The following is a 72,089-nucleotide window of genomic DNA, read 5'->3' as shown; positions in this document are numbered from 1 at the left end:
TGGCTGTTTCCAGATCTTAGCTATTGTAAATAGTACTGCTATGAACATGGGGAACATATATTCTTTCTGATGGCTGTGTCGGGCTTCTTAGGGTATATTCCTAGAATTGGGATCACTGGGTCAAATGGAAGTTCAATTTTTAATTTCTTGAAGTAACACCATATTGTTGTCCATAGTGGCTGCACCAGTCTGCATTCCCACCACCAGTGTACTAGAGTCCCCTTTTCTCCACACACTCACTTGTTGTTTGATGATTTGTTGATGGTGGCCATTCTGACAGGTGTGAGGTGATACCTCATTGTTGTTTTAATTTGCATCTCTCTGATGATTAGTGATGTTGAGCATTTTTCATATGTCTCTTAGCCATTTGTATGTCCTGTTTGGAGAGGAGTCTGTTTAGTTCCTCTGCCCATTTATTAATTGGGTTCTCAGTCTTCTTTTTGTTGAGTTGTATGAGCACTCTATATATATTGGAAATTAACCCTTTATCTGATATATCATTGGCAATTATGCTCTCCCATACAGTGGGTTGCCTTTCCATTTTGATTATTGTATGTTTTGCTGTGCAGAAGCTTTTGAGTTTGATGTAGTCCCATGTGTTCATTTTCTCCTGTGTTTCTGTTGCCTTAAGTGATGTATCAGTGAAAATTCAGGTGCGTATGATGTCTGAAATATTGTTGCCTACAGTTACTTCTAGGATTTGTATGGATTAATGAGTCACATTTAAGTCTTTTATGTATTTTGAGTTTATTCCTGTGTCTGGTCTAAGTTGATGGTCGAGTTTTATTCTTTCACATGTAGTTGTCCAATTTTCCCAACACCATTCATTAAAGAGGCTGTCTTTACTCCACTGTATGCTCTTGCCACTTTTATCAAATGTTAATTGAGCATATTGCCTTGGGTCCATTTCTGGGTTATCTGTTCTGTTCCACTGGTCTATATGCCTGTTCTTGTGCCAATACCAGGCTGTTCTGGTTACAGTAGCTTAGTAGTATAACCTGATATACAGTATTGTGATCCCACCTACTGTATCCTTCTTATTCAAGATTGTTTTGGCTATTTGGGGTCTTTCTTGGTTCCATATGCACTTTTGAAATATTTGTTCTAGTTCTGTGAAATATGTCGTTGGTATTTTGATGGGGATTGCATTAAATCTATAAATTGCTTTGGGTAGTATAGACATTTTAATGATATTAATTCTTCCAATCCATGAACAAGGTATGTGATTCCACTTTTTTATATCTTCCTCCATTTCTTTTTTCAATGACCTGTAGTTTTCTGTGAATAGGTCCTCTATTTCTTTTGTTAAGTTTATTCCTAGGTATCTTAATTTTTTGCTGTGATGCTAAATGGGATTGTTTTTTTTAGTTTCTCCTTCTGTGAGTTCATCATTGGTGTATAAGAATGCCATCGATTCTTGACGTTAATTTTGTATCCTGCTACGTTGCAAAACTCATTTATTAAGTCTAGTAAATATTTGATGGAGTCTTTGGGGTTTTTTATGGGGTATCATTCCATCAGCGAATAATGACAGTTTCAATTCCTCCTTTCCCATTTGGATCCTTTTATTTTTTCCTCATGTCTGATTGCTGTGGCTAAGACTTCCAGTACTGTGTTAAATAAGAGTGGCAAAAGTGGACATCCTTGTCTTGTTCCTGTTCTTAAGGGAAATGCTTTTCGTTTTTGCCCATTATGATGTTGGCTGTAGGTCTTTCATATATGGCCTTTATTATGTCAAGATATGACGACTCCATTCTCACATTGCTGAGTGTTTTTATCAGAAATGGAGGCTGGATTTTGTCGAAGGCTCTTTCACCATCTATTGATATGATCATGTGGTTTTTATACTTCATTTTATGTATGTGGTGTATCACATTTATTGATTTGTGAATATTGTACCAGCCTTGCATCCCTGGGATGAATCCCACTTGGTCATGGTGAATAATTTTTTTGATGTATTGCTGGATCCGATTTGCTAATATATTGTTCAGGATTTTGGCGTCTATGTTCATCAGGGATATTGGCCTGTAGTTTTTTTTTTCTTTGTAATGTCTTTTTCTGGTTTTGAAATTAGAATTATGCTGGCCTCATTAACAAGTTTGGAAGTCTTCCTACTTCTTGAATTTTTGAAATAGTTTGAGGAAAATGGGTATTAGTTCTTTTTTGAATGTTCGGTAAAACTCCCCCGTGAAGCCATCTGGGCCTTGACTTTTTTATGCTGGGAGAGTCTTGATTAATGCTTCAATTTCCTTAGTTGTTATTGGTCTGTTCAAGTTTCCTATCTCTTCCGAGTCCAGTTTTGGGAGACTATGTGTTTCTAGAATTTTGTCCATTTCGCTTAGATTGTCGAATCTGTTGCCATATAATTGTTTCTAGTAGTTGTTAACGATCTTCCGTATTTCTGTGGTGTCAGTTGTTACTTCTCCTCTTTCATTTCTGATTTGTGTATTTGGGTTCTCTCTCTTTGTTTCTTGGTGAGTCTAGCTAAGGATCCATTACTCTTGTTTCTCTTTCCAAAAAACCAGCTCTTTGTTTCATTGATCCCTTGAATTGTTTCTTTGGATTCTATGTCATTTATTTCTGCTCTGATCTTTACTATTTCCTTCCTTCTACTTGCGCTGGGATTTTCTTTTGTTTCCTTTGTAGTTCCTTAGGTTGTGAGGTTAGATAGTCTATTAGAGATTTTTCTTTTTTCTTGAGGTAGGCCTGTAGTGCTATGAATTTCCCTCTCAGAACTGCTTTTGCTGCATCCCATAAATTTTGTGTTGTTGTGTGTTCATTTTCATTGGTTTCCAGGAAGTTTTTAATTTCTTCCTTGATCTCCTCGGTAATCCATTCATTGTTTAAGAACATGCTATTTAGCCTCCATGTGTTAAAATGTCTTTGCATGTTCTTGTTGCCATTGATTTCCAGTTTCATGCCATCGTGATCTCAGAAGATACTTGATGTGATTTCAATGTTCTTGAACTTGTAGAGACTTAGTTTGTGTCCTAACATGTGGTCTCTCTTTGAGAATGTCTCATGTACACTTGAGAAGAATGTGAATTCTGTAGTTTTGGAGTGTAATTCTCTGTAGATATCTATTACATCCATTTTGTCTAGTGCTTCATTTAGCGTCTCTGTTTCTTTGCTAAGTTTTTGTCTAGAGGATCTATCCAGTGATGTCAGTGTGGTGGTAAAGTCACCTGCTATGATTGTATTGCTATCGATTTCTCCTTGAAGTCTTCCAGAAGATTTTAAATATATTTTGGTGCTCCTATATTGGGTACATATATGCTTATCAAGGTTATCTCTTTCTGTTGGATAGATCAATATTATCTAGTGGCCTTCTTAGTCTCTGGTTATGGTCTTCATTTTGAAAACTATTTTATCAGATATGAGTATTGCTACCCCAGCTTTCTTTTCCTCATTGTTTGCTTGGAAGATTATTTTCCATCCCTTCACTTTCAACATTTTTGAGTCTTTTGTTGTGAGGTGGGTCTCTTTTAAACAACATATAGATAAGTCATGCTTTCTTAACCAATCAGCTACTCTGTGTCTTTTTATCAAAGCATTCAATCCATTTACATTTAAGGTGATTATTGATATATACTTATTTATTGCCATTTTTGTTTAGTGTGGTTATAATTTTCTTCCTGTTTGTCCTGCTAATTACAGCAGTCCTTTTAACATTTTTTGCAATGCTGGTTTGGTGCTAATGTATTCTCTTAGCCTTTTTTTTTTTTTTTTGTCTGGGAAGCCCTTTATTTGACCCTCTATTTTGAATGACAGCTTTGCTGAGTAGAGTAATCTTGGATTCAGAGCCTTGTTTTTCATGACCTTGATTACTTCATGCCATTCCCTTCTGGCCTGTAGTGTGTCTTGTGAGAAGTCAGCTGAGAGCCTTATGGGGTTTCCTTTGTAGGTAACCTGTTGCTTATCTCTTGCTGCTTTTAGGATTATCTCTTTGTCTTTAATTTTTGGCAGTTTGATTCCTATGTGTCTTGGCGTGGGCCTGTTTGGGTTCTTCTTACTTCGGGCTCTCTGTGCTTCTTGAGCTTGAATGCCTTCTTCCTTCACCAAATTAGAGAAGTTTTCTGTCACTATTTCTTCAAATATATTCTCTAACCCTTGCTCATTTTCTTCTTCTTCAGGGACTCCTATGATGCAAATATTATTCTGTTTCCAGTTGTCCCACAGTTCTCTTAAGCTGTCTTCCTGTTTTTTAATCTTTTTTTCCTTTTGGTTTTCTGATTGGTTGAATTTTTCTACCCTGTCTTCTAATTCACTAGTCTAGTCCTCAGCTTCCTCTACTCTGCTGTTTAGACCTTTCAATGTGTTTTTCCTTTCTGATATTTCAGTCTTCATTTCTTCTTGGTGGTTTTTAATTTCCAACTGGTTTATTTTCAACATTTCTATGTCTTTATTCATGGTGCTCATGTCCTTACACATGTTGTTGAGCTTCCTCAAGATCATGGCTCTGAATTGTATTTTTGTTATCTTGCTTAACTGCATTTTATTTATCTCATCTTTAGTAGAGGACTCTTGGTCTTGCATTTGGGAATTGGTTCTTTGTTTCACCATTTGTGTATCTCCGTGGGTTTTGGAGTCTGCCAAATTTTCTCTGTGGGTGTTGGTATTTTGCTGTTTGTGTTTCCCTCTGCTGGGTTTGGATGAGTGTTGGAGGATCCACGTTAGACACCACTGTCAACTCTTATTTTCCTAGGTAGAGTTGCAAGCCCAGGTAATGGTCATTTATCCTCTAGCTTTTTGCCTGAAGGCTATTAGTCGAGGTTACTTGAAGAGCCTTGAGTTCTCTATTGAATGAAAAACTCCCTCAAGTGTTCAGCATAAGGGGATTTCCTGAGGGTAGGGCAGATGCTGGTTGTTAATGGGCCTCAATTTGCATTTGAATGGCGCACTGGTGGGGTTGAATCTCTGAGGGAGGGGCCACCTCTCTCCAGAGCCCTGGGAAGGGATAACATGACCACTGTCCTGCATGGTCGCAACTCAGCAAAAGCTCTGAGTGCCCTCCAAATCCCGAGTGTCCCCACACAGTTCCAGTCCAGTCCTGCCTCCCTCTGCTGAAGCCCAAGGTAAGTGGCTGTGGCTATTTTAGCATCTGTCCCAGCTCCAAGCTGCGGAGCCACTTGGGAATTTAACCCAAGGGCACTGCTCACAGCTAAGGCTGCTGCTGTCTGTGGTCTCCCGGCCCCCCTCTCGCAGCTCTGCAATCCTACCAGGATTGAGTCAGTGTCCCTAGTTATATGGTCCTCCAAGCTGCTTTTCTGTTGCTTTTTGCTGACGATTTGTCTTTATTATCGTTGTCATTCTAGTCTGGTCTTGGGAGATGGTCTGTGTAGCTTCCATTCATCCTGCCGACATTTTGGAATCTCTTTAGACCAATTTCTTGATGACAAAGGCCATATCTTAGTGATTTCTTTATGCCTAATGCATCTTAATGTTCACTATAGAGTAAATCCTAAAATTGTTCCTTAAATTAGTAACATGATTAATATGAATCCTACTGTCTTCTTCCACTCTTACATAAGTTTAGAAAGACACATGCAAGAACAATTTCTTTAGCTCTACAAAAAAAAAAATTTCAGAAATATGATTTAAATAGGATGGTTTTGGCTATAAGCAATAGATGATATAAAAAATATTTTTTTATCTTTTGTAGAATGCTCCTAATAACACAACCATTATATTGATCAAATGTCCTTACTTAAAAACTTACTTGAAAGCATATTTAAAATTTGACAGAGAAAATTACTCTTCACTCATTGCTAACACAAAACATGTCTCTCCTTATCATCTGGCATATTTCCTTCTGCTAGATAATGAGAATTCAATAATTTCTCCTTTTATTTTGACTATCAAGAAACAAACATAAAATTTACACTTAATTGTCTTAAGACTAATTTAGGCTATTTTTCCTGGTGTAATTTTTCCTAATCTGATTATTTAATTTATCATGTATAAAAATCACCTTGGGAACTTGTCAAAATACTGTTTCTAGACCCCACTCCCTAATACAAACAATTATGACCTTGCATCTTTTGAAGTTTGATTCAGGAATTGGCAAATAAATATGCATGTTTTAATTCCTAGGATATTCACCAAAAGTATAAGGAACAGAACACATTTTCAAACAAAGGGACAAAGAAGAAATAATGAACATAATTCAACAAATCTAAAAGAAGGCAAGAAAAAAGAGACAAAGAAAAATAAATCTTTGGGTGAATATAAAGAAAAAATTCTGAGCATCTGAACGCTTTTCTCCTAGAGTATTGAACTGAGTATTAATCAATGTGTGGATGTAAGAAAAATACCAAACATGTGGGGAAGAATTACTGGAAAGAAATGGGTAACAATGTATGCATTTAAAATATGAAGAAAAGTTTTCAGGTCAAGATGACACATAAATACATGTGGTATGCAAGTCCTCCCACAACCACATCTAAATTACAGAGCAAGCATCATTCAGAATTTCCTGAAATCTAGGTGCAAAGAGAAGTCCTATAAGTAAGGATATACAGAAGGAGCCATGTTAACACTGGTAGGAAGGGTGGAAATGGTGAATGGGCTGGTTCCACAGCCACGTGTGGCAGTTAAAAATCAGGAGGAGTGCCTGGCCAGTTTCTCAGTGGTTAGAGCATTGGCCCTCAGAACAGAGAGTCCTGGGTTCAGTTCCAGCTAATGGCACGTATCTTGGTTGCAGTTTGCCCCCGTTGGGGTCGTGTGGGTGGCAGCCCTTTGATGTGTCTCTCTCACATTGATGTTTCTCTCTCTCTTCCTCCCTCTCTCCCTCCCGCTCTATCTGAAGACAAATGCTAAAAAAAAAAAAAAAAAAATGGGAGGAGCCCTGGCCAGTTTGGCTTAGCAGTTGGAGCGTTGGCCCAAGCACAGGTTTGATGCCCAGTCAAGGGCATATACCTGGGTTGCAGGTTCAATCTCCAGCCCCGGTCAATGTCATGCAGGAGGCAACCAGTCAATGTATCTCTCTCACATAGATGTTTTTCTCTCTCTCCCCGTAACCCCCCTCCTTCCCACTCTATCTGAAAAAATCAATGGAAAAATATCCTCTAGTGAGGATTAACAACAACAACAAAAATTGGGAGGAATATCTCATTTGTGGAGATTGCTTCTGAGGAACAAGATGTCTTAGCCCCACACCAGTTCCCTCCCCCAACCCAAGGGTTCCAGTGCCAGGAAGAGAAGTCCCCATAACTTTGGCTGTAAAAACTAGCAGAGATTCTGTTTGAGTGACACAAAGGGCTTCTGGAGTCCTGTGTAATTATCTTAAAGGGCCCTCATGGAGTTACTTGGACTCAACTTGTTCTGAGCTCCAGTGCTAGGTCAGCAGCTCGAAAGGCACCAGGGACATATGGAGAAGAACTGAATTGTCTGACATTAGGACTGGAGGGGCAGCTTTCTCCTGGAGAGAAGTGCTGGCAAGCTCTCCCCAACAGAGTCGGCAGGCAGGAGCTATATCTGTCTCCATCAACCTGGCCAACCCTCCACCCTGGTGTTTCCCTGACACCATGCCCCACCTAACTTTTCAGCCCACCAACATCATTTCCCATGACGTTTCCATACAAACAGCCTGACTTGGCTCATGCTGCAGACTTTCCTAAAAATCTCTCAAACAAGCAGCATCTGGCCTCTGTGTACGCCATGCCCCAGGCCTGGCACTAGTAGCAGCCAGCCTCGGTTCCCAGCTTGGCCTCTCCTGGGCACCTGCAAACCCAGCTCAATTATCAGCAATCTGAAAATCTCTCTTTAGCTCATGCCCAGTGGCCCTGGGCAGGGAACAGCAGCTGATAATCTTGGCCTGTACCTCCCAGGAGGCTCCAGAGCCATCACACCCTGTGAACAGCTTCAGACCATGCTGAAACACCACCCAACCACCTTCGCAAGTGGCAGATTCATGGGACTGATTCAGTGGGCACCCAAGCTCCGCTGATATAAGCCCTGCTCTGTGGGGTTGGCCCTGCACAGACAGACCCTCCACGGTGCTCACAACCAGTCCTTGTCACAACCAAATGGCACAAAGGTGAACAGGGAGGCTGTGCCACTGGACCCTTTAGGACACCTGCTACATAAGGCCACTCTACCAAGACCAGGAATTGTAGCACCTCTACCCAGTACATAAAAAACAGAGAGGCAGGCTAAAATGAGGAGACAAAGAACTGTCCCAAATGAAAGTACAGAACACAACTCCAGAAAAGGAACTAAACAAAATGGAGACAAGCAATTTACCAGAAGTAGAGTTCAAAACACTGGTTATAAGGATGCTCAGTGCTTTCAGTAAGAATTTCAACAAAGAGATGGGGAACGTAAAAATAGAGATAGAAAATATAAAAAGTAATCATTCAAAATTGTAGAATACAATTCTGAAATGAAAAATACAGGAATCAACAGTAGAGTAAATGAAGCACAGGATCAAACTGGCAATTTGGAAGATACGGAAGAAGAAAACATCAAATCAGAACAGCAAAAAGAAAAAAAATGCCAAAAAAAAAAAGGCAAAAAAAAGAGAATAGTATAAGGAGCCTCTGGGACAATTTCAAATGTACCAACATTCCATCATGGGTGTGTTGAAAGGAGAAGAGCAAAAGCAAAGAATTGAGAACCTATTTAAAAAAATAATGATGGAAAACTTTCCTTACCTGGTGAGGGAAACAGACATACAAGTCCCAGAGGCTCAGAGAGTCCCATACAAGATGAACTCAAAGAGGCCCAAACAAAGACATCATAATTAAAATAGTAAAGGTTAAAGACAAAGAATCTTAAAGGCAGCAAGAGAAAGGCAGTTACCTACAAGGGAGCTTCCACAAGACTGTCAGTTGATTTCTCAATAGAAACCTTGCAGGACAGAAGGGAGTGGCAAGAAAGATTCAGAGTGATGAAAAGCAAGGACCTACAACCAAGATTATTCTATCCAGCAAAGCAATCCTTTAGAATTGAAGGACATATAAAGAACTTCCCAGACAAGGAAAAGCTAGAGGGAAACCAGTATTAAAGGAAATGTTAAAGGATCTTCTTTGAGAAGAAAAAAAGATTAAAAATATGAATAATAAAATGGCAATAAATACATATCTATCAATAATTATTTTATTATTTTTATTGACAAAGTTTACAGAAACAAATTAAATATTTAAAATCAAAGGCCATTCATAGTTCTTATTTAGTTTATTTCATCCATTTGTATTAAGTGTACTTTTTTCTAATGTTCTAACAACTTTATCAAGAAACAAGTAAAAACTGTGAAAATACCTGTTAACAGTTATATTTTTGTGTATTTCTGTTCTGTAATGCAAAGATATTTTTTTAAATACTCAATTGTTTATCAAAGGCCTGATTCTCTCATAAGCAGCATATTTTATTTTATTTTATTTTATTTTCACATTTTCATTAATTTTTTAGGGAGGGAGAGATAGAAACATCAATGTGAGGGACAAACATCCATCGGCTGCCTCCTGCATGCCCCCTACTGGGGATGGAGCTCACAACCTGGGCATATTCCCTGACCGAGAATGGAACCGGGAATCAAACCAGGACTTCTCAGTCCATGGGATGACACTCAATCCACTGAGCCACACCAGCTGAGCAGCATGTTTTATTTTAAAATTTAGAGATCATTTTATAAACTGATTAAGACTGTCAATTTAAAAGACAAATTAATTTAATTCGATGTGGTCCACATGTTGATCACCTAGAAACTTGTTTTTCCTTTTAATTTATTTATTTTTTATTAATTAATTTTTGTTACAGATGTTTCTCCTTTTCCCCCCACTGATTCCCCCCTTCCCCTCCCTCCCTGCCCTTTCCCCAGTGTGTTGTCCATGTCCACTGTTCATGCATACATGCATATAAATTCTGTGGTTTATCTCTTCCCCACCACCCCCCTATTTAGGGGATTGTCAGTCTGTATCCCACTTCTGCGTCTCTGGGACTACCCCCTTCCTCAGAATGTTATGTACATTATATTCCACAAATAAGTGAGATCATATAAAACTTGTCTTTCTCTGTTTGGCTTGTTTCACTTAGGATGATACTTTCCAGGTCCCTCCATGTAGTCTCAAAGGATAAGAGGTCTTTCTTTCTTACAGCTGCGTAGTACTCCATTGTGTATATGTATCACTGCTTTTTTATCCATTTGTCTACTGATGGACACTTGGGCTGTTTCCAGATCTTAGCTATTGTAAATAGTGCTGCTACAAACATGGGGGTACATGTATTCTTTCTGGTTGGTGTTTCAGGCTTCTTAGGATATATTCCTAGAAGTGGGATCACTGGGTCAAATGGAAGTTCAATTTTTAATTTCTTGAAGTAACACCATATTGTTGTCCATAGTGGCTGCACCAGTCTGTATTCCCATCACCAGTGTACTAGCGTCTCCTTTTCTCCACATCCTCGCCAATACTTGTTGTTTGATGATATATTGATGGCGGCCATTCTGACAGGTGTGAGGTGATACCTCATTGTTGTTTTAATTTGCATCTCTCTGATGATTAGTGATGATGAGCATTTCTTCATATGTTTCTTAGCCTTTTGTATGTCCTGTTTAGAGAGGTGTCTATTTAGTTCCTCTGCCGATTTTTAATTGGATTCTTTGTCTTCCTTTTATGGAGTTGTATGAGCACTCTATATGTATTGGAAATTAACCCCTTCTCTGATATATCATTGGCAATTATGCTCTCCCATACAGTGGGTAGCCTTTCCGTTTTGATGATTGTATCTTTCGCTGTGCAGAAGCTGTTGAGTTTGATGTAGTCCCATGTGTTCATTTTCTCCTTTGTTTCTATTGCCTTAGGTGATGTGTCAGTAAAAATTCTGCTGCGTATGATGTCTGAAATTTTGTTGCCTACAGTCTCTTCTAGGATTTTTATGGATTCATGACTTACATTTAAGTCTTTTATCCATTTTGAGTTTATTTTTGTGTAGGGTGTAAGTTGATGGTCTAGTTTCATCTTTTTGCAAGTAGCTGTCCAATTTTCCCAGCACCATTTATTAAAGAGGCTGTCCTTACTCCACTGTATGCTATTGCCACCTTTGTCAAATATTAATTGAGCATATTGCCTTGGGTCCATTTCTGGGTTCTCTGTTCTGTTCCACTGGTCTATATGCCTGTTCTTGTGCCAGTACCAGGCTGTTTTGATTACAGTGGCTTTGTAGTATAACCTGCAATCTGGTATTGTGATCCTCCAACTTTGTTTTTCCTTTTCAAGATTGCAGTGGCTATTCGAGGCCTATTTGGGTTCCATATGAACTTTTGAAATAATTGTTCTAATTCTGTGAAGTATGCCGTTGGTATTTTGATGGGGATTGTGTTGAATCTATAGATTGCTTTGGGTAATATGGACATTTTAATGATGTTAATTCTCCCAATCCATGAACAAGGTATGTGCTTCCACTTTTTTATATCTTCCTCTATTTCTTTTTTTCAATGACCTGTAGTTTTCTGCGAATTAGTCCTTTATTTCTTTGGTTAAGTTTATTCCTAGGTATCTTAATTTTTTTGCCACAATGGTAAATGGGATTTTTTGCTTAGTTTCTCTTCTGTGAGTTCATCCTTGGTGTATAAGAATGCCATCGATTTCTTGACGTTAATTTTCTATCCTGCTACTTTGCCAAATTCATTTATTAAGTCTGGTACACTTTTGATGGAATCTTTGGGGTCTTCTATGTACAGTATCATGTCATCTGCAAACAATGACAATTTCACTTCCTCCTTTCCAATTTGGATCCCTTTTATTTTTTCTTCCTGTCTGATTGCTGTGGCTAAGACTTCCAGTACTATGCTAAATAGGAGTGGCGAAAGTGGGCATCCTTGCCTTGTTCCTGTTCTTAAGAGAAATGCTTTCAGTTTTTGCCCATTGAGTATGATGTTAGCTGTAGGTCTTTCATATATGGCCTTTATTATGTCGAGATATGATCCCTCTATTCCCACACTGCTGAGCGTTTTTATCAGAAAAGGATGCTGGATTTTGTCGAAGGCTTTTTCAGCATCTATTGATATTATCATGTGGTTTTTATTCTACATTTTATTTATGTGGTGTATCACGTTTATGGATTTGCGAATATTGTACCAGCCTTGTAACCCTGGGATGAATCCCACTTGGTCATGGTGGATACTTTTTTTGGTGTATTGCTGGAGCCGATTTGCTAGGATTTTGTTTAGGATTTTGGCATCTATGTTCATCAGTGATATTGGCCTGTAGTTTTCTTTCTTTGTTGTGTCTTTTTCTGGTTTTGGAATTAGAATTATGCTGGCTTTATAAAAGGAGTTTGGAAGTCTTCCTTCGTCTTGAACTTTTTGAAATAGTTTGAGGAGAATGGGTATTAGTTCTTCTTTGAATGTTCGGTAAAACTCCCCTGTGAAGCCATCTGGGCCTGGGCTTTTGTTTGCTGGGAGAGTCTTGATTACATCTTCAATTTCTTCTGTTGTTATTGGTCTGTTCAAGTTTTCTATCTCTTCCTGATCTAGTTTTGGGAGACTATGTGTTTCTAGAAATTTGTCCATTTCACTTAGATTGTCGAATTTGTTGCCATATAATTGTTCATAGCAGTTGTTAACGATCTTTTGTATTTCTGTGGTGTCAGTTGTTACTTCTCCTCTTTCATTCCTGATTCTGTGTATTTGGGTTCTCTCTCTTTGTTTCTTGGTGAGTCTAGCTAAGTGTCCATCAATCTTGTTTATTTTTTCGAAAAACCAACTCTTTGTTTTATTGATCCTTTGAATTGTTTTTTGGTTTCTATGTCATTTATTTCTGCTCTAATCTTTACTAATTTCTTCCTTCTACTTGCTCTGGGGATTTCTTTTTGTTTGCTCTCTAGTTCTTTAAGTTGTGATGTTATATAGTCTATTAGAGATTTTTCTTGTTTTTTGAGGTAGGCCTGTAGTGCTATGAACTTCCCTCTCAGAACTGCTTTCACTGCATCCCAAAGATTTTGTGTTGCTGTGTCTTCATTTTCATTGGTTTCCAGGAAGTTATTAATTTCTTCCTTGATCTCCTCAGTGACCCATTCATTGTTTAATAACATGCTATTTAGCTTCCATGTGTTCGAATGTCTTTGTATGTTCTTCTTGCAATTGATTTCTAGTTTCATGCCATTGTGATCTGAGAAGATGCTTGATGTGATTTCAATCTTCTTGAACTTGTAGAGACTTAGTTCGTGCCCTAACATGTGGTCTGTTTTTGAGAATGTCCCATGTGCACTTGAGAAGAATGTGAATTCTGTAGTTTTGGGGTGTAGTTCTCTGTAGATATCTATTAAATCCATTTGGTCTAGTGCTTTATTTAGTCTCTGTTTCCTTGCTAACTTTTTGTCTAGAGGATCTATCCAGCGATGTCGACGGGGTGTTGAAGTCCCCTGCTATGATTGTATTGCTATCGATTTCTCCTTTAAAGTCTTCCAGAAGGTTTTTAATATATTTTGGTGCTCCTATATTGGGTGCATATATGTCAATCAAGGTTATATCTTCCTGTTGGATAGATCCTTGCTATATTATGTAGTGGCCTTCTTTGTGTCTAATTATTGCCTTCATTCTGAAATCTATTTTATCAGATTTGAGTATTGCTACCCCAGCTTTTTTTCTTTTCCGTTTGCTTGGAAGATTTTTTTTCCATCCCTTCACTTTCAATCTATGTGAGTCTTTTGTTGTGAAGTGGGTCTCTTGTAAACAAAATATAGATGACTCATGCTTTCTTATCCAATCATCTACTCTGTGTCTTTTTATGGGAGCATTCAGTCCATTTACATTTAAGTTGATTATAGATATGTACTTATTTATTGCCATTTTTGTTTAGTGTGGTTATAATTTTCTTCCTATTTGTCCTGCTAATTACAGCAGTCCTTTTAACATTTTTTGCAATGCTGGTTTGGTGCTAATGTATTCTCTTAGCCTTTTTTTTTTTTTGTCTGGGAAGCTCTTTATTTGACCTTCTATTTTGTATGATAGCCTTGCTGGGTAGAGTAGACTTGGATTCAGATCCTTGTTTTTCATGACCTTGATTACTTCTTGCCATTCCCTTCTTGCCTGTAGTGTTTCTTCTGAGAATTCAGCTGAGAGCCTTATGGGGTTTCCTTTGTAGGTATCCTGTTGCTTATCTCTTGCTGCTTTTAGGATTCTCTCTTTGTCTTTAATTTTTGGCAGTTTGATTCCTATGTGTCTTGGTGTGGGCCTGTTTGGGTTCTTCTTCCTTGGGGCTCTCTGTGCTTCTTGAACTTGAATGCCTCCTTCCTTCACCAAATTAGGGAAGTTTTCTGTCACTATTTCTTTGAATATATTCTCTAACCCTTGCTTATTTTCTTCTTCTTCAGGGACTCCTATGATGCGAATATTATTCCGTTTCCAGTTGTCTCACAGTTCTCTTAAGCTGTCTTCCTGTTTTTTAATCGTTTTTTCCTTTTGGTTTTCTGATTGGTTGATTTTCTCTCACCTGTCTTCTAATTCACTGATCCTCAGCTTCCCCTATTCTGCTTTTAAGGCCTTCCAATGTGTTTTTCATTTCTGATATGTCATTCTTAATTTCTTCCTGTTGGTTTTTAATTTCCATCCGGTTGATTTTCAACATTTCTATGTCTTTACTCATGGTGCTCATGTCCTTACACATGCTGTTGAGCTTCCGCAACATCATGGCTCTGAATTCTAGTTCTGTTAACTTGCTTAAGTGCACCTCATTTATCTCATCTTCTGTAGAGGTGTCTTCTTTCATTTGGCTTTTGTTTCTGTTTTTCACCATTTTGGCTATCACAGTGGGCTTTGGAGTCTGCCAAATTTACCCTGTGGGTGTTGGTGTTCTGCTGTTTGTGGTTCTCTCTCCTGGGTTTGGATAAGCCAGGGAGAACCCACTTTAAACACCACTGTCAAGTCTTAGATTTTCTGGTTAGTGTTGCTAGCCCAGGGAATGGTAGTTATCCTCTAGCTTTTTTTTTTTTTTTTGCCTGGAGGCTATTAGTAGAGGTCACCTGAAGACCCTTGGTTTCTGAGTTGTCTGAAAAACTCCCTCAGGTGCTCAGTGTAAGAGGATTTCCCGAGGGTGGGGCAGCTGCTGATTGTTAATGGGCCTCAGGTACATTTTAATGGCCACCAGGTATGCTTGAATCTCTGAGGGAGGGGCCTCTGCCTCGCCTTTCCCTGGGGACCTGGGAAGGAGCAAAATGACCACAGTCCTGTGTGGCTGCACTCAGCGAAAGCTCTTAGCACCCTCCAAAACCCGAGTGTCCCCACACAGTTCCAATCCAGTCTGCCTTCCCTCTGCTGGAGCTCAAGGTGAGTGGCTGCTGCCAATTTAGCCTCTGTCTAGACTCTGCATCGTGGAGCCGCGTGGGACTTTTAACCCAAGAGCGCTGCTTCCAGCCAAGTGTGGCCAAGGCTGTGGCACCAGCAGAGTGTTTTGCACTCAGCAGAATCCCCAGGACTGAGCCGCGGTAGCGGGATACTGCCGGGGTGGCTGCAGCTTCCAGCAGAGTCCCCTGGTCCCCGCGAGTCTGTGCGGCACCAGTCGAGGGCTTAGCACGCAGAGCGTCCAGTTGAGTCCCCTGGTCGGAGACAGTCCATGTCATCCCTTGCGGCACCGCCGAGGGCTTAGCAGGTAGCAGGGTTCGCAGGACTCAGGCGGGGTCACAGGGGAGGCTTTAGCAGCAACTTCCCACAGCAGCCGCCACCGAATTCCCTGGCCCCAGGGAGTGCGCGCCCAGCCAAGGGCTTGGGAGGCAGCAGAGTTCGCAGGACTGGGTGGGGTCTTAACAGAGGCTTTAGCAGCAACTTCCCGCCGCAGAGTTCCCGGCCCCATCGAGTTCCCTGGCCCCAGCGAGTTCGTGGGGCACCAGCCAAGGGTTTGGGAGGCAGGAGAGTTCCCACAGGAGAGTTTGCAGGACTGGGGCGGGGTGGCAGCGGAGGCTTTAGTAGCAACTTCCCGCCGCTGAGTTTCCCGCCCCCACCCTGGCCGTGGAGGGTTTAGCAGCCACTTCCCGCCGCGGAGTCCCCTGGTCCCCGCCCAGGCCTCTGCGGACCGTGGGCTCCAGGCCCCCTCTCGCGTCCTCGCAAGCCTACCAGGATTGAGTCGGTGACCCTGGTTAAGTGGTCCTCCACGGTGTCTTTCAGTTGCCCCTTCCTGACAATTTGCCTTTATTTTCGTTGTGAGTCCAGTTTGGTCCTGCGATATGGTCTGTGTAGCTCCATTCACTCCGCCACCATTTTTCTCGGTTTTCACCTAGAATCTTGATTAGCCAAAAATTAAAACCCAACAGCTCTAATTTCAAAAATACATTAAATTTCTTTAATGTCAAAAACAAGTCTATTATCACTTTTGAGAAATACTTTGTCAGAAATACCACTATTGCCTACACATTATCTTCTTCCGGCATTACACCTGGTACTTTTTAAAATCAACAATAACTTTAAATGCAAATGGATTAAATGCTTTAATCAAAAGACATAAGGTGGCTGAATGGACAACAAAATAACCATACATATGCTGTCTGCAAGAGACTCACTTTATTTATTTATTTATTTATTTATTTTTTATCGTCACGCAAGGATATTTTTCCATTTTTTTTGTACAGATAGAGTGGGAGGGAGAGAGAGGAAGGGAGAGAGAGAGAGAAACATCGACGTGAAGGGACACATCGAGTGGCTGCCACCTGCACGACCAACTAGGGCCAGGGACAAACTGCAACCGAAGTATGTGCCCTTAGCGGGAACCGAACCTGGGTCTCTCCAGACCGCAGGCCGACGCTCTAACCGCTGAGCCAAACTGGCCAGGGTAAGAGACTCACTTTAGATTAAAAAACACACACAGACTGAAAGGAAAGGAATTGAAAAAGATATTTAATGAAAATGGAAATTTAAAAACTCACACACACTAGGTTAACAATGCTTATACCAGACAAAATAGACTTTAAAACAAAGGCTATAACAGAAACAAAGAAGTACCTAGCGATTCCACTTCTGGGTATTTATTTGAAGAAACCCAAAACACTCAATCAAAAATACATATACATATGTTCATTTTCAGCACTATTTACAATAGCTAAGATATGGAAGCAATCTAACTGTTTATCAGTAGATGAATGGATGAAGAAGAAGTGCTGCAAACATACAATGGAATATGATTCAGCCATAAAAAAGAATGAAATCTTGCCATCTGTAGCAACAGGGATGGACCTAGAGGGTATTCTGCTGAGTGAAATAAATTGGAGAGAGGAAGACAAATGCCAAATGATTTCACTTGTATGTGGAATCTAAAAAACAAAATAAATAAGCAGAAAAGAAACAGACTCATAGATAAGACTATTTTGACAGTTGCCAGATTGGGGGAGTGGTGGAAAAGGTAAAGGGATTAAGAAGTAAAAATTGGTAGGTACAAAATGGTCATGGGGATGTGAAGTACAGCATATTATTGACATAGTCAATAATATTGTAATAACTATGTATGGTGTCAGGTGGGTACTAAATTTATTAGTGTGATCACTTCATAAATTATATAAATGCCTAATCACTGGGTTGTACACCTGAAACTAATACAATATTGTATATCAACTATAATTTAAAAATAAACAGTTATTTAAAAAGAAAAATATGAAAGAGGGTTCTAGCAAATTTTATTAATTAGAAAACCTAATTCAACAATGTATGGGAATGAGAGTATATTCTGAAAAATAATTCCAACCAATATAGAAAAATAATTGATAAAATTCGACTCCCATATGTGATAGAATGCTTAAATTAGGCATAGGAGTGAATTTCTTTACTCTGAAAAAAGGCACTTAGAAAATATTACAATCAATATTCTCCTAAATGGGACAATGTTAGAAATATTTCTTTTAACGAGAGGAATAAGTTAAACAATTTCATACGTTTCTGGTCTATCCTCTTTGAATTTTGTTTTACAAATGAATTCGTGTTCTTATTTGTCTGTCTTTTTTAGATAAAGGTAGCATTTTATTTATACTGTCTGCGTTTTGTTTTTCTCAACAATGTATCATGGAAATCACTCAATATTAGGTGATACAACTTTCTCATCCATCCCTTTTTAAAGCTTCGTAGTACCCTATGTTGTAGATGTAGCATAATGTATTCCTATGTGTGTACATTTAGGTTGTTTCTACTAATATCTTGCCATTACAATATTACTACAATGCACAATCTTTTGCATATGTATTTTCATATTGTTAGCAATATAACTCAAAGGTGAATTTCTAAAACTAAGGTAAAAAAATAAATGTATATTTGGATTTCTATAGATTTTGGAAATTTTCCTCTCTATAACAGTTGAAATATTTTATATTTCCACCAGTAATGTATGAAAATATTTGCTTTCCCACAGATTTGCCAACAGAGCATGCTGCCAAACTTTTTTTTTCAATTTAATAGGTGAGAAAAGTGTTTTAACTTTTATTTTGTTGTTAGAATTGCAAACTGATGCAATTGAGATTCCATTCATATGTTTAGAGAATATGTTTACTTTTTTTGATGAATTGTCTGTGTCTTTTTCCCCATTTTTAAAAGGAAATTTTGGCTGGGACTTTTTTGATGAGGTTCTTTTTTCTATTGGATATCTGGTTCTTTCCTCTTGTTTTTTGGGGATTTTTTTTTTTGCAATTATTTGTATGAGGAGATAATAGCCATATAAAAAAATGGTTATTTTTCAAATTTGTCATTTATCTTTTGATCATTTGTAATGTTTTGTCATCATACAAAGTTTTTATTTTTATTTATGTATTTATTTCTAAATCCTCACCGAGGATAGTTTTCCATTTATCTTCAGATCCAGTTTGAGGGAGAGAGAGGAGAGAAGAGAGAGAGAGAGAGAGAGAGAGAGAGAGAGAAGAAGAAGGAGGAGGAGGAGGAGGAGGAGGAGGAGGAGGAGGAGGAGAAAGAGAAAGAGAGAAAAACATCAACATGAGAGAGACACCTCGATTGGTTGCCTCCTACACGACCCCAACCACGACCGGGGATCGAACTGCGACCGAGGTGTGTGCAAAAAGGTTTTATTTTTATGATGTTAGATTTAACTTTTGCTTTACTGAATCTGGATTTATAATTCTAGTAGGATTTCCTATACTCAGATTATATTAATTCAGTTGTGTTTACTATAAATATTGGTATTATTTTATTTTTTACATTGTCAGGTATGTTTGGATTTTGCTTGTGCATATGATGCTAGGTAGGGACAATTTAGCTTTTAATATTTTGCTACATAGGAAAGATAAACCAGAAATTAAATAAATAAAAAGTATTAATTCAAGTAAAGATAGTACTTGACCTATACCCTTAGACTAAAGACAATAATAAGGGTAAATAAATCTTGAACTTAACTTGTAAGTATTTTTTGGTTAGTGACAGGCATATATAGATTTATATGTATGTGTTATAGGATTGAGTGAATGAGAAAATATTTTTATATTGTATTTCAAGACACTAACTGTGGAAAAAGGGTGATACAAATATCAGATGTAAGATGTCAAGCAAGAAGTGTGTTGCTGGACTAGAATTAGAGTTATCAGTATAAAATTATAATTTTTTTTACATATATTTCCTGTGTGTGATGAAAGGGCTTTAAAAAAATGACAGCTATTTGCTCTCAGATCTTACTTTCCAAGTTTCATTTCACACTAAAAGGAACCAGAGCTTGTTAGAGAGATGGATGATTATAAGGCTGAGGCAAGACAAAAATAATGTGAATTTTCAAAAATTACAGGGCTTCAATAGTCAAAAATCAATTAATGTAATCCATCACATAAACAGGCTAAAAAAGAAATATCATGTGGTCGTATCAATAGATGCAGAAAAAAATTTTGACAAAACCTAACACACATCCATGATCAAAACTCTGAATAAAATTGGACTAGAGAAAAACTTTCTCAACTTGATAAAGACAATCTACAGAAAAATTTTTTACAGCTAGCACCATACTTAATGGTGAAAAATTTCAAGGTTTTCCTTTAAGATCAGGTACAAGGTAAGAACGTCCCTTCTCACCACTCCTTTTCAACATCATACTGGAAGTTCTAGCTAATGCAAATAAAAGGAGAGAAGAGAGAAGGGGGGAAGGGAGAGGAGGGGAGAGGAGGGGAGGAGAGGGGAGGGGAGGAGACAGATTGGAAAGGAAATCTTTCCTTATGTCATTGATGACATAAACATCTATGTAGAAAGTCTAAATGGATCAACAACAACAACAAAATCCTAGGTTTAATCAGAAATAGTAGCAAGGTTGTGTGATACAAAATTAATACACAACTCAATCACTGTCTTGCATACCAGCAATGAATAAATGGAATATAAAGTTAAAAATACAATGGTGATGTATGGAGACTTGACTTGGGGTGGTGAACACACAATACTGTGTACAGATGATGTGTTGTAGAACTGTGTACCTGAAACCTGTAATATTTTGTTAACCAGTGTCATCCCAATAAATTCAATAAAATAAAGTAAAAAAAAATAGTGCCAGGAGGGGGAAAATGGCGGCGGAGTGAATGGAAGCTACACAGACCATATCCCAGGACCAAACTGGATTTACAAAGAAAATAAAGACAAATCGTCAGGAAGGGGCAACCGAAAGGCAGCTGGGAGGACCACATAACCAGGGACACTGATTCAATCCTGGTAGGCTTGCGAGGACACGAGAGGGGGCTGGGATCCCATGGTCCGCAGCGGCCTGGGCTGGGACCAGAGGACTTGGCTGGGACCAGGGAACTCGGCTGAGTTCTACACCATCGGCTGGGTCAAGCGGCCTCGACCGTAAGCTGCTGGCACCTCCACTGTGTCCGGCGACCATGGCTGGGTCCTGTGGCCTTGGCTGGGAGCAGTGCCCTCGGGTTAAAACTCCCAGGCAGCTCCACGATGCAGAGTCCGGACAGAGGCTAAATTAGTAGCAGCCACTCACCTTGGGCTCCGGCAGAGGGAAGGCAGACTGGACCGGAACTGTGTGGGGACACTCGGGATTTGGAGGGTGCACAGAACTTTTGCTGAGTGCAGCCACGCAGGACTGTGGTCATCTTACTCCTTCCCAGGGCCTTGGGGAGAGTCGGCTGCCCCTCCCTCAGAGATTCAACCCCACCTGTGGCCATTGAAATGCTAATTGAGGCCCATTAACAATCAGCAGCTGCCCCACCCTAAGAAAATCCTCTTACACTGAGCACCTGAGGGAGTTTTTCAGGCAACTCAGGAACCAAGGGTCTTCAGGTGACCTCTACTAATAGCCTCCAGGCAAAAAAAGCTAGAGGAGAACTGAACCTTACTTGGGCTAGCAACTCTAACCAGGAAAGTTAAGACTTGACAGTGGTGTTTAAAGTGGGTCCTCCCTGCCTCATCCAACCCAAGAAGAGGGAGCCACAAAGAAAAGAACACCAACACCCACAGGGAAAATTTGGCAGACTCTAAAGCCCACTGTGATAACCAAAGTTGCGAAAAACAGAAAAAAAATCCAAATGAGAGAACAAGAGACCTCTACCAAAGATGAGATAAATGAGGTGCAGTTAAGCAAGTTAACAGAACTAGAATTCAGACCCATGATCTTTGGGAAGTTCAACAGCATATGTAAGGGAATAGAGATGCTGAAAATGAGAGAAATGGAAATTAAAAACCACCAAGAAGAGATAAAAAATGACATATCAGAAATGAAAAACACATTGGAAGGTCTAAAAAGCAGAGTAGAGGAAGCTGAGGACTGGACCAGTGAATTAGAAGACAGGGTAGAAAAAATCAACCAATCAGAAAACCAAAAGGAAAAAACGATTAAAAAACAGGAAGACAGCTTAAGAGAACTGTGGGACAACTGAAAACATAATAATATTCGCATCATAGGAGTCTCCGAAGAAGAAGAAAATGAGCAAGGGTTAGAGAATATATTCAAAGAAATAGTGACAGAAAACTTCCCTAATTTGGTGAGGGAAGAAGGCATTCAAGTTCAAGAAGCACAAAGAGCCCCAAGTAAGAAGAACCCAAACAGGCCCACACCAAGACACATAGTAATCAAACTGCCAAAAATTAAAGACAAAGAGAGAATCCTAAAAGCAGCAAGAGATAAGCAACAGGATACCTACAAAGGAAACCCCATAAGGCTCTCAGCTGACTTCTCAAAAGACACACTACAGGCAAGAAGGGAAGGGCATGCAGTAATCAAGGTCAGGAAAAACAAGGATCTGAATCCAACCTCTTTATCTGAATAAAGAGCTTCCAAGAAAAAAAAAAGTCTAAGGGAATATATTAACACCAAACCAGCACTGCAAGAAATGTTAAAAGGACTGCTGTAATAGCAGGAGAAATGGGAAGAAAAATAGAACCACACTAAACAAAAATGGCAATAAATAAGTACATATCAATAATCACCTTAAATATAAATGGTTGAATGCTCCCATAAAAAGACACAGAGTAGCTGATTGGATAAGAAAGCATGACTCATCTATCTGTTGTTTACAAGAGACCCACCTTACAATAAAAGACTCACGAACGTTGAAAGTGAAGGGATGGAAAAAAATCTTCCAAGCAAACAGAAAGAAAAAAATCTGGGATAGCAACACTCATATCTGATAAAATAGATTTCAAAATGAAGTCCATAACTAGACACAAAGAAGGCCACTACATAATATTGAAAGGATCTATCCAACAAGAAGATATAACCTTGATAAACATAAATGCACCCAATATAGGAGCACCAAAATATATTTAAAATCTTCTGGAGGACTTCTAAGGAGAAATCGATAGCAATACAATCATAGCAGGGGACTTCAACACCCTGCTGACATCACTTGATAGATCCTCTAGACAAAAAATTAGCAAGGAAACAGAGACTCTAAATGAAGCACTAGACCTAATGGATTTAATAGATATCTACAGAGAATTTCACCCCAAAACTACAGAATTCACATTCTTCTCAAGTGCACATGGGACATTCTCAAAGATAAACCACATGTTAGGGCACAAACTAAGTCTCTACAAGTTCAAGAAGACTGAAATCATATCAAGCATCTTCTCAGATCACTATGGCATAAAACTAAAAAATAAATTGCAACAAGAACATGCAAAGACATTTGAGCACATGGAGGCTAAATAGCATGTTATTAAACAATGAATGGGTCACCAAGGAGATCAAAGAAGAAATCAACAACTTTCTGGAAACCAATGAAAATGAAGACACAACAACACAAAATCTATGGGATGCAGCAAAAGCAGTTCTGAGAGGGAAGTTCATGGCACTACAGGGCTACCTCAAAAAAACAAGAAAAATCTCTAATAGACTATCTAACCTCACACCTTAAAGAACTAGAGAGCAAACAAAAAGAAAACCCCAGGCAAGTAGAAGGAAGGAAATAGTAAAGATCAGAGCAGAAACAAATGACATAGAGACCAAAAAAACAATTCAAAGGATCAATAAAACAAAGAGCTGGTTTTTTGAAAAGATAAACAAGATTGATGGACCCTTAGTTAGACTCACCAAGAAACAGAGAGAACCCAAATACAAAAAATCAGAAATGAAAGAGGGGAAGTAACAACCGACACCACAGAAATACAAAAGGTCGTTAACAGCTTCTATGAACAACTATATGGCAACAAATACGACAATCTCAGTGAAATGGACAAATTTCTAGAAACATACAGTCTCCCAAAACTGGATAGGGAAGAGGCAGAAAACTTGAACAGACCAATAACAACTAAGGAAATTGAAGCATTAATCAAGACTCTCCCAGCAAACAAAAGCCCAGGCCTGGATGGCTTCACAGGGGAGTTTTACCGCACATTCAAAGAAGAACTAACACCCATTCTCCTCACATTATTTCAAAAATTCAAGAAGAAGGAAGGCATCCAAACTCTTTTTATGAAGCCAGCATAATTCTAATTCCAAAACCAGAAAAAGATACTACAAAGAAAGAAAACTACAGGCCATTATCCCTGATGAACATAGATGCCAAAATCCTGAACAAAATACTAGCAAATCGGCTCCAGCAATACACCAAAAAAATTATCCAAGATGACCAAGTGGGATTCATCCCAGGGATGTAAGGCTGGTACAATATTTGCAAATCCATAAACGTGATACACCACATAAATAAAATGTAGAATAAAAACCACATGATCATATCAATAGATGCCAAAAAAGCCTTTGACAAAATCGAGCATCCATGAGTAATAAAAACGCTCAGCAATGTGGGCATTGAGGGATCATATCTAGACATAATAAAGGCCCTATATGAAAAACATACAGCCAACATCATACTCAATAGGCAAAAACTAAAACCTTTTTCCTTAAGAACAGGAACAAGGCAAGGATGCTCACTTTCGCCACTCTTATTTAACATAGTGCTGGAAGTCTTAGGCACAGCAATCAGACAGGAAGAAAAAATAAAAGGGATCCAAATTGGAAAGGAGGAAGTGAAACTGTCATTATTTGCAGATGAAATGACACTATAGTAGAAAACCCCAAAGACTCCATCAAAAATTTACTAGACTTAATAAATGAATTTTGCAAAGTAGCAGGATACAAAATTAACATCAAGAAATCGATGGCATTCTTATATACCAATGATAAACTCACAGAAACAGAAACTGAAAAAACAATCCCACTTACCATTGCAGCAAAAAAATTAAGATACCTAGGAATAAACTTAAAGAAATAAAGGACCTATTTGCAGAAAAATACAGGCCATTGAAAAAAGAAATAAAGGAAGATATAAAAAAAGTGGAAGCACATACCCTATTCATGGATTGGAAGAATTAACATCATTAAAGTGTCCATATTACCCAAAGCAATCTATAGATTCAATGCAATCCCCATCAAAATACCAATGGCATACTTCACAGAATTAGAACAAGTACTTTAGAAGTTCATATGGAACCAAAAAAGACCTCAATAGCACTGGCCAGTTTGGCTCAGCAGGTAGAGCATCGGCCTGCGGTCCGGAGAGACCCGGGTTCGGTTCCCGCTAAGGGCACGTGCTTCGGTTGCAGTTTGTCCCCGGCCCTGTTTGGTTGTGTGGGTGGCAGCCACTCGATGTGTCCCTTCGCGTCGATGTTTCTCTCTCTCTCTCTCCCTTCCTCTCTCTCCCTCCCACTCTATCTGTACAAAAAATGGAAAAATATCCTTGGGTGAGGATAAAAAAAACAAACAAACAAACAAAAAAGACCTCAATAGCCACAGCAATCTTAAAAAGGAGAACAAAGTTGGAAGGATCACATTACCAGATTTCACGTTATACTACAAAGCCACTGTAATCAAAACAGCCTGGTACTGGCACAGGAACAGGCATATAGACCAGTGGAACAGAACTGAAAACCCAGAAATGGACCCAAGGCAATACGCTCAATTAATATTTGACAAGGTGGCAAGAGCATACAGTGGAGTAAGAATAGCCTCTTTAATAAATGGTGCTGGGAAAATTGGACAGGTACATGCAGAAAAATGAAACTAGACCATCAACTTACACCCTATACAGGAATAAACTCAAAATGGATAAAAGACTTAAATGTGACTCATGAATCCATAAAAATCCTAGAAGAAACTGTAGGCAACAAAATTTCAGACATCATACACAGCAGAATTTTTACTGATACATCACCTAAGGCAATAGAAATAAAGGAGAAAATGAACACATGGGACTACATCAAACTCAAAAGCTTCTGCACAGCGAAAGATACAATCATCAAAACGGAAAGGCTACCCACTGCATGGGAGAGCATAATTGCCAATGATGTATAAGATAAGGGGTTAATTTCCAATATATATAGACTGCTCATATAACTCCACAAAAGGAAGACAGAGAACCCAATTAACAAATGGGCAGAGGAACTAAATAGACACCTCTCCAAACAGAACATACAAATGGCTAAGAGACTAATGAAGAAATGCTCATCATCACTAATCATCAGAGAGATGCAAATTAAAACAACAGTGAGGTATCACCTCACACCTGTCAGAATGGCCGCCATCAAAAAATCATCAAACAAGTGTTGGCGAGGGTGTGGAGAATGGGGGCCTCTAGTACACTGCTGGTGGGAATGCAGACTGGTGTAGCCACTATGGAAAACAATATGGTGTTATCTCAAAAAATTAAAAATAGAACTTCCATTTGACCCAGTGATCCCACTTCTAGGAATATACCCTAAGAAGCCTGAAACACCAACCAGAAAGAATATATGTACCTCCATGTTCGTAGCAGCACTATTTACAATAGCTAAGATCTGGAAACAGTCCAAGTGTCCATCAGTAGACGAATGGATAAAAAGCAGTGGTGCCCTGGCCGGTTTGGCTCAGTGGTTAGAGCGTCGGCCTGCGGTCTAGAAAGACCCGGGTTCGGTTCCCACTAAGGGCACGTACCTCTGTTGCAGTTTGTCCCCAGCCCTGGTCGGTCGTGCGGGTGGCAGCCACTCAATGTGTCCCTTTCACGTCGATGTTTCTCTCTCTTTCTCTGTTCCTCTCTCTCCCTCCCACTCTACCTGAACAAAAAATGGAAAAATGTCCTCAGGTGAGGATTAAATAAATAAATAAATAAATAAATAAATAAATAAATAAATAAATAAATAAAAAGCAGTGGTACATATACACAATGGAGTACTACGTATCTGTAAGAAAGAAAGATCTCTTATTCTTTGAGACTACATGGAGGGACCTGGAAAGTATCATCCTAAGTGAAACAAGCCAAACAGAAAGACAAGTATCATATGATCTCACTTATTTGTGAATATAATGAACATAACAGTCTGAGGAATGGGGTAGTCCCAGAGACGTGGAAGTGGGGTACAGACTGACAATCCCCAGAAGAGGGGGTGTTGGGGGAGAGAGAAACCACAGAACTTATATGCATGTGTGCATGAACAGTGGACATGGACAACAAACTGGGACAGGGCAGGGAGGGAGGGGGAGGGGGGAATCAGTGGCGGAAAAAGGAGAAACATCTGTAACAAAAATTAATTAATTAAAAAAAAATACAGTGCCACTTACATTAGCATGCCTCAAAATAAAATACTTAGTATAAATCTCAGAAAATATGTATAAATCTGTAAAGAAAACCTATGAAAGACTGATGAATGAAATAGAAGAGAGCCAAATACAAAGAAAGATACCTCATGTTCATGGATAGGAACTCAGTATAGTCAAGATGTCAGTAATTCCTAACTTGATCTATAAATTCAACACAATCTCAATCAAAATCCTAGTTTAAATATTGATAAATTAATTATGAAGTTTATATGGAGAGGCAAAAGACCCAGAATTGCCAACACAATATGAAGAGAAAAACAGTCTTGCTTTTTAGGACAGTTATCTTGTGCATAACAACTCTGGCAGAAAAAAAAAAAAAATTGTGTTGCTTACCTTCCCGCCCTCATGTTCTGATTTTTAATTTCTGTAAATTTTTAAAAATGTGTTATCTTATTTTAACTATGCTGTATTAAATTTTATGTTCCCTTTGCAGCTTTATTTTAGCAAAGAATTGTGAATTAAATTAGCATCTTTTAGCAGTATTCCTAGTTGGCTTCTATAGAACATAAATCTGGTCAACATAATAATAAATCTTTAAGTAACATAATCAGAATAGTTTTAAATTAATATTTTTTAATAATTTGTAAATATGAAAAGGAAAAATTTAAATGTCCTTTTTTGAACTATCTCTTATCACAGTGGTTTTCACACTTCTGTGTGCAGCAGAATCACCTGGAGGGCTCATCAAAGCACAAACCACAGGGCCTGACCTCAGAGTTTCTCACTCAGTAACCCTATGATATGTTCTTCTAGTTTGCATTTCTAACAAATTCCCAGATCATGCTGATTCTGTTGGTCTGGGGACAGACCACAGTTTAAGAACAAGTGCCTATCAGTTTTTGGATTCAGATACCACTTGGCTCCTTTCCCAGAGTCAGTGAACTGTGGAGGGTCATGTGTTAGATTCAAGGTCATACAACCTGAGTTCTGCCCACTAGGGTGCTCAGGCTATCATGTTCACAGTTTTATCATCTATATAAAAAGAGGTTGGGTCCAGTAGCCTGTAAGGTCATTTCAGTGCTAACATTTTTTGAGCCCTTTTGGTACTTTAGGATTCAGTACCAAAAGTTAGTGAATTTTTTATCCCCTGATATTTATGAGGGATATTTTATCCCTCATAACTCATTTGCCAATATGAGTTCATAAAACCTTTGTCAATATCTAATAAGCTTGTGAAAAATCAATATCCAGGAGAAAATTCCATATTGAGAATTTTACTATTTTTCTATAAAGTCTTGATCAAAATTACATATTTACAGAAATGTACTTAGACATTTAATAAAGGCCAACTTTATATTTTTAGGGGTTAGACAATACATTATTAATAATGTGAGCATTCACTCTATCTAAAAATGTGTGAAGCCCACTAGTGTGTCTCAGTGGATTGAGCATTGTCCCATGCACCATGAGGTCACCAGTTCAGTTCCTGGTCAGGGCACATGCCTGGGTTTCAGGCTCGATCCCCAATGTAGAGTGTGCAGAGGCAGCTGATGGATATTCTCTCTCTTCGATATTTCTATTTCTTGCTCTCTCTCCCTTCCTCTTTTATCTAAAAATCAGTATAAATCATATTTTAAAAGTAAATAAATAAATAATAAAAATGTCTCAAGTAACTTTGATTTTGGCAGAAATTCTTAATATGGAATTTTATGGGTCCAGGTTCAAGTTTTCTAGACCTTGGAGATGAGCAGCTAACTTACAAAGGCAAATGAGATTCTGTTTGGCTCTTCTACTGAGAAAAATAGTGTAGATAACCTGAAGACAGCATTCTAGTGTCAAGTTTTGTAGCCTGGTTTTACCTCCATCTGTGTTCCTTAGTATAAATAAACCTAGAGGTATGAAAAAAATGTTTAATTGAAATATATATGTGGGAATGTTTTTGCAAATCGTTTATATTACTTCATAAGCATGACCTCTAAGATTCTGTTAACATCTCCAGGTCCACCCATGCTGTCACAAAAGGTAAGATTTTCTTCTTTTTTATAGCTGAGTAGTATTCCACTGTGTAAATGTACCACTGCTTTTTCATCCACTCATCTACTGATGGGCACTTAGGCTGCTTCTAAATCTTGGCTATTGTAAATAAAGCTTCAATGAACATAAGGGTGCACATACTCTTTCTAATTAGTATTTCTGGTTTCTTTGGGTATATTCTCAGAAGTGTGATCATTGAGTCAAAGGCAGTTCCATTTTTAATTTTTTGAGGAAACGCCATACTGTTTTTCACATTGGCTGTACCAGTCTGCATTCCCACCAACAGTGCACTAGGGTTCCATTTTCTCCATGTTCTCTCCAGAATGTTTTGTTTGTTGATTTATTGATGGTAGCCATTCTGACAGGTGTGAGGTGATACCTCATTGTTGTTTTAATTTGCATCTTTCTAATGATTAGTGACAATGAGCATTTTTTCATATGTCTATTGGGCATCTGAATGTCATCTTTGGAGAAGTGTTTATTCAGGCCCTTTGCCCATTATTTTATTGGATTGTTTGTGGTTTTGGTGTTGAGTTTTATAAATTCTTTATAAATTTTGGATATTAAGCTCTTATCAGATCTCTTGGCAAATATGTTCTCCTATACAGTGGGTTCCATCTTCATTTCGTTGATGGTTTCCTTAGGTGTGCAAAAACTTTTTAGTTTGATGTAGTCCTATTTACTTATGTATTTTTTTGTTTCCCTTGTCCATTGCTACAAGAAATTATACTACATGAAGTAAGCCAGTCAGAGATAGACAAATGCCATATGATCTCACTTATATGTAGAATCTAATGAAAAAAATAAACTGACAAACAAAATAGAAACAGAGGTATGGAAACATGGAACAGACTGACAGCTGTCAGAGGGCAGTGGTGTAGGGGCTGGGTGAGAAGGATTAAGGGATTAAGCAGAGAAAAAAAGAAAAACTCATAGACACTGACAACAGTATGGTGATTGCCAGAAAGAAGGGGATATGGGGAGAGGTAGAAGGAAAGGGGAGAATAAATGGTGATGGAAGGAGACTGCACTTGGGGTGGTAAACACACAATACAATATACGGATGATGTATTGTAGATTTGCATACCTGAAATCTGTATAATTTCTTTAACCAATGTTACCTAAATAAATTTAATTAAAATAATAATAATAATGAGTCCATTAATATCTTTATATTTATAAATACCAACAAGAGAAGATGAACTATTTAGTTCCCATGTAGGTGTGATACATGGTAGCACAAGCAATGATGAGAGTGCAAACCAGACCTTTAGCCATTTATTTATGGCTTTACTGCTTCAAAGTATCAGCTTAAAATTTTAGTGTCCTTTGGTTATTAAAATTGTCTGCAAAAGACTAAAGATGGTTTGAAACAAGAGAGTTCAGAATACAATGTCTTCTTTAACCATATTTCTTGCTCCTCCTTTATTTTTGGTAATAAGTTTGATAAATTCACTGTACAGCATTGACATTGACATTGTATATGACTCTGATGCCACTTGCAGTTACAATTTCAAGATTATTAGGAAACAAGTATTTTATCCAATGAATAGTAATTATCTTCAGATGAGTGGCAAAAATTTTTAAATACCAATTTATGAGAAAAATCACAGCATAGTAAAATTTTCACTCTTAGAAAAACATGAAATTATTTTGTATATCAGGCCCCAAAGTATAAAAGAAAACATAGTTATTTGAGTTGATTTTAGAGCTGCTCATTGGTTCAGAATAAGCTGTTAAGAAAACATGAAGAACCAGTTTAATATCTCTACATCAAATTTGTCGTACGGCCCCATCATTCTTCTTAGGTGGGCAGTCTGCTGACTATTGCTTGTATTTTCTTATATTTTAGGCCTGATTTAGTTCAGCACACCAGAAAAAGGAAAAGCATTCCTCTGGATCTGGCATTGTCCACGAGACTAACAGGTTTGGAGTTTATATCCCTATGCATTTTAACCCAAGATCAGTTTTAATCACTGTGTGTGTGTGTGTGTGTGTGTGTGTGTGTGTTTTGTATGTGTGAATATATGTGTTTGTGTGTGTGTTTGTGTGTGTGTCTGTCAGGAAGAACTGGCATTCCCCTGCAGTAGACTGAGCTACCGCTGAGGCAGCATCAAGATTTCTGCAGCTTATAATAGAGGAGAACCAGCTACTGCTACTCAGTAATAGAACAGATCCCAAAAGAATTCATTTGTCACACTAATAACGCCTAAAGCAAAAAATTTTTGTGTCCGTTAAGCACACAGAGTGCCCCATTTTTTCCAAATAAAGTCTAGATGTCTATTAGAACCAAGGGGAAAAGAAAATCTATAAAAATGAAGGTTCTAATTATCACTTACTTCCAATAAAACCTTTTCTCTTTATCCATCTTCATTGGTCATGTCCTCGAATGAGGTACACACAAATTTTTTGAGCTGGTGTGAGCTACTGAGTGTATGAACTTGCAGTCTAGTACTAGGAAACTGGATCAGGTCGCTGATGCACATGCTGACACACACAAATCCATGCACAGGATTTAGTTGGGCCATAGCCAGTAGAAAATAATTAAGAACTCTGAGCAAGGTTTTAAAAGCAGTAGCTATGCCATTGGAAACACAGACCTACCCCCACACATGCACATTTGAGTGCTAGAAGCTAGTGGTGATTACTGTATATACAAGGCTTTTAAAATGTCAATTTCATAGACCTATATTTAGGAATATTTGCCATGACCTAAGGGAAAAAGAAATATTTCCCATAGAACAATGGTGGAGGTCATCTCTGCTTACATGTTGTGAGGGAAGCAGTGTAGATAACCATTTCCCAAATCTTATGATTGTTTAAGAACCTGAGTTAGCACTGTCTTCGAATCCTATCATTATCCACTCCAGAGTATTACAGCACTGTCTACACTGACATCATGGTGACTTCACTTGTTGTAAGTCCCCATATAAGATCTTTCCTGTAAGAACGTTAGCCTTGGATTAGCGCTTCATCACTACCACTAATTATATAAAAGTAAGTGTATTCTCACTTTATGAACTTTGGTTCACAAGATGTTCTCACTTAACCCTCCAGAAAGAGAATTCCTTTATTTTATGTAAGGCAGCCTGGCTTTACAAAAAAAAAATGCACATGAATTTTTACCAGATGAGTAAATATCAGGGAACCAGCTAAATATAGTTGAATGTTTTACATGTTAGTTAGGCTATCGCTATTTTTAAAGCTTTCAACATTCTTTTACAAGCACTCTTTAACAGTTTTGTCTTTCTTATTTTGTAAACTCTTTCTCTTGGCCCCAAACTCTGGAATTCCAACTCTTTTTATCATTCCTCTGTATGTCTGTGGAGTGCTGACATGCTGGTGAGTGCTGTCTAAAAGCACAGACCCTCAGACTATAAGGAAATTTGGGCTTGGGCCCTACAGCACCACCAGTTGGATCTGAGATACTGTTTAAACACTCACTTTAAAGTAGTTTAAATAATTAGTGAATAAACTTTTTAAAAATTTACATGCAATTGGGTCACTCTTAATTCACTTATTTTGAATACAGGGTGGTGATGTTTGTTTTCACTACCATGGATTGTCAATTGTATAGAGAACCATTTACTGCTGGAGTAAAGAGAATTTGAAAATTCCTAATCCATTCTTCTACTTTAAGATGAGTCATTAAAGTTAAGTGAGAATTTTATTTAAGATGGACACCAATAGCCCGGCCGGTGTGGCTCAGTGGATTGAGCACCCTCTCATGGACTGAGAGGCCCCAGTTCGATTCCTGGTCAGAGCTCATGCCCTGGTTGCAGGCTCGATCCCCAGTAGGGGGAATGCAGGAGGCATCCAAGAGATGTTTCTCCCTCACATTGATGTTTCTCTCTCTCTCCCTTTCTTTTTCTCTAAAAAATCAATAAAAACATATTTAAAATGGACACCAATAAAATGGCTGAGTCACATATGTAGAAACACAAGCAGCCTCACAGGCCTCTGTCAATCAAGAGCTGACTTAATCTGACATGAGACCTGAGATTTTCTAAACTGCAAAAAAGATTACAGTTGTGAATAAATATAGAATCATTTGAGGCATAATGTTTTCTCAGGAGCCTCATCTCACATGATGGATGGGCAGTATTGATATCATTATGTTTTAATTATTTGTCTGATAGATAGGTGTCACCTCAGCATACAAACACTGCAGAATACAGATTCCATTGCCTCTCTCTTGACAGTCTCATCTTGCAGAAATATTCTTGTAATTTAATGGATTTTTAATATTTCAAGTATGGGTTTTTGTTGTTGTTGTTTGGTTTGGCTTCACTTTAAACTAATTGTATATCATTTCCTACTAATGAGCACTTGTGCTTGTAAACTCAATTTCTGTATGCTTGCCTGCTGCCATTCCCTTCTCAGTCAGAATTTTTCATTTCTGTTTGCTATCTGTGTGCTCTCTGATAACATGCTCATTATAGATCGTCGGAGTCCTATGTAAGACTCTAAGTGAATTTTTTAAAAATATGTTTTTATTGATTTTTTAGAGAGAGAGGAAGGGAGAGAGAGAGAGAGAAACATTGATGTGAGAGAGAACCATCAACGGGCTGCCTCCTGAATGCCCCTAGTGGAGATTGAGCCCGCAACTCGGGCATGCACCCTGACCGGGAATCAAACCAGGACCTCTCAGTCCATGGGATGACCCTCAGTCCACTGACCCACACCAGCCAGGCTAAGTGAACTTAATGTATGAAAATTATGGTTTAAAATGGATGAACTTTTTCTGACCACAATATGTAGGAAATCATATAAGTTATAGATACACACCTGCACTCATTTTTTTCCTACTGAACTTTGGGAAAAAAAATACAAGAAGGAGGTAATGAATCAATATTACAATGACCTAAATAAAAAGATATTTGCATTATTTGTTTTTTAAAATTTCACATTTTAACTATATTTCAAAAGTATCAATTATATTATGTTTAAAAGGACATACAAAGAATATATTATGTCCACTTTTTTCTATATAACTTTTAATAAATGCATTGTCTTCTGAACCAGAATATGGCATATAAATGTTTCACAGTTTGCAGTGTCTTGAACATTGTTTTGAGATTTATTCTACAGTGTTCCATACTCTGTAAATATTATCTTTTCATTTCAATTTTGTATTTTTTGTTGCTAAAATAAATACAATTGCCTTTTTATATTGATCTTATATCCTGCAACCTTTATCAAATTACTTACTAGTTCAGTAACTTTTTTGGTCAATTCTGATAGGCTTTCTGCATAACAGCCCTATTGTCTGCTGGGTTCAGAGGTGGATGTGGCCTTCTTGAAATATTTGTTGTTGTTTTTTCATTTTTAAAATTTATCTTTATTGTTGAAAGTATTACAGATGTCTCTCCTTTTTTTTCTCCATTGACACTCTCCTCCCCACCCTCTATCTGACTTCATTTCAACTCTGAATGTAGCAGAGTTGAAATAAAGTCAGAGCAGTGTGATTAAGGACAAGCAGTTCCAATAACCTTGAATATATGATGTATATTGTGATATGCCAGCAAGAAAGGACTAGTTTTCAGGTCTTGATTACCAGGCTAAGAAGGATATATCACAAATATTCCTTTAAAAATGAATAAATGTCAAGCACTATAATATTTTAGGCAATTCAAGTCTATTATTTGTTTAAAATTGTTTTGGGCTGCCTGGTCAGCGTAGCTTGGTGGTTGAGCATCGACCCATGCACCAAAAAGGTCACCAGTTCAATTCCTGGTGGTCAAGGCACATGCCCAGGTTGTGAGCCAAATCCCCAGTCAAGGGGACATGCTGGAGGTGGCCAATCGATGTTCTCTGTCATCGATGTTTCTCTCTCTCCCTCTCCCTTCCTCTCTCTCTAAAGATTAATAAAGAAAAAAATTAAAGTTGTTTTGGGCTGTTGATGACTATGGTGAATTAAATAATTTCTAAAATGATTAAATAAGAAAAATGGCTATTACTCATGGTCCTACTGGCAGGCATAGAAATATTTCATTCATTATTCAATTGAAAAGTTTCTTGACACTAATGATCTATTGCAGGGATAGGGTCTTCTGTGAAATAAAATTACATATGTACAAGCATTGCTCATCTGTCCTCATCACTTTTACTAACCTGGGGTTCTACCCAGGTAATTTTTGGCATTCCTTTTGACTTGGCCATGCTTTCATAAAGAAATAGCATGGGTCCTTGTGCGTTATCATTTTCAGTTTGCAATTTGTGCTCTGTCCTCTGTCTTCACTACCCCCCCTCAATTATTACTCTATGTATATATGGAAATATAAACTTATTCACACATAACAGGAAATTTGAACTTACTAAAATCCTGACTCTGGAACACAGCTTCTTCTCTACACAAATTTGGTATATGTCATATATGTGTGTCTGTATGTAATACATTATTGTTTTATCACTGTCACAGAGAAGGAAGCGCAGTTTTTTCTCTCTGGTCTAAGAAATCGTATGTTTTTTTCTCTCTCAAGAAGAACTCTCTCTCCATGTTTGGCATTTCAAGAGTGGGTTAGGAGTGTCAAGTACTTGAGAAAAGGGATTCTCTGAGTGAGAGTTTGTACACTTGCATTGCCTTTGGAACAAGGGCTTGCGTCTGCAATATTCCCGGACTTATAGAGGTTGAGTTATAATCATGCTATGAAGATTGTCTTTGGCTTTTATGTAGCTGTTAGAATGACTTTGTTCTGAAATACCAACAGCTCCTTTCTTTGCATTCATGAGCACCCTGCTATGGAAACACATTTCTTCCCTCTAGGCATTGTTACTTTCAGCCAGCATTTATTGGAATATATGCCAAGTAGTATGAAAATGATTTTGATATAGTATATGTATTACTTATTTATTAGTGTAACAATTTATACCAAATTTTAGTAGCTTAAACAGTGAACATTTATTATCTCTTAAGTTTCTGAGGGTCAGGGATCTGGAAGACATTTGGCTGTGTGGTTCTGGCTATAGATCTCTCTTGTGTTTCCGATAAAGGTCTTAGGGTTAAAGCCATTTGAAGGCAGGAGGATCTACTTCCAAACTCACTCACATAGCTTAGTATTTGATTTTATTAGATACATACTATTAATATTCCTGTATTACAAATAAGAAGACTAAGGTCCAATGAGGAATTCAACTCAAGTCTAATGTCATTGTCTTTGGTTTTAACTACTATGATTAAAATCCCTGGTGATTGGAAAAGAGAATTTTTGGGTGTTTACAATTATTTCTTTTGCTAAAGAAAACGAAATCTAAATTTACTTTAAAAGGAAACCCTGCTTCTTTTTTCATCTGAAACAGTTTGGGGGTACTGTTGAGTTTTTAATATTTGTATGTACTTATTTTATCTTGAATACATGAAGTATACTGGATCAAAGATAGATTTTTTATTAAATGCTTCACAATAAATTATAAAAGAGTCATTCTCCCTTTGCCCTAATCCCTACTCCTAGAGTGACAACATGAGAGCCAAGTCAATAGTCTTATGCATGTGGCCAGAATCATTCATAGGCAAGGAAGGAGAACAATTATTATTTTGTGTTTATGAAGTGGTAGGGATAGACACTCACTCATCTGGTGAAAAGATTACCCTCTTACTCCAGTGCCTTGGTATGTAAATAAAATCCTTCCAGAAGCCAAAGACTATCTCTTAGTCCCTGGACTTCATTACTTCTTGAAATAAAAACATAGAGAAAGTGGCTGGCATATTGGGGAATTAACATCAAAACCTAGTCTAGGTTGTAGCCATCAGTCCTCTTATCAAAATAAGAGTTTTATTATCATTTTGAGTCAGAACAATTTACTAGATAAATAGCCACAGATATAATTCTCAAGGAGTGTGAAAAGTCTCAGGGGCCTATGGATTTTTACTGGAATGCTGAAAAAGTAAGGGCAATTTTATTTCCCCAGAGGGACCTATGGAAAGGGACTTCTCTTTCTTCTAAACATCTTTGTTTTATTTTCCCTGTGTTGGTTTTTTTTTTTTTTTTTTTCCTGTATTTTTTAAAGGAGTTTTTATTATTAATGTTGACATTATTGCTGGAGTTCCACTTCCTCCTCTAATCTTGGCCCATCTCCACCCTTCCCCACCTACTGCTTTCTTGGCCTTTATCAAATTACTGTCTATGTCCATGGAGTATATACATATATGTTCTTTATTTCTTTATTTATTCAGTCATCACCACCCTCCTCCCCCTGGGCACTGGCTAATCTGATTCATGTATTCATGCTTCTGGTACCATTCTGTTCGTCAGTTTATTTTGTTCATCACACTCCACATATTAGTGAGATCATATGTTATTTGTCTTTCTCTGACTGGCTTATTTCACTTGGCATAATATTCTCCAGGTCCCTCCAATTCATCTCAAAGGGTAAGAGGTTCTTTTTTACAGCTGCATAGTATTCCATTGTGTTTATGTACCACAGCTTTTTTTTATCCACTCACCTACTAATGGCACTTGGACTATTTTCAAATCTTAGCTGTTATAAATAATGCTGCTATGAATATAGGGTTGCATAAATCTTTCTGATTTGTCGTTTGGGATTCTTAGGATATATTCCCAGAAGTGGGATCTCTGGGTCAGATCTATTTTTTAATTTTTTGAGGAACCTCCATACTGCTTTCCACAGTTGGCTGCACCAGTCTGCATTCCCACCAGCAGTGCACCAGGGTTCCCCTGGTTGTTTGCTTGTTTATTGATAGTAGCCATTCTGGCATGTGTGAGGTGATACTTATTATAGTTTTTATTTGAATCTCTCTGATAATTAGTTTTTTTCTATAAAATATAGCTTTTTTTTAAGGGCCTATAGATTTTTACTTACCTATCACTTCACATATTAGAACTATTTGAGGTATATCTGTCTCAAGAGTATCTTTTATCATTAAAGAACTCCACAAAATTTTTGCATATTAGTCACTTAAATATTTGTATTATTAACTAAAGTGACTGATAAAATCTCTAAAGCAACTTCCTGATCTATAACATTGTGTTTTAATCCCATTTTGTAAATAATAGCAAATGTTTATTTACCACTTGCAATATGCCTGGCACTGTTCTAGGTGTTTTACACAAGTTAATTTAATGTTTATAATTGCACAATAATCTATGAGTAATGGCTTAGCATTATCCCCATAATATATCAGGTAAAGTGCTGAAAGTTGATGTAACTTACGCAACATGAAACCCCTGGGAAGTTGCAGAGCTAAGATTTGAACCCAGGCACTTAGGCTCCAGATTGCAGTCTCCTAACTACTACACGTCATACATAATTCATTATTTCACGAATACACATTTTGCACCTTCTATATATGTCAAGCACTATTTGGGATACTGTGGATACATTGTTGAACAAAATATTCAAAGCTTCAACCTTCATGGAAATTATTTTCTGATTAATGCTAGTGTGGGGCAAGTGAGGAACAAAAATTAAGCAAATAAACATATATAATATAATGTTAGATTGATAAGTACTAGGGGAAAAATTTTAATAGAGAGCAAAATAGAGGCTAAAAGGAACTGCTCTTTCAGAGTTGCCAGGGAAGTTTTCATCAAGATGTGGTTTTTGAAATGTGAGTGGCTACCCAAACAATGGAAAGCAACTTATTTTTTAAAAAACAAGAGCAAGGATAGAATAAAATCAATTTGAAAAGAAAATATCAGTTTATTGCATAAAATAGAGTTTTCATTTTTATTACAATGTTGCTGTGATTAGCCTTGAAAAGGCAGTTTAAATATGTGTGAACATACATGTAGGACACCTTCTGACAGGTGAAATTGCTGACATAGAGCACATATACCATCAATACTCATTACTTTTAGAATCCGTATTTGTGAACTCGCCTACTTGCTAAAATTTATTTGTAATTGCAAAATCAGTAATTGCTGTGTTCTCATGGTCATTTGTGGATACGTACAAAGTAGTGGAAAATTTGAGTTGCCTGACACGGGCGTTCATAGCTGTACTTAAGCAAGATGACACTTCGCCTTCTTGTTTCAGATCTTACACTGGAAGCAAGTGTCTTTTTTGAGATCTATTTACTGCCACTTTTATTTTATTATTGTGTGTGTGCTTTTGATATTTAAAATGGCTCCCAAGCCTGGTGCTGAAGTGCTGTGTAGTGTTCCTAAGCACTTGAAGGCTGTGCCATGCCTTACAGAGAAAACACGTGTTAAATAAATAAGCTTCGTTTGGGCATGAATTATAGTGCTATTGACTGTGACTTAAATGTTAATGAATCAACAATATATATTAAACAAGGTGTCTTTAAATAGCAAAGCACATGAAACAAGATTATGTATTAATCAAACGAAAATATTGTGACCAGTTATTGCAGAAACCTAATTCTATATTTCCCCTGGGAGCAACGATTCAGTATCTGTTAATTCGATGTTTGCAGCAACTTTATAGACCATAAGAACCACAAATAAATGAGAATTGTTTATATTTACAATTTTGATAGTGACAAATCTTCTAAGATATTATAGCAATGTACACATTAAAGGTGGCTATTTAGTCACTCTTCACCAACAATGTAAGAAAACATTTCAATATTTGTCAGAGAGGTTCAAAAGGTATCTTACTGTTATTTTAACTTCATGTTTTTAATTATATTCATATTTGTGTGTGTGCATGTGTGCTAGTGTGTGTGTGTATGAAGGGTTTGCTAATATCCTTTTCCCATGTTAAAAATTGCACCATTTGTGTAATTGTATAAAATTGCACTTTGTATATTGAGAAAAATTATTCTTTCACTGTCACATTGGTGAAAGATATTTTTGCTCAATATGTCATTTGTCTTTTAACTTTAAGTTGTTTTTTGTTTAACTGTTAAAAACACTTTAAGTTATTGCATAGTGAAGTTTATCAGTCTTTTCCTTTCTGACGTTTGTGCTTTGCTTAAAAAGACCTTCTCTAATGCGAAAATAACTTCTAAAACATTTTAATTTTTTTTGTAGTCCTTTTAAATTTCATTTTTTAATATTAAAATATTTGATTCAGCTGAAATTTGTTGAGGTTCCAGCTTTACTTTTGTATTTCTTTATAATATAGCTAGTTGGTTGAAACAACCATTTAGAGAGCAAATCCATTTTATCCATTAGTTTGAAAGGCCATTTTGGTGTCATACATTAAATTCCCATGTGTACTTAAATCTATTAATTTTGCTCAACATATTTCTAATTTTGTAAATTCTACTTGCATAGAAAAGCACAGACCAAAAGAAAAATACATTAACTTGTTTATACCAAACAAATGAAGTGGAGCCTAAATATTAAGCCTAATTGCGCTGGCTTATGTTGTTTTCTAAATGTTTTAACCTATCATTTCTGTGGGAGGTTCTGAAACCAGTAAAATATTAATATCAGGTGATGCTTTGATCATTAGGGCTCTTGGCTAGAAATAAAACAGAAGTGTCTTAAATTTGCTAATGTAAATTCTCTATATGCAGTTACTTTTTTTTGTTAATCAGAAGTGTGAGTTTATTAATTAATTTTTGTTACAGATGTTTCTCCTTTTTCCCCACTGATTCCCCCCTCCCTCTCCCTCCCTGCCCTGTCCCAGATTGTTGTCCATGTCCACTGTTCATGCATACATGCATATAAGTTCTCTGGTTTATCTCTCCCCCAACATCCCCTCTTCTAGGGATTGTCAGTCTGTACCCCACATCCTCAGACTGTTATGTTCATTATATTCCACTAATAAGTGAGATCATATGATAATTGTCTTTCTCTGTTTGGCTTGTTTCACTTAGGATGATACTTTCCAGGTCGCTCCATGTAGTCTCAAAGGATAAGAGGTCTTTCTTTCTTACAGCTGCGTAGTACTCCATTGTGTATATGAACCACTGCTTTTTTATCCATTTGTCTACTGATGGACATTTGGGCTCTTTCCAGATCTTAGCTATTGTAAATAGTGCTGCTACAAACATGGGGATACATATATTCTTTCTGGTTGGTGTTTCAGGCTTCTTAGGGTATATTCCTAGAAGTGGGATCACTGGGTCAAATGGAAGTTCAATTTTTAATTTTTTGAGGTAACACCATATTGTTTTCCATAGTGGCTGCACCAGTCTGCATTCCCACCAGCTGTGTACTAGAGTCCCCTTTTCTCCACGCCCTCGCCAACACTTGTTGCTTGATGATTTGTTGATGGCGGCCATTCTGACAGGTGTGAGGTGATAACCTCATTGTTGTTTTAATTTGCATCTCTCTGATGATTAGTGATGATGAGCATTTCTTTATATGTCTCTTAGCAATTTGCATGTCCTGTATGGAAAGTTGTCTATTTAGTTCCTCTGACCATTTGTTAATTGGGTTCTCTGACTTTCTTTTGTGGAGTTGTATAAACACTCTATATATATTGGAAATTAACCCTTTATCTGATATATCATTGGCAATATGCTCTTTCATACAGTGGGTATCCTTTCTGTTTTGATGATTGTATCTTTTGCTGTGCAGAAGCTTTTACGTTTGATGTAGTCCCATGTGTTCATTTTCTCCTTTGCTTCTTTTGCCTTAGGTGATGTATCAGTAAAAATTCTGCTGCGTATAATGTCTGAAATTTTGTTGCCTACAGTTTCATCTAGGATTTTTATGGATTCATGAGTCACATTTAAGTCTTTTATCCATTTTGAGTTTATTCTTGTGTAGGGTGTAAGTTGATGGTCTAGTTTCATTTTTCTGCATGTAGCTGTCCAATTTTCCCAGCACCATTTATTAAAGAGGCTGTCCTTACTCCACTGTATGCTCTTGCCACCTTTGTCAAATATTAATTGAGCATATTGCCTTGGGTCCATTTCTGGGTTCTCTGTTCTGTTCCACTGGTCTATATGCCTGTTCTTGTGCCAGTACCAGGCTGTTTTGATTATAGTGGCTTTGTAGTATAACCTGAAATCAGATAATATGATTCCTCCAACTTTGTTCTACCTTTTCAAGATTGCTGTGGCTATTCGAGGTCTTTTTTGGTTCCACATGAACTTTTGAAGTATTTGTTTTAGTTCTGTGAAGTATGCCGTTGGTATTTTGATGGGGATTGCATTCACTCTATAGGTTGCTTTGGGTAGTATGGACATTTTAATGATGTTAATTCTCCCAATCCATGAATAGGGTATGTGCTTCCACTTTTTTATATCTTCCTCTATTTCTTTTTTCAATGACCTGTAGTTTTCTGCGAATAGGTCCTCTATTTCTTTGGTTAGGTTTATTAATAGGTATGTTAATTTTTTTGCTGCAATGGTAAATGGGATTGTTTTCTTAGTTTCTCTTTCTGTGAGTTCATCCTTGGTGTATAAGAATACCATCGATTTCTTGACATTAGTTTTCTATCCTGCTACTTTGCCAAATTCATTTATTAAGTCTAATAAATTTTTGATGGAGTCTTTGGGGTTTTCTACTATAGTATCATATCATCTGCAAATAATGACAGTTTCACTTCCTCCTTTCCAATTTGGATCCCTTTTATTTTTTCTTCCTGTGTGATTGCTGTGGCTAAGACTTCCAGTACTATGTTAAATAAGAGTGGCAAAAGTAGGCATCCTTGCCTTGTTCCTGTTCTTAAGGGAAAAGGTTTTAGTTTTTGCCTAATGAGTATGATGTTGGCTGTAGGTCTTTCATATACGGCCTTTATTATGTCTAGATATGATCCCTCTATTCCCACATTGCTGAGCATTTTTATCAGAAATGGATGCTGAATTTTGTCAAAGGCTTTTTCAGCATCTATTGATATGATCATGTGGTTTTTATTCTACATTTATTCTACATTCACTTGGTCATGGTGGATAATTTTTTTGGTGTATGGCTGGAGCCGATTTGCTAGTATTTTTTTCTGGATTTTGGCGTCCATGTTCATCAGAGATATTGGCCTATAGATTTCTTTCTCTGTAGTGTCTTTTTCTGGTTTTGGGATTAGAATTATGCTGGCTTCATAAAACGAGTTTGGAAGTCTTCCTTCTTCTTGAATTTTTTGAAATAGTTTGAGGAGAATGGGTGTTAGTTCTTCTTTGAATGTTCGGTAAAACTCCCCCATGAAGCCATCCGGGACTGGGCTTTTGTTTGCTGGGAGAGTCTTGATTACATCTTCAATTACTTCTGTTGATATTGGTCTGTTCAAGTTTTCTGTCTGTTCCTGGTCCAGTTTTGGGAGACTATGTTTTTCTAGAAATTTGTTCATTTCGCTTAGATTGTCTAATTTGTTGCCATATAATTTTTCATAGTAGTTGTTAACGATCTCTTGTATTTCTGTGGTGTCAGTAGTTACTTCTCCTCTTTCATTTCTGATTTTGTGTATTTGGAATCTCTCTCTTTTTTTCTTGGTGAGTCTGGCTAAGGGTCCATCAATCTTGTTGATCTTTTCGAAAAACCAGCTTTTTTTTCATTGATCCTTTGAATTGTTTTTTAGTCTCTATGTCGTTTATTTCTGCTCTAATCGTTACTCTTTCCTTCCTTCTACTTACTCTAGGTTTTTCTTTTTGCTTGCTCTCTAGTTCTTTAAGTTATGAGGTTAGATAGTTTATTAGAGATTTTTCTTGTTTTTTTGAGGTAGGCCTGTAGTGCTATTAACTTCCCTCTCAGAACTGCTTTTGCTGCATCCCATAGATTTTGTGTTGTTGTGTGTTCATTTTCATTGGTTTCCATGAAGTTTTTAATTTTTTCCTTGACCTCCTCGGTGACCCATTCATTGTTTAATAACATGCTATTTAGCTTCCATGTGTTCGAATGTCTTTGTATGTTCTTCTTGCAATTGATTTCTAGTTTCATGCCATTGTTATCTGGGAAGATGCTTGATATGATTTCAGTCTTCTTGAACTTGTAGAGACTTAGTTTGTGCCCTAACATGTGGTCTATCTTTGAGAATGTCCCATATGTGCTTGAGAAGAATGTGAATTCTGTAGTTTTGGGGTGTAATTCCCTGTAGATATCTATTAAATCCATTTGGTCTAGTGCTTCATTTACAGTCTCTGTTTCCTTGCTAATTTTTTGTCTAGAGGATCTATCCAGTGATGTCAGTGTTGAAGTCTCCTGCTATGATTGTATTGCTATCAATTTCTCATTCGAAGTCTTCCAGAAGATTTTTAATATATTTTGGTGGTCCTATTTTGGGTGCATATTGTTTATCAAGGTTATATCTTTCTGTTGGATAGATCCTTGCAATATTATGTAGTGGCCTTCTTTGTCTCTAGTTATGGACTTCATTTTGAAGTCTATTTTATCAGATATGAGTATTGCTACCCCAGCTTTTTTTTCTTTTCCGTTTGCTTGAAAGATTTTTTTTCCATCCCTTCACTTTCAATCTATGTGAGTCTTTTGTTGTGAGGTGGGTCTCTTGTAAACAACATATAGATGAGTCATGCTTTCTTATCCAATCAGCTACTCTGTGTCTTTTTATGGGAGCATTCAGTCCATTTATATTAAAGGTGATTAGTGATATGTACTTACTTATTGCCATTTTTGTTTAGTGTGGTTCTATTTTTCTTCCTATTTCTCCTGGTAATTACAGCAGTCCTTTTAACATTTCTTGCAGCGCTGGTTTGTTGCTAGTATATTCCCATAGCCTTTTTTTTGTCTGGGAAGATCTTTATTTGACCTTCTATTTTGAATGATAGCCTTGCTGGGTAGAGTTTTCTTGGATTCAGATCCTTGTTTTTCATGACCTTGATTACTTCATGCCATTCCCTTCTGGCCTGTAGTGTTTCTTGTGAGAAGTCAGTTGAGAGCCTTATGGGGTTTCCTTTGTAGGTAACCTGTTGCTTATCTCTTGCTGCTTTTAGAATTATCTCTTTGTCTTTCATTTTTGGCAGTTTGATTACTATGTGTCTTGGTGTGGGCCTGTTTGGGTTCTTCTTACTTGGGGCTCTTTGTGCTTCTTGAACTTGAATGCTTTCTTCCCTCACCAAATTAGGAAAGTTTTCTGTCACTATTTTTTTGAATATATTTTCTAACCCTTGCTCATTTTCTTCTTCTTCAGAGACTCCTATGATGCGAATATTATTATGTTTTCAGTTGTCCCACAGTTCTCTTAAACTGTCTTCCTGTTTTTTAATTGTTTTTTCCTTTTGGTTTTCTGATTGGTTGATTTTTTCTACCCTGTCTTCTAATTCACTGATCTGGTCCTCAGCTTCCTCTACTCTGCTTTTTAACCTTTCCAATGTGTTTTTCATTTCTGATATGTCGTTTTTAATTTCCAACTGGTTGATTTTAAACATTTCTATGTCTTTACTCATGGTGCTCATGTCCCAACACATGCTGTTAAGCTTCCCCACGATCATGGCTCTGAATTCTAGTTCTGTTAACTTGTTTAACTGCACCTCATTTATCTCATCTTCCGTAGAGGTCTCTTGTTCTTTCATTAGGCTTTTGTTTCTCTTTTTCACCATTTTGGCTATCACAGTGGGCTTTGGAGTCTGCCAAATTTTCCCTGTGGGTGTTGGTGTTCTGCTGTTTGTGGCTCCCTCTCCTGGGTTTGGATGAGGCAGGGAGGACTTACTTTAACCACCACTGTCAAGTCTTAACTTTCCTCTAGCTTTTTTTTTTTTTTTTTTTTTTTTTTGCCTGGAGGCTATTAGTAGAGGTCTCCTGAAGAACCTTGGTTTCTGAGTTGCCTGAAAAACTCCCTCAGGTGCTCAGTGTAAGAGGATTTTCCGAGGGTGGGGCAGATGCTGGTTGTTAATGGGCCTCAATTAGCATTTCAGTGGCCACCAGGTGGGGTTGAATCTCTGAGGGAGGGGTCGCTGTCTCTTCTCAGGTCCCTTGGAAGGAGTAAGATGACCACAGTCCTGTGTGGCTGCACTCAGCAAAAGCTCTTAGCACCCTCCAAATCCCGTCGCCACACAGTTCCAGTCCAGTCTTCCCTCCCTCTGCCGGAGCCCAAGGTGAGTGGCTGCTGCCAATTTAGCCTCTGTCCAGACTCTGCGTCATGGAGCCACCTGGGACTTTTAACCTGATGGCACTGCTCCCAGCTAAGGGTGGCTGAGTCTGCGGCACCAGCCGAGGGTGTAGCACTCAGCCGAGTTCGCAGGATTTAGCCGCAGTTGCAGCCGAGGCGGCAGCAGCTTCCTGCCGAGTCCCCTGGTCTCAGCCGAGTTCACTGGACCCAGCCCAGGCCATTGCAGGCCGTGGGCTCCCGGCCCCTCTCGCGTCCTCACAAGCCTACCAGGATTGAGTCAGTGTCCCTGGTTATGTGGTCCTCCAGGCTGTCTTTCAGTTGCTCCTTTCTGACGATTTGTCTTTATTTTCATTGTAAATCCAGTTTTGTCCTGGGAGATGGTCTGTGTAGCTCCATTTACTCTGCCGCCATTTTTTCTTCTCTGTTCTCTCCTTTTCCATGCTGTTACTTCTAACAGGTTATATGCAGTGAAATTGTTCAGCACCACGGTTCGACTGTAATAGTCAAGAGAGTTGCAATGCATTCACTTTCCCTAATTAAATCTCACATTGTTCAGAAATATTAGTTTATTACTTAAAAATTCACACTAACCTATAAGACAAATAATAGCTTACTAAATATGACAGACCCCACACATCCCTATGATTCTGCAAATTAATGATTTCAGAGAGAGGAGAGAGAGAGAGAATCACTACCATGGTCAAGAAATCCCAATTAGTTCTTTTTCCTAACTTATGTAAAACTGAGTCCTTGAGGAGGTGACAGAAATTAGCAATGTTGAGCACTCAGAGTGCTGATCCTGCTGACAACCTTCCTATTTTAAAAATAATTGGGTACTTTTTATTCAGTTTTTATATGGCATTAAAGGTTCACAGCTCCTTAAATAGCTCTGTGACACCATTCTTGGGGGATATTTAAGAGTTAACCTTCCTATTCCCCAAACCCCAGAACCAAACCACAAAGGAAATAGTAACAGAAATAAGATCTTATGGAAGGTTTTACAGAGAGGCTTCTTCAGCTGAGGTTAGCAATATTATAATTCATTTTCACTGAGCAGCTATAGTTTTTGCGGTAAGTCAAGTTTTCCATCCACTTAGTGATCTCTGCTTTCATCAGCAAATAAAATAGGAGCAAAAGCAGTTCATCAGTCCTAATGGTCTCTGATAATTAACTGGGTCTCTTTTCACAAAGAAAGTGGAGAGTGAATTTTTTCAGCAGATCCTGGTTAATTTTTGTACCAGGTTTGAGGGATCTGAATTCCAGTTATACACCAATACTTCTCAACTGAAGATCTGGTGGTTCCTTGGATTTGTTAATGGCAGCATCTTCATTTGCCTTATTATCAAACATATCAGAAGGAATTTGCATATTGAGTTTTTGCTTCACTAAATTCATTTGGGCCTTCTGTTGGGCCAGTTGATAATCTCTCAGTAGCTACTAAAGGTATTTGGTGTAGAGGGTATTTGCTGTATGTATCCAATGACTGAGATGCTATCTTTCAAATTCTTTGAACATTTGGTAGAGAAATGTCATGCTTTTGAGACAGAAGTAGAAAAGAATGAATGTCATGAAAAGTAAGATAAAGTGCTATGGAAACTCAGAGGGAAGAAAGGGCTCATTCAATCTGGGGGTCTGGGGCCAGAACACACTTTTGTGCAAGTCTCTAGGTCACAGAAGATAAAAAGAAGTGGTTGACAGGCACTTGACGCAAACTTTGACTTGTTTTGTAGGGTCAGAGTTTAGCTCAGCTAATAAAAGAGCTTCCACTCAAACACTTTTGAGTCAACAAGCATCATCTTGGGCTCTTTTTCTGCCCTAGCTGAACAACATCGGGCCTTTCCTAATAGCTAGATAAGGTAAGTGTCCATTTCACATCATTAAATGGTAAAAAGTTGAGATTAGACCACAGTCCTGATAAGTGCTAAGTCTGTTTTCCATCCTCAACTATCAGAAGTTGGCAGCAGGGTTGTTGCAGGGAACAAGAAGATAGGACAATGGGGACAGCAACTCAGAACTCTTGACATTCTTTGAATGTCAAATGCTCAAATGTTCCAGAAAAATGAATGTTTTAAGAAAATGAAGGCTGTATCTATTAAGAATAAAAGTGAAGCCCTGGCAGGTGTATCTCAGTGATTAGAGCAGTGGCCTGCACACCAAAGCGTCTTGGGTTTAATTTCTGGTCAAGGGCACATACCTGGGTTGCAGGTTCAATCCCTGGCCCCAGTTGGGGTTGTGTGGAAATAACCAATTCACATGTCTCTCTCATGTCAATATTTCTCTGTCTCTATCTGTGTGCCCCACCCTCTCTTCTTTCCACTCTCTCTGAAAATCGTAAAAAAAAAAAAAAAATCCTGGAGTGAGGATTAACAAAAATATTTTTTTAAAATAATGAAAGTGAAGAGGTCTCACTCATCTCAGTCATACAAGAAGTATGTGCCTTCTTTTTAAAAGTGATAGTGTAAATTTTTTAACAAATGCAAAGTAATGAATCCCCATAGCCCTCAGAAGATGGCACGTGCAGTTGAAACAGTTACACTCTGTCTCACCTGTTTACTCTGAAAAATATATATTATAAATGAAGAACTTGTCCCCATTTTCTCCCCTTTGTCCACCTCCACCCAACCCCAAAGAATAGGACATTCTATAATAGTGTCAACAATAAAAATAAAGTATAGAATGAGAATGGTAGCAGAGTGAATGGAAGCTATGCAGACCATCTCCCAGGACCAAACTGGAATTACAACTAAAATAAGGACAAGTTACCTGGAATAAACAATTGAAGAATAGCTGGAGAGAACTTTAAAACAAGGGACATAAAGAGGACCAAAAATTGAGAATGGTAGAAGCTGAGGAGGCACTAGAGAGCTGGTTGAGTGCCCACTGGCAGCAGTTGAGGACTATCTTAGCTGTGAAGAGTTCCCTCTGAGAATTCGGGGGGCTAAAATCCCAAGCCAGCTCCCCAGCACAGAGTGGTGGAACAGGGAAATGTGTCCACATAACACCTGGCTGACAAAAATCACCAGTGCAGAGGTTTTATCCAGCAGGGAGAGGTTCAAGGAACACTGGCACTTCCCTAAAAAGCTAGTGCCCTAAATTACAACTAGAACCACTCACCTTGGACTCCAGCAGTGGGAGGGGAGGTTGGACTACAATTGTGTGAGGAGAGTCAGAGGTTTATGGCTGGGGAGAGAGCTGAAAAGGAAGACATCAGGAACTCTATGCTAAGTCACTCCCTCACAAGACAGTAGCCATATTTCTCAAAATAGCCCCTTCCCATAATGGCTTTAGCCCAGGAGAAAAGCAACTGCCCCTCCCTTGGGTATTGAACACTAAGCCTGGAGAAGTGCAACCTGAGGCTAATTAACAGCCAAAGACTACCTTCCAGCCAGTAGGCAAAGAAGAGCCTCTGATAGTTTTGAGTTTTGGACCTGGCTCTCAATGTTGGGGATCCAGGCTCTGGGAACTGAGCTGTGAAGGCTAAGGCCTGGGTTCCAACACTGAGCCAATAACCCACAGTGCAGAAATCATTTTGTTCTCAAAACAACTTTAGCCCAGGGGAAAGCAATTGTCCCACCTACAGGAAACTCTCTAACCCTTCCCATCTGTAGGAATTTTCATTTAGCTGAGGGCTGCAACCTGAGGCTCACTAAGTAACTGAGATTAATAGTCAGCTTCCAGGAAAAAGCTCTGGGATAAGTAAATCTTTGCTTGGCGTGTGACTTTACTCAGGAAAGTAAGATAGACCTCGATGTTTAGTGTGATCCCATTCATACACATCCAAACTCAGCAAAGGGAGCCACAATCAAAGAAACAACAATGCTCACAGGAAAAATTAGGCAGGCTCCAAGCCCTTCTGAGACAGCCAAAAGGAGAAACAAGGAAACAAATCACAAATGAAAGAATAAGAGAATTCTACAGAAGAAAGGATAAATGAAATAAAATTAAGCAATTTGTCAGAGGTAGAGTTCAGAGTAATGATTATGAGAAAGCTCAACAGCATGCATTAAGATATAGAAACAGCCCTGGCCGGTTTGGCTCAGTGGTTAGAGAGTCGGCCTGCAGTCCAGAGAGACCCAGGTTTGGTTCCTGCTAAGGGCACGAACCTCAGTTGCAGTTTGTCCCCGGCCCTGGTTGGGTAATGCAGGTGGCAGCCACTTGATGTATCCCTTTTACCTTTCACATTGATGTTTCACTCTCTCTCTATCTCTTCCTCTCTCTCCCTCCTACTACATCTGAACAAAAAAATGGGGAAAAAAAGATATAGAAACAAAAATCAACCAATTGGAAATAAAAAACGACCAAGTAAAAATGAAGAATGGTATAGCAGAAATAAAGAACACATCGGAAAGAAAAAAACAGAAGATTGGAGGACACCAAGAATTAGATCAGCAAATTAGAAGACAGGGTAGAAAAAAAATTACCCAATTGGAAAACAAAAAACAAAAACAAAAAATTAAAAACAGGAGGACAGTTTAAGAGAGCTGTGGCACAATATGAAACATAACAACATCCACATCATAGGAGTACCATAAGAAGAAAATGATCAAGGGTTAGAGAACCTGTTAGAAGAAATTGTGGCATAAAACATCCCTAACTTGTTGAAGGAAAGAGTCACATAAGTTGAGGAAACAGGGAGAGCCCCAAGCAAAAAAAAATCAAAGAGGCCTATGCCAAGACACATCATAATTAAAATGCCAAAATTAAAGACAAAGAAGGAATCTTAAAGCAGCAAGATAAAAGCAACAGGTTACCTACAAAAGAGCCCCCCATAAGGCTATTGGCTGATTTCTCAACAGAAACACAACAGGCCAGAGAGGAATGGCATGAAGTATTCAAGGCAATGAAAAACAAGGATCTGAATCCAAGACTACTCTATCCAGAAAGGGTATCATTCAAAATAAAAGGTGAAATAAAGAGTTTCCCAGACAAAATAAAAATGACTAAGGGACTATATTAGCACCAAACCAGCACTGCAAGAAGTGTTGAAAGGACTGCTATAATAATAAGAAGAAATAGAGAGAGAAACATAACCATAATAAATAAAAATGGTATTTTAATAAGTACATATCAATAATAACCTTAAATTTAAAGCGTTTAATGCTACCCCCAAAACACACAGAAGAGGTGAATGAATAAAAAAGCATGACTCAAAAATGGTGGTGGAGTAAATGGAAGCTACATAGACCATCTCCCAGGACCAAACTGAAATTACAACTTAAATAAAGACAAATCGTCGAGAAAAAGCAACAGAAAAGCAGCTTGCAAAGACCATATAACCAGGGACACTAAACTGATCCTGGTAGGATTGTGGAGGCGTGAGAGGGGGGCTGGGAGCAGACTGACAGCAGCATCTTAGCCCTTAAGGTTAAATTTCCAAGCAGCTCCACAGGACAGAGCTGGGACAGAGCCCTAACATGGACACAGGCACTCACTTGGGCTCCAGCAGACGAAGGGAGGACTGAAATAAAACTGAGTGGGGACAATCGAGATTTGGAGGGCACTTTGATCTTTTACTGAGTTGTGGCCACGCAGGATGGTGGTCATCTTACTCATTCCCAGGGCTCTGGGGAGAGGTGACCCCTTGGAGATTCAAAACAAACAAGTGGGCCATTCAAATGCAAATTGAGGCCCATTAACAACCAGCATCTGCCCCAGCCTCAAGATATCCCCTTACCTTGAACACCTGAGGGAGTTTTGGATTCAACAGAGAACCCAAGGCTCTTCAAGTAACCACTACTAATAGCCTCCAGGAAAAAAAGCTAGAGGATAACTGAACCTTACCTAGGCTTGCACCACTAACCAGGAAAGTAAGACTTGGCAGTGGTGTTTAACGTGGGTCCTCCCTCGCTAATCCAAATCCAGTAGAGGGAGCCACAAGGAGCAGAACATCAAAACCCACAGGGAAACTTGACACGATCCAAAAACCACTGTGGTAGCCAAAATGGTAAAACACAGAAACAGAAGCCAAATGAAAGAACAAGAGAACTCCACTGAAGATGAGATCAATGTGGAGCAGCAAGGCATGTTAACAAAGCTAGAATTCAGAGCCATAATCTTGAGGAAGCTCAAAAGCATGAGTAAGGACATAGAGATGCTGAAAATAAATTGGAAATTAAAAACCACCAAGAAGAGATCAAAAATGACATATCAGAAATGAAAAACACATTGGAAGGTCTAAAGAGCAGAGTAGAGGAAGCTGAGGACTGGATCAGTGAATTAGAAGACAGAGTACAAAAAATCAACCAATCAGAAAACCAAAAGGAAAAAACAATTAAAAAACAGGAAGACAGCTTAAGTGAACTGTGGGACAACTGGAAACGTAATAATATTCACATCATAAAAGTCCCCGAAGAAGAAGAAAATGAGCAAGGGTTAGAGAATATATTCAAAGAAATAGTGACAGAAAACTTCCCTAATTTGGTAAAGGAAGAAGGTATTCAAGTTTAAGAAGCACAGAGAGTCCCAAGTAAGAAGAACACAAACAGGCCCACACCAACACTCATAGTTATTAAAATGCCAAAAATTATAGACAAAGAGAGAATCCTAAAAGCAGCAAGAGATAAGCAACAGGTTACCTACAAAAGAAACCCCATAAGGCTCTCAGCTGACTTCTCACAAGACACACTACAGGACAGAAGGAAATGGCAAGAAGTAATCAAGGTCATAAAAAACAAGGATCTGAATCCAAGACTACTCTACCCAGCAAGACTATTATTCAAAATAGAAGGTCAAATAAAGAGCTTCTGAGACAAAAAAAAAAAAAAAAAAAAAGGCTAACAGAATACATTATCATCAAACCAGCACTGCAAGACATGTTAAAATGACTACTGTAATTAGCAGGAGAAATAGGGAGAAAAATAGAACCACACTAAAGAAAAATGGCAATGAATAAGTACATATCACTAATCACCTTAAATATAAATGGATTGAATGCTCTAATAAAAAGACGAATTGAGTAGCTAATTGGATAAGAAAGCATGACTGATCTCTATGTTGTTTACAAGAGACCCGCCTCAGCACAAAAGACTCACACAGGTTGAAAGTGAAGGGATGGAAAAAATCTTCCAAGCAAACAAAAAGAAAAAAAAAAAAAAAACTGGGGTAGAAATACTCATATTTGATAAAATAGATTTCAAAATGAAGGCCACAACTAGAGACAAAGAAGGCCACTACATAATATTGAAAGGATCTATCCAACAGGAAGATATAACCTTTATAAACATATATGCACCCAATATAGGAGCACCAAAATATAGTAAAAATCTTCTGGAGGCCTTCAAAAAAGAAATCGATGGCAATACAATCATAGCAAGGGACTTCAACACCCCATTAACACCACTGCATAGATTCTCTAGACAAAAATTAGGAAAAAAAACAACAACGAAGACTCTAAATGAAGAACTAGACCAAATGGATTTAATAGATATCTAAAGAGAATTACACCCCAAAACTACAGAATTCACATTCTTCTCAAGCACACATGGGACATTCTCAAAGATAGACCACATGATGGGACACAAACTAAATCTCTACAAGTTCAAGAAGATTGAAATCATATCAAGCATCTTCTCAGATTACAATGGCATGAGACTACAAATCAATTGCAACAAGAACATGCAAAGACATTTGAACACATGGAGGCTAAATAGCATGTTTTAAACAATGAATGGGTTACTGAGGAGATCAAGGAAGAAATTAAAACTTCCTGGAAACCAATGAAAATGAACACACAACAACACAAAATCTATGGGATGCTGCAAAAGCACTTCTGAGAGGGAAGTTCATAGCACTACTGGCCTACCTCAAGAAACAAACAAAAAAATCTAATAGATTATCTAACCTTACAACTTAAAGAAGTAGAAAGCAAACAAACAAACAAAAAAACCCAGAGCAAGTAGAAGGAAGGAAATAGTAAAGATCAAAGCAGAAATAAATGGCATAGAGACCAAAAAAATGATTCAAAGAATCAATGAAACAAAGAGCTGATTCTTTGAAAAGGTAAACAAGATTTATGGACCCTTAGCTAGACTCACCAAAAAACAAAGAGAGAGAACCCAAATACACAAAATCAGAAATGAAATAGAAGAAGTAATAACTGACACCACAGAAATAAAAAATATTGCTACCAACTAATATAAACAATAATATGGCAACAAATTCAACAATCTAAGCAAAATGGACAAATTTCTAGAAACACATAGTCTCCCAAAACTGGACCAGGAAGAGAGAAAACTTGAACAGACCAAAAAACAAAGAAGGAAATTGAAGAGGTAATCAAGACTCTCCCAGCAAACAAAAGCCCAGGCCCAGATGGCTTCATGGGGGAGTTTTACCAAACATTCAAAAAAGAATTAACGCCTATTCTCCTCAAACTATTTCAAAAAACTTAAGAAGGAAGACTTCCAAACTCGTTTTATGACACCAGCATAATTCTAATTCCAAAACCAGATAAAGACATTACACAAAAAGAAAACTACAGGCCAATATACCTGATAAACATAGATGCCAACATCCTGAACAAAATACTAGCAAATTGAATCCAGCAATACATCAAAAATTTATTTACCATGACCAAGTGGAATTCATTCCAGGGATGCAAGGTTGGTACTATATTTGCAAATCAATAAATGTGATACACCACATAAACAAAATGAAGAATAAAAACCACATGATCATATCAATAGATGCCGAAAAAGCCGTTGACAAAATCGAGCATCCATTTCTGATAAAAATGCTCAGCAATCTGGGAATAGAGGGATCATATCTCGACATAATAAAGGCCATATATGAAAGACCTACAGCCAACATTATAATGAGCAAAAAATAAAAGCATTTCCCTTAAGAGCAGGAACAAGACAAGGATGCCCATTTTTGCCACTCTTATTTAACATAGTACTGGAAGTCTTAGCCACAGCAATCAGACAAGAAGAAAAAATAAAAGGATCCAAATGAGAAAGGAGGAAGTGAAACTGCCATTATTCGCCAATGACATGATACTATACGTAGAAAACCTCAAAGACTCCATCAAAAATTTACTAGACTTAATAAATAAATTTGGCAAAGTAGCAGGATAAAAAATTAATGTCAATAAATCGATGGCACTTCTATACACCAATGATGAACTCACAGACGAAGAAACTAAGAAAACAATCCCATTTACCATTGCAGCAAAAAAATTATGATACCTAGGAATAAACTTAACCAAAGAAATAGAGGACCTATTCGCAGAAAACTACAGGTCATTGAAAAAAGAAATAAAGGAAGATATAAAAGGTGGAAGCACTTACCTTTGTCATGGATTAGAAGAATTAACATAATTAAAATGTCTCTACTACCCAAAGCAATCTATAGATTCAATGCAATCCCCATCAAAATACCAATGACATACTTCACAAAACTAAAACAAATATTTCAAAAGTACATATGGAACCAAAAAAGACCTTGAATAGCCACAGCAATCTTGAAAAAAACAACAAAGTAGGAGGGATCACATTACCAGATTTCAGGTTATACTACAAAGCCACTGTAATCAAAACAGCCTGGTACTGGCACAAGAACAGGCATATAGACCAGTGGAACAGAACAGAGAATCCAGAAATGAACCCAAGACATTATGCTTAATTAATATTTGACAAAAGACGCAAGAGCATACAGTGGAGTAAAGACAGCCTCTTTAATAAATGATGTTGAAAAAATTGGATAGCTACATGCAAAAAAAAAATGAAACTAGACCATCAACTCACACCATACACAAGAATAAACTCAAAAATGAATAAAAGACTTAAATGTGACTCATGAATCCATAAAAATCTTAGAAGAAACTGAAGGCAACAAAATTTCAGACATCATACGCAGAGAATTTTCACTGATACATCACCTAAGGCAACAGAAACAAAGGAGAAAATGAACACATGGGACTACATCAAACTCAAAATCTTCAGCACAGCAAAAGTTACAATCATCAAAATGGAAAGGCAACCCACTGTATGGAAAAGCATAATTGCCAATGATATATCAGATAAGGGGTTAATTTCCAATATATATAGAGTGCTCATACAACTCAACAAAAGGAAGACAAAGAATCCAATTAAAAAATGGGCAGCCCTGGCCGGTTTGGTTCAGCGGTTAGTGTGTCGGCCTGCGGTCCTGAGAGACCCGGGTTCGGTTCCCGCTAAGGGCACGTACCTCGGTTGCATTTTGTCCCCGGCCCTGGTCGGTTGTGCGGGTGGCAGCCACTCGATGTGTCCCTTTCACATCAATGTTTCTCTCTCTCTCTCTCTGTTCCTCTCCCCCCCCCCTCTACCTGAACAAAAAAAAATGGAAAAATGTCCTCGGGTGAGGATAAAAAAAAAAAAAAATGGGCAGAGGAACTAAATAGACTCCTCCCCAAACAGGACATACAAATGGCCAAGAGACATATGAAGAAATGCTCAACATCACTAATCATCAAAAAGATGCAAATTAAAACAACAATGAAGTATCATCTCACACCTGTCAAAATGGCCACCATGAACAAGTCATCAAACAACAAGTGTTGGCGAGGGTGTGGAGAAATGGGGACTCTAGTACACTGCTAGTGAGAACGCAGACTGGTGCAGCCAGTATGGAAAACAATATGGTGTTACCTCAAAAAATTAAAAATTGAATTATCATTTGATCCAGTGATCCTACTTCTAGGAATATACCCTAAGAATTCTGAAACTCCAATCAAAAAGAATATATGGCCCTGGTCGTTTGGCTCAGAGGTTAGAGTGTCAGCCCATGGACCAGAGAGTCCCAGGTTTGGTTCCCGTTAAAGGAATGTACCTCGGTTGCAGTTTGTCCCAGGCCTCAGTTGTGGTTGTGCAGATGGCAGCCACTCCGTGTGTCTCTCTCACATTAATGTTTCTCTCTCTCTCTTCCCCCCGCCCTCTCTCCTTCCCACTCTGTCTGAAGATAAATGCAAAAATATCCTCGGGTGAGGATAACAAAGAAAGAATGTATGTACTCCCATTTTTATAGCAGCACTATTTACAATAGCTACGATCTGGAAACAGCCCTAGTGTCCATCAGTAGATGAATGGATAAAAAATGTGTGGTACATATACACAATGGTGTACTATAAAGCTGTAAGAAAGAAAGCTCTGTTATCCTTTGAGACAACATGGGGGGACCTGGAAAGTATTATCCCAAGTGAAGCAAGCCAAGTAGAGAAAGACAAATATCACATGATCTCAGTTATTTGTGGAATATAATGAACATAACAGTCTGAGTAATTGGGTAGACCCAGTGATGTGGAAGTAGGATACACAATGACAACCCTCAGAGAAGGGCGTTGTAAGGGAAGGGAAGTAAACCACAGAATTTATATGCATGTATGCATAACCAATAGACACGGACGACCAAGCTGGGTATGGGGTGGGGTAATGGGGAGGAAGGTGTCAATGGGGGGAAAAAGGAGAAACATCTGTAACAAAAATAAATTAATAAAAAAATTTTTTTAAAAAAGAAAGCATGATTCATAAATATGTTGTGTACAAGAGACCCACCTCACAATAAAAGACTCATATAGGTTAAAAGTAAAGAGATGAAAAAAAATTTGTTCCAAGCAAATGGAAATGAAAAAATAATTGGGGTAGCAATACCCACATGTGATCAAATGAAGGTCATAACAAGAGATAAAGAAGGTCACTACATAATATCAAAAGGATCTATCCAACAGGAGATTATAACCTTGGTGAATATAAATGGACCCAATATAGGAGCACCAAAATATGTTTTAAAACTTGGAGGACCTCAAAGGAGAAATTGACAGCAATACAAACACATCAGTGGACTTCAACACCCCACTGACATTAATAGATAGATCCTCTAGACCAGTGGTTCTCAACCTGTAGGATGTGACCCCTTTTACAGGGGTTGCCTAAAACCATCAGAAAACATATATTTCCAATGGTCTTAGAACTTAGACACCGCTCCTCTATCCATCTCCAGGCAGGTTCACCCACATGCAGATACACCCACATACCAGTACCCAGCGTGATGACATCATTGCACCAACCCCATCACATACACCCCATACAAATACAGGTGTATGTGAAAGGCTTAGCGCCATAATATACTTATGCGGACCAGTCACCCATGAGTAGAGAGCAGCTACTGTGTAGAAAGCAACTACTCTGTTAAAAGCAGCTGCTGTGTTGAAAGCAGCAGTATTGGATGTAAAATGACACTTTATGATTTATAATTACTGGATCAATGTAAAATCATGTACTGTAAAATCATCAACTACTGCAAAAAAAAATATCTGTGTAACAGGAATGTAAAAGAAAAAAACACAGAGAATGGTAAATCATAGGAAACTTTAATAAACTGTATTGACTAAACTGTGCCATGTGTCATCTTTTGTACTATTAAAGCTATTGTTATATATTATTTTCATTAGCAAACCATCCCATAACAATGGATCATGTAGAGAAGAACGTTAAGAAAAAAATATATAGTGAGAATTTTTACAATATGGTTTTACCTCAATAATTACAGCAGGAATTGAGAAACTGCAATGTATTATTTGTTGTGAAGTTCTATCAGCCAAATCTATGAAGCCGAACAAACTAAAATGCCATTTTAATAGCAAGCATCCGAGCTTTGTCAGCAAGGATACCAACTATTTTAGAAGTGAAGCTGATGGTCACAAGAAAGCCAGACTTGACATTGGTGGCAAGTACCACAAACAGAACATAGCAGCCATTGAAGCTTCATGTTTGGTGGCACTCAGAATTGCCAGAGCTATGAAACCTCACACCATTGCTAAGGATTTACTGTTGCCAGCAGCCAAAGACATTGTTCAAGTTATGATCAAAGACGAATTTGTTATGAAATTGAGTGTAATTTCCTTATCTAATGACACTCTCCACAGAATAGATGACATGTCTGCTGATATTTTTGATCAGGTAATCCAGGAAATTAAATCTGCTCCACTTCCAATATTCATCCAGATTGATGAATCTACAGATGTTGCAAACTGTTCACAGTTACTGGTTTACGTGAGGTATATTAATGATGGTGACTTTAAAGATAAGTCGCTTTCTTGAAAACTTCTTGAAACAACAGCTACTGCACGTGATGTATTTGACACAGTTGGTTCATTTCTGAAAGAGCATAAGATCTCTTGCCTTGCCACGTGCCTTGATTTGGGAAAAGGTTTGTGGCTTTTGCACAGATGGTGCTCCAGCTATGATAGGATGTCAATCTGGATTTCGATGTTTGGTACTGAATGAGTCACCAAAAGTTGTCAGAACTCACTGTATGATTCATCGGCAAATATTAGCAATGAAGTGCTGCCAAAAGAGTTACAAGAAGTGATGAAAAGCGTCATAAGTTCTGTTAGTTTTGTAAAGGCGAGCACTTTAAACAGTCAACATTTTTCACAACTGTGCAATGAGTTGGATGCGCCGAACAATGCTCTGCTATTTCACACTGAATTGAAATGGTTGTCGACAGGAAAAGTTTTAAAATGTGTTTTTGAGCTTTGTGATGAATTCAAAATGTTTTTTAATCAGAAAGCAAGACCACAGTTTGAAGCACTTTTCAGTGATAAAAGTGAGCTGCAGAAAATAGCTTACTTGGTTAACATCTTTGCCATCTTTAATAAGTTAAATATATCACTGCAAGGACCAAATGCCACATGCCTTGATTTGTCTGAAAAAATCTAATCATTTCAAATGAAACTTCAGCTTTGGCAAACAAAATTGGATGAAAATAAAATTTACATGTTGCCTACCTTATCTGCTTTTTTTGAGGAACATGACATTGAACCAGACAAAAGGATTACAGTGATAGTTTCTGTGAAAGAACACTTGCACATGCTTGCAAATGAAATTTCATCGTACTTTCCAAATCTGCCTGATACCCCATTTGCACTTGCCAGAAGCCCATTGACAGTCAAAGTTGAAGATGTTCCTGAGACAACACAAGAGTAGTTTATTACACTTATTAAAAGTGTTGCAGTGAGAACTGATTTCTCTACAATGCCAGTTACAAAATTCTGGATCAAGTGTTTGCAGTCATTTCCTGTTCTGTCTGAGACTGTGTTGTGCCTTCTTTTTCCATTTCCAACAAAATATCTTTGTGAAAAAGGGTATTCCAGTTTACTGATTATCAACTCTAAATACAGAAGTAGAGTTGATGATCTTCATTGTGCTCTTGCAAAGACTGCCCCAAGAACTTCTGATCTGGTGAGAAAGAAGCAATCTCAGCCTTCACACTGACGTGGGCTTCTTATGGATACTGTTGCAAAATGTAGCAATGTAGCTTACTGTTGTTATATTAAGACTGTTATCCATGCTACACCATGCTTCAAGACAAAATTTCATTTATTTGTAATTAGAAATAAAGATTTCACAATATATTATTATTACATATTGTTTTTGTGATTAATCACTATGCTTTAATTCTGTTCATTTTATAACAATTAAAATACATCCTGCACATCAGATATTTACATTACGACTCATAACAGTAGCAAAATTACAGTTATGAAGTAGCAACAAAAATTATTTTATGGTTGGAGGTCACCGCAACATGAGGAACTGTATTAAAGGGTCGCGGCATTAGGAAGGTTGAGAACCACTGCTCTAGACAAAAAATTAACAAGGAAACAGAGACTTTAAATGATGCACTAGATCAAATGGATTTAGTAGATAACTACAAAGAATTACACTCCAAAATTGCAGAATTTACATTCTCCTCAAGTGCACATGAAACATTCTCAAAGATAGACCACATGTTAGGGCACAAACTAAGTCTCTAAGAGTTCAAGAGGATTGAAATCACATCAAGCATCTTCTCAGATCACAATAGCATGAAACTAGAAATTGGTTACAATAAAAACACTCAAACACATGGAGGCTAAGTAGAATCTTATCAAATAATGAGTGAGTTACTAAGGGGATCAAGGAAGAAATTACAAACTTCATGGAAACCAATGAAAATGAACACGCAACAGCACAAAATCCAGGGGATGCAGAAAAGCAGTCCAGAGAGGGAAGTTCATAATACTACAGGCCTACTCCAAGCAACAGGAAAAATTTCTAATTGAGTATCTAATACTACAACTTGAAGAACCAAAATGTAAACAAAAAGAAAAACCCAGAGCAAGTAGAAGGAAAGAAATAGTAAAAGTCAGAGCAGAAATAAATGACATAGGGCCTAAAAAAATTTTCAAAAGATCAATGAAACAAAGCTGGTTCTTTGAAAAGATAAACAAAATTGATGGACCCTTAGCCATACTCACCAAGAAACAAAAAGAGGGGATCTAAATCAACAAAATCAGAAATGAAAGAGGAAAAATAACACATGATGCCACAGAAATATAAAGGATCATTAAAAAATACTATGAACAATTATACACCAACATATTGGACAATCTAGGCGAAATGGACAAACTTCCAGAATCACACAGTCTCCCAAAAATGAACTGGGAAGACATAGAAAACTTGAACAGACCAATAACTGCTAAGGAAATTGAAGATGTAATCAAGAAAATCCCAGCAAACAAAAGCCCAGGCATGGACAGCTTCATGGGGGAGTGTTACTGGACATTCATAGAATTAACACCCATCCTCCTCAAAATATTCCAAAAAATTCAAGAAGAAGGAAGACTTCCAAACTCATTTTATGAGGCCAGCATAATTCTAATTCTAAAAGCAGATAAATACACTACAAACAAAGAAAATTACAGGGCAATATCCCTGATGAACACAGATGCCAAAATCCTTAACAAAATATTAGCAAATTGGATCCAGCAATATATTAAAACAATTATTCACCATGACCAAGTGGGATTCATCCTAGGGATGCAAGAATGGTACAATGTTCACAAATCAATAAATGTGATAAACCACATAAACAAAATAAAAGACAAATACTATATAATCATATCAATAGATGCTGAAAAAGCATTTGACAAAATCCAGCACCCATTTCTGAAAAAAATGCTCCACAAAGTGGGAATAGAGAGATCTTATTTCAAAATATTAAAGGCCATATATGAAAAACTACAGCTAACATTATAGTCAATGGGCAAAAATTAAAAGCATTTCTCTTAAGAACAGGAACAAGTCAGGGATGCCTACTTTCACCACTCTTATTTAACATAATACTGGAAGTCTTAGCCACAACAATTAGACAATAGGAAAAATAAAAAGGATCCAAATTGTAAAGAAGGAAGTGAAACTGTCGTTATTTGCAGATGACATGATATTGTACATAGAAAACTCTAAAGACTGCATCAAAAATCTATAGATATAATAAATTTGGCAAAGCAGCTGGATACAAAATTAACACCCAGAAATTGACGGCATTCTTATACACCAAAAATGAATACTCAGAAAGGGAAACTAAAAAAATAATCCCATTTACCATTACAACAAAAAATAAAATATTTAGGAATAAACTTAACCAAAGAAGTAAAGAACCTGTTCTCAGAAAACTACAGGACATTGAAAATGAAATAGAGGAAGATATAAAAAGGTGGAAACTGGAGAGTATTATGCTAAGTGGAATAAACCAGTTTATGGACCTCACTTATTTATGGAACATAATGAACAAAATGAACTGTGGACCAAAAGACATCCAGAGTCATGGAAGTAGGGAACAGACTAACAAACCTCAGAGGGATGGGGAGTGAGAGGGGTGGAAGAGATAAACCAAAGAAAAAAAAAAATATATATATATATATATATACACACACACTCACACACACACACAACCAATAGACAAGGACATTGGGTTGGGGAAGGTAGGAGGTGGGCAGGAGCGGGAAGGAGGGTGTCAATGGGGGAAAAGGAGGCATATCTCTAATACTTTCAACAATAAAAAAATAATAATAATAAAGTTTAAAAAAAATTAATGACACTGAAAAAGAAATGTGCTATTTAGTATTCTAGCTAAGATATCTGTTTTAATTTCAAAGATTAATTTATGATATAATCACTTGTACAAATTTTCTTGTGGTATTCCGTATGTAGGCATGATGTCTTTGATAAATCTGAATGAATGGCTAACTTTATTCTTCCATTTATATATTTAACAGTTTTAAGCATTTTGAATTAAATATATATCATTCTCAATTTTTACAACACTTTTGTTGAGTTATCATTAGACCACAAGCTTAATTTCATCAAGGACAAGCAAATGGTGTGCGCATACCTCCCATTTAGCAGCATGTACTTTCTTTTCTTAGTTTTCAGCAGTTGGTTCCAGGGCTTCCCTCATTCTTCCTTCCTCTTGCTTCCCTCTGAGCTTTTAAATTCACAGTCACTCATTTATCAAGAAACAGCTTTGTCAAGATGAAGAATTTAAATCAAAACAATGTATTTTTGCCACTCTACTATTCCTGTGAAAATATCTGAAAGAACTAGTAATGAAATCTCCAAAAGGCACCAATTTTTGGCAGTTTTACCTCTTGCCCAAAGTGGAAAATTTTGTCCCTGAGAATTTCTTCCTGTTAGCAAGGATAATCACAATGCAATGTTGTATGCAGCCCCAAGCATCTGGGAGGCAAAGGCAAGGGAGGTGTGGGGTTTAGCCCATTTACAGCAGGACCAAGTGGACAAAAGGAGAAGGAAATGGAAGGAGCCCTCCCCTTGGCCCACCTCTCCCAGGGAAGGACCAGGTGGGGAAGTTGAGGCTGCAGCATGGTCACATAGTCAGGATCAGCTCTTCAGAGGAGACCACAGTAGTGGTCTCACTTTGGCCTCAGACTGGAAACCAGGTCTGCAACAATTATTTCCAGATGTCATGCGTTGGTGGGCTGAGGATTTTTCTAATTCCTCCATAGGAAGGGGCCGGGGGGGGGGGGGGGGGGGCCTGAATCTGACGTATGCTGTCCAACAAACAGGGTCTAAGAAAGGAAGGATTTCTGGTTTTCTTAAAAAGAACTTTAGGCAACATTAATGTGCTGAGGCACATTTTAGACACAGACATAGGTTTGGGAAGCTTCAGAAACCTATCAGTTTTTCTGATCAGGTTAAACAATGCATATATTAAAAAGCTGTAAGTAAAATGTATAGCTCACCTACCCACAATGCAACAAGCTAAATTCTTGATGTTTGGAAATGTCTACAAGTGTCTGAAAAGAAGTGGGGCAGTCATTCAATTCCAGAGTCCTTCATAATGAGAATGTATTTTGTTAGAGCTGCTTTCAGGATGATGTCATTCAAATCCTCACTTTAAAACATAAACAACAGCTTCCGGCAGCAATTATATATTCCTGGGAATGCCATCTTTTTCATTATTTCCTCCTTTTATAGTTAGAGAAATAGAGAAAAAAAATCCTTTTAACAGTAGCTCCAGGAAATGTTGTCAGAATCTTCTAAGAGCCCACGAAAGGACTTGGACCTGCACCGCCACCAGGTGGCTCCCCAGACAGGCCACGGTCCCCTTAAGTGGAGCTAAAACCTGTCCAGAAGTGGGGACCATTCCTGAGAACTCAACTTTCTTTTTGTTGCTTCTTTTTTCCCCCCAAGCCTTTCTTTATTTGTGGGTTTTCAGAACAGTCCAATTTAGGCAGTCAAAGCTGAGGCCTTGGTTCTTCTATTGGAGAGAGGGAGTCATTTGGCTGGCTGGTGAGTTGATTAGATCCTGCCAGATGTGATCTCTTTGAGAGGAGATTTCAGGTCTGTGGATAAGTGAGCATCAGTTTCACCTTTCCAAGGTTCAATTTCTTGGACACATAATATTTTTAGGACCTGAAAAAAAGTAATAATAACCAGCTCTTCTCTTTCCTGAAGGAGTTTTTGTAGCAGCAGACTTTTATTTTGTGCAGTATTTTGTAAGTGTGGACTTGGGAAAGAGAAAAAGCAGGCACACAAGGAAAAGCATATAAATGATTGTTCAAAATGTGTCATCTATCATTATTTTCAAAAATAGGCCCTGTTCTCGGAGTCATTCTCTTGTTTCACTAATTTCTGGAAAAATGTGGAAAAAAGGGTGAGCCTGCTTGTGGAGCTCAAATGGAATTTTTTTATTTCACTATTTATGTCCTTTGGAGACCACACCCAGCACTTCTGGGACTACAGGGTGGTATTTGAACAGATATCCAGGTCCAAAATGTGTTCCTCTCTCTCTGTTGGGAAGGCAATGGTTCCTATTTTCCACACCTGGATGACACAGCAGATTCACTGCATCATACTAATCACCAAATAAATCACAGCTTATCGGATCTCCCTTTCTAAAATCACTCAGGGTTGGAGCAGGAAAAGACTTTCTTTTCTATTCTAGGGAACTGATGTCCAGAGAAGGGAGTGGTATGCCTAGTTCAGAGGTTAGTGGCTAGTTAGTGCGGCCAGAATGGCTGGACCACCACCCAGATCACCTGACCCTGTCCAATTCTGTATGCATAAGTCTGGGTTGACACACTTTTGTTTATCTGCCTCAGACACTGGTTTTCTCACACCAAGGAGCCGAGTCCTGTCTTTGCACAAAGCCTGCCCACTGCTCTCTGGTCAAAGCCTGATTACAATACCCAGGTCTTGGACTACACACAACCATTTGTGAAACATTTCTCTGGATTCCCAATCAACCTCTAGCTGTGGTGTTATTTGCCATCGTTCTTCAATCTGTTTAATCCCCAAAGCAGTGCTTTGCTTGATCTTTGACTTGGGGAAGGGTGAGGAGAGGACCCTTTTCCTCTCTCTTTTAGTTAGGAATCTTCTACTTAAGCCTTCCCTTCCCAGGAGTGGGAATGTTAAGGAGACTTCTGCTCCTTTCTAGCTCTGTACTCATTTCTCCCATGGAGGACCAGGGGAGGAACTAACTGATCAACTAGTTTTTTTGTTTTTGCTTTTGTTTTGTTTTTTGTTACATATGTTTCTCCTTTTTCCCCCATTGACACACTTCTCCCCAGCCCGCCCCCTCCCCCAGCATTGTTGTCTATATCCATGGTTACACATACATGCATATAAGGTCTGTGGTTTATCTCTTCCCTCCCCCTCACCCCATCCCCCTCTTAAGATCAGTATGCCTCATGGAAGGCAAACTGGCTCTATCTTGGTAGGCCCTTTCAACTTTGGCCTCTCTGCTTCTGATCTCTTAGTTCAGCTCATTAACCATTATGTTCTGCAGGTGGTCACCTATGTGGCCGAATGCTGTCTTGCTTGCAGCTAGCTAAGTGGACACAGGTGTGTCCTACAGACTACTCTCCCCCCAGTCTGGGTCAAGATTTGGGAAGGGTTAGAAGCATCACTGTGTTCTGAAACTTAAACTTTATTCTTCCTCACAGTTGACAACTCAGCCTGGCATGTTGGTAGTTATTAGGTGCTGCCCAAACCATTAATGAATCTGATACTGTGATTCTGCTTACCCACCAGTTCTTTGTATAACTTTTCCATTAGTTAAACTTCTGTGGGCAGAAGAGGAAGTCTCTCAAGCATCAAATATCTGCAATGTTAGGGTCCCTTCTCTTGGTTTACCAGAGTTGTCAAATGATGAACTACCTGTCTGCTAGATTATTTTTGGTCTCTCTTTAACTCCAGTTCCTTCCTTCCTCCCTCCCTTCCTCCCTTCCTTCCTTCCTTCCTTCCTTCCTTCCTTCCTTCCTTCCTTCCTTTTTCTTTTTTAATGTTTATATTGCATTTTTAGAGAGAGAGAGATATCGATGTGAGAGAGAGACATCGATTGGCTGCTTCCTGCACACCCCCTACTGGGAATGGAGCCCACAACCCAGTCATGTGCCCTGACCCGGAATCGAACCGGGACCTCTCAGTCCATGGGATGACGCTCAATCCACTGAACCACACCAGCCTGGCATAGCTCCAGTTTCTTTACTCAAGTCACATTTCACTTACTAGAAATACCATTTTGAAAAAATTGAGTTAACAGGGAAAAGAAATTAATATTTATGTAATACTTTTATATACTCACCATCAAATTAACCATTGTGTTCAGATGATCTAGTTTACTATCCATAATAACACAGTGATGGGAATATGGTTATACCCTTACTAAAGATAAGAAAACTTAAGCACAGACAGAGAAACTCACAAAAGGTCGTTCAAGGTCATTCCCATTTGTTCAGTACCTATTATGTGCTAGGCATGGATCTAAGTGCTTTATAGACAGTATTTCATTTACTATTCACCACTGTCTTGCCAGGGAGATATTATTATAGTCTCTGAGAAATTAACAACTTGCTATGGAGCTCATGTCTCAGGAGGGATGGAGGTATAATTTGAGTCCACATCTTTCTGACTCTACAGCTACAAGTTCTTTCTAACATTTCATGCTGCTCTCCCTCTACAAGTGCTCATTTTTTAAACCACTAGGGGGACAATTTTTTATTGTTTCACGGACTTGACAGTAGCAATTAGAGTTTAGTTCCTCTCTCTGCTTTACCATCAACTTCTTTCTCATTTCTGGGAATGGCAATAGAAAATTTATAGGTATACACGTAATTTTATTTGGAGAACCCTCTAGACAACTGAAAACTCCTTAAAAGAAAACATGGTACCTCCACCTCTCAAATGCCTGCTGGATGATAAGGTCTATGCCCACCTGTGTGTTGTTGCTCAGAGTGAGCGCTGGCTCTCGGGTCCTGGCACAGGGCCCTGGCCCAGTGCTCCCTGGTGTCTGGTCCCATTCGCTGGCTCCTCTGCATTCACAATTCCCCAGAGGCTGGGTCACTGCCCATGAGGCAAATGTTTTAAGTAAGCAAATATTTATGCAAAATTTGCTGCAAACACATTTTATAAAAAGCTTAAATATTTACCAGCTGCACAGGTTTTGCTCTTTGTTCTTGCATTTTGTCATGTGTCAAGCTTGGAAGAGATAAAATACGCATTAGGAACATTTCCATTTGAAGACAAATTTCTGGAGTATTTACACAAGGGTATAAATTTGAGAGGCAAGATGTTCCTTAATTTACTTGTTAGGGGGTAATAAATTTTAAGGTGCCAAAAGTTAGCCTATGTTGGGTAAAATAAAGGTAAGAGGTTGCGGAGTTTAGGTTATCTTCGAAGATAGGACCGGGAAGCCCAAAGATGAGAGGGCCCAGGGGGCCAAGGAGAGATGTGAGAAATCTGATTTGAATTACAGGTTGTCCACAGTAAAATGAAAAATAAATTTGGCTTCTAAAAAGTAAAAATGGAACAGACCGAAAAATGGCGGCGGAGTGAACGGAGCTACACAGACCATCTCCCAGAACCAAACTGGAATTACAACTATAACACAGACAAATCGACGGGAAAAACCAACAGAAAAGCAGCTTGCGAGGACCATACAACGAGGGACACTGACTCCATCCCGGTAGACTTGCGAAGGCGCGAGACGGGGCTGGGAGCCCACGGTCGGCAGCTCGGCAGCGGCCTTAGCTGGGAGCAGCGCCCTCGGGTTACACTCCCAGGCGGCTCCACAGCGCAGCCGGGACAGAGGCTGAAACAGCCACAGCCACTCACCTTGGGCTCCGGCAGAGGAGGGCAGGCTGGACTGGAACTGTGTGGGGACACTCGGGGTTTGGAGGGCGCTCAGAGCTTTGGCTGAGTGCAGCCACTCAGGACGGTGGCCACATTGCTCCTTCCCAAGGCTCTGAGGAGAGGCAGCAGCCCCTCCCTCGGAGATCCAACCCCACCCTGTGGGCCATTGAAGTGTTAATTGAGGCTCACTAACAACCAGCATCTGCCCCACCCTTGTGAAAGCCCCTTGGCTGAGCACCAGAGGGAGTTTTTCAATCAACTGACAACCCAAAACTCATCAATTAACCTAGACTGCTAGCCTCCAGGCAAAAAGCTAGAGGATAACAGTACATTTCCTGGGCTGGCAACTTTAACCAGGAAAGTAAGACTTGACAGTGGTGTTCAACGTGGGTCCTCCCTCGCTCATCTAAACACAGCAGAGGGAGCCACAAACAGCAGAACACCAACACCCATAGGGAGAACTTGACAGGCTCCAAAGCCCACAGTGATAGCCAAAATGGTGAAACACAGAAACAGAAGCCAAATGAAAGAGCAAGACACCTCCACCGAAGATGAGATCAATGTGGAGCAATTAGGCATGTTAACAGAGCTAGAATTCAGAGCCATGATCTTGAGGAAGCTGAACAGCATGAGTAAGGACATAGAGACACTGAAAATAAGCCAATTGGAAATTAAAAACCAACAAGAAGAGATAAAAAATGACATGTCCGAAATGAAAAACACATTGGAAGGTTTAAAAAGCAGAGTAGGGGAAGCTGAGGACCGGATCAGTGAATTAGAAGACAGGGTAGAAAAAATCAACCAATCAGAAAAACAAAAGGAAAAAACTATTAAAAAACAGGAAGACAGCTTAAGAGAACTATGGGACAACTGGAAACGTAATAATATTCGCATCATAGGAGTCCCCGAAGAAGAAGAAAATGAGCAAGGGATAGAGAATATATTCAAAAAAATAGTGAGAGAAAACTTCCCTAATTTGGTGAAGGAAGAAGGCATTCAAGTTCAAGAAGCACAGAGAGTCCCAAGTAAGAAGAACCCAAACAGGCCCACATCAAGACACATAGTAATTAAAATGCCACAAATTAAAGACAAAGAGAGAGTCCTAAAAGCAGCAAGAGATAAGCAACCCCATAAGGGAACCCCATAAGGCTCTCAGCTGACTTCTCACAAGAAACACTACAGGCCAGAAGAGAATGGCATGAAGTAATCAAAGTCATGAAAAACAAGGATCTGAATCCAAGACTACTCTACCCAGCAAGGCTATCATTCAAAATAGAAGATCAAATAAAGAGCTTCCCAAACAAAAAAAGGCTAAGGGAATACATTAGCACCAAACCAGCACTGCAAGAAATGTTAAAAGGACTGCTGTAATTAGCAGTAGAAATGGGAAGAAAAATAGAACCACACTAAACAAAAATGGCAATAAATAAGTACATATCAATAATCACCTTGAACGTTAATGGATTGAATGCTCCCATAAAGAGACACAGAGTAGCTGATTGGATAAGAAAGCATGACTCATCTATATGTTGTTTACAAGAGACCCACCTCTCAACAAAAGACTCACATAGGTTGAAAGTGAAGGGATGGAAAAAATTTTCCAAGCAAATGGAAAGCAAAAAAAAGCTGGGGTAGCAATTCTCATATCTGATAAAATAGATTTCAAAATGAAGACAATAACTAGAGACAAAGACGGCCACTACATAATATTGAAAGGATCTATCCAACAGGAAGATATAACCTTGATAAACATATATGCACCCAATATAGGAGCACCAAAATATATTAAAAATCTTCTGGAGGACTTCCAAGGAGAAATCGACAACAATACAATCATAGCAGGGGACTTCAACACCCCGTTGACAGCACTGGATAGATCCTCTAGGCAAAAAATTAGCAAGGAAACAGAGACTCTAAATGAAGCACTAGACCACATGGATTTAATAGATATCTACAGAGAATTACACCCCAAAACTACAGAATGCACATTCTTCTCAAGTGCACATGGGACATTCTCAAAGATAGACCACATGATAGAACACAAACTAATTCTCTACAAGTTCAAGAAGATTTAAATCATATCAAGCATCTTCTCAGATCACAATGGCATGAAACTAGAACTCAATTGCAACAAGAACATGCAAAGACATTTCAACACATGGAGGCTAAATAGCATGTTATTAAACAATGAATGGGTCACAGAGGAGATCAAGGAAGAAATTAAAAACTTCCTGGAAACCAATGAAAATGAACACACAACAACACAAAATCTATGGGATGCAGCGAAAGCAGTTCTGAGAGGGAAGTTCATAGCACTACAGGCCTACCTCAGAAATCAAGAAAAATTTCTAATTGACTGTCTAACCTCACAACTTAAAGAATTAGAAAGCAAACAAAAAGAAAACCCCAGAGCAAGTAGAAGGAAGGAAATAGTAAAGATCAGAGCAGAAATAAATGACATAGAGACCAAAAAAACAATTCAAAGGATCAATGAAACAAAGAGCTGGTTTTTCCAAAAGATAAACAAGATTGATGGACCCTTAGCTAGACTCACCAAGACACAAAGAGAGAGAACCCAAATACACAAAATCAGAAATGAAAGAGGAGAAGTAACAACCAACACCACGGAAATACAAAAGAACGTTAACAACTACTATGAACAACTATATGGCAACAAATTCGACAATCTAAGTGAAATGGACAAATTTCTAGAAACACACAGTCTCCCAAAACTATTCCCGGAAGAGATAGAAAACTTGAACAGACCAATAACAACTAAGGAAATTGAAGAGGTAATCAAGACTCTCCCAGCAAACAAAAGCCCAGGCCCAGATGGTTTCATGGGGGAATTTTACCGAACATTCAAAAAAGAACTAACACCCATTCTCCTCAAACTATTTCAAAAAATTCAAGAAGAAGGAAGACTTCCAAACACGTTCTATGAGGCCGGCATAATTCTAATTCCAAAACCAGAAAAAGACACTACGAAGAAAGAAAACTACAGGCCAATATCCCTGATGAACATAGACGCCAAAATCCTGAACAAAATACTAGCAAATCGGATCCAGAAATACATCAAAAAAATTATTCACCATGACCAAGTGGGATTCATTCCAGGGATGCAAGGCTGGTACAATATTCGCAAATCAATAAACGTGATACACCACATAAACAAAATGAAGAATGAAAACCACATGATCATATCAATAGATGCTGAAAAAGCATTCGACAAAATCCAGCATCCATTTCTGATAAAAACGCTCAGCAATGTAGGAATATTGGGATCATATCTCGACATAATAAAGGCCATATATGAAAGACCTACAGCCAACATCATACTCAATGGACAGAAACTAAAAACATTTCCATTAAGAACAGGAACAAGACAGGGATGTCCACTTTCGCCACACTTATTTAACATTGTACTGAAAGTCTTAGCCACAGCCATCAGACATGAAGAAAAAATAAAAGGGATCCACATTGGAAAGGAGGAAGGGAAACTGTCATTATTTGCAGATGACATGATATTGTACATAGAAAACCCTAAAGACTCCATCAAAAATCTATTAGACTTAATAAATGAATTTGGCAAAGTAGCAGGATACAAAATTAACGTCAAGAAATCGACGGCATTCTTGTACATCAATGATGAACTCACAGAAAGAGAAACTGAAAAAACAATCCCATTTACCATCGCTCCAAAAAAATTACGATACCTAGGAATAAACTTAACCAAAGAAGTAAAGGTCCTATTTGCAGAAAACTACAGATCATTGAAAAAAGAGATAGAGGAAGATATAAAAAAGTGGAA

Source organism: Molossus molossus, unplaced genomic scaffold (assembly GCF_014108415.1).
Source record: "Molossus molossus isolate mMolMol1 unplaced genomic scaffold, mMolMol1.p scaffold_m16_p_4, whole genome shotgun sequence".
In the NCBI taxonomy this organism is placed as follows: domain Eukaryota; kingdom Metazoa; phylum Chordata; class Mammalia; order Chiroptera; family Molossidae; genus Molossus; species Molossus molossus.
This window is presented reverse-complemented; position numbering follows the sequence as displayed.